General features: G+C 40.4%; 1 protein-coding gene and 1 long non-coding RNA gene across 3 annotated transcripts in view; both read left to right on the top strand.

Annotated features, from left to right (window-relative positions):
* The window catches only part of LOC119792160, a 17,034-nt gene extending 1,857 nt beyond the window's left edge, over positions 1-15,177 (top strand). Inside the window, exon 3 of the long non-coding RNA XR_005281945.1 lies at positions 14,859-15,177. This is a non-coding gene — a long non-coding RNA (uncharacterized LOC119792160). The remainder of the gene's footprint in view (positions 1-14,858) is intronic.
* A 38,408-nt stretch (positions 15,178-53,585) lies between these two features.
* On the top strand, positions 53,586-57,726 carry LOC119792145. Of its 2 annotated transcripts, XM_038298647.1 has the most exons (3): positions 53,586-54,517; positions 56,837-56,937; positions 57,512-57,726. In XM_038298647.1, exons 1-3 carry the CDS (start codon positions 54,328-54,330, stop codon positions 57,548-57,550), a joined length of 330 nt encoding a protein of 109 aa, XP_038154575.1. In that variant the 5' UTR covers positions 53,586-54,327; the 3' UTR covers positions 57,551-57,726. The 2 variants fall into 2 exon arrangements, with proteins under 2 accessions (XP_038154575.1, XP_038154567.1); XM_038298639.1 differs by lacking the exon at positions 57,512-57,726 and having other exon boundaries at positions 56,837-57,479.
* Positions 57,727-72,089: the final 14,363 nt, after the last annotated feature.

Raw genomic sequence — 72,089 nt, 5'->3', positions numbered from 1 at the left:
GATGTTAAGTTATTCCTCTGCCTGCTTTAGTGATAATGGGATGTGTAATAAATGTAGTATTTCTGTAGCTTTGGAGGCCAGGGAGTCAGAGTTAGAATCCAGGCTTCAAGCTGTTGAAAATCCAGGAGTTAAAGTAGTCCCCCCACGTAGCTGTCCTCCATATGTGCCTGAGCAGCCAGGTGATTGGGTAACTGTACGCAGAAAGCATAGTCGTGGATCTCTGCCCACTGGTCACCACCAACTTGTTCACGTTTCTAACCGATTTTCCCCACTCAGTGACACACCCACTGAGAAGCCCACTCTGGTAATTGGCAGCTCCATAGTCAGAAACGTGGCATTAGAGACACCAGGGACCATAGTCAAATGTTTGCCGGGGGCCAGAAGGGGCGACATCAAACCCTACCTGAAACTGCTGGCTAAGGATAAGGTTAAATATAGTAAGATTGTTATTCACGCTGGCGGTAATGACACCCGGTTACGCCGAAGCAGAGTCGTATTTTAACACACGTCTCTGCAGCTTCTCTACTGTTACCCACTCTTTACTCCATCCAGACAGTGTCTTGCCCACGACCAAAATCTAACGAATTAACAAAGATTCCCAAAAAAGTAAATATGTATGTAAAAATGTTTATCTAATTAAAATTAAAATAACTCCAATTGTGGAAAAAAGTTGAAATGATTAAATGTGGCTTATTTAACATAAGATCTCTTTCTTCTAATAGCCTGCTAGTTAATGACTTGATTTGTGATAATCACATTGATTTATGTTGCCTTACAGAAACTTGGCTGCAGCAAGACAATTATGTGTGCATAAATGAGGTAACTCCTTCAAGCTATTAAATTTTCACATTACCAGAAGTTCTGAGCGAGGAGGAGGTGTAGCAACGATCTTTCAGTCTGACTTAATGATTACTCCAAAGGCAGTTAATATTTACAACTCTTTTAAACATTTATCCCTTAACTTAATTTCACTCATCCAAATTGCAAAGCAAGAAAACCTCTTAACTTTGTACCGTCTACCACAGGTCTTTTCTGATTTGGTATTAAATACTGACAGGTTCATCATAGTGTGGGATTTTAACATCCATGCTGACATTGAAGGTGATAGAAGGTGATAGCTTAAGAGCAGCGTTTAATGCTATCTTAGACGCTATTGGCTTTGTTCAAACTGTGAATAGTCCCACACATTCTCATCTTCATATTTTGGATCTTGTGCTGACATACGGCATATAATGTGAAGAAATAACAGCATTTCCTCACAACCCTCTGACCAATTTTTAATAACCTTCAGGATTACTTTATCAGAATTCACCTCCCCCAAATCAAGGTTTACCTTTAGCAGATCGTTATCAGATAGTGCAGTTATACATTTTAAAGAATCTGCTTCACTTTCTCTCTCCTCTGTGCCGCTGAGCAGTGCAGCAGAGTGCAAAAGCTTAGTTTATTCCCCTTCACAGGTTGAGGATTTTGTTGATGGGGTTCCTATTTCTCTGCGTACTGCCTTAGACAATGCAGTCCCTTTGAAAATGAAAACTGTTAAAAATAGAAAGCTGGCTCCTTGATTGAATTCAGAGCTCCAGACTTTGAAGCAAAATGCTAGGAAACTGGAGAAAATATCACCATACAGGCCTACAGGAATCCTACCTAGTCTGGCAAAAAAACTGTTTACTGCTATGTAAGAATACCCTTTGTAAAGCAAAGGGTATTCCATAGAGGAGAATAAGAATAATCCTAGGTATCTTTACAATACAATTGCCAACTCACCTAGAGCCATAGCATAGTTGAACCATCCATTCCACCTGCTCTTAGCAGTAATGATTTTATGGGATTCTTTATAAATAAGATTGATCTTATTAAAAATAAAATCAAACACCTTATTCAGCAACCTGCACAAAGAATGACACAGAGAATTTAGTATATTTTACTTGCAAGGAGAGGGGATCAGAAACTGCATTCAGTTACAACTTCAAACCCACTCTGAAGCAGTATCTGCTCTCCAAGCCCTTTATTGAAGAAACGCCCTGATTACAATGTGGTTTCAACCGCTAAAGGGGGAGGGAACAGAACCCAGTTGAAACCAGAATTTTCGTACAACATCATACAACATCAGAGGATAAGGAGAACCCCTCTCCTTATCTAGTTGCACAGTTTTCCATTCTCCTCCACACCCTTAACGACATCTGTTAACAGCAGTCGCAGTCAACATCCCTCCTGCACAGACTTAAAAAACATTAATGACACAGCAAACAAAACTAAATGTTTTAACACTCTTTGTAATATGAGTAAGATAGAGATAACAAAGTGTGTAAGTATAATATGATTAAAGTAGAATAACTTATGTACAATTAATTAACCCAACATTTCCCTCCTGTTTATTCACTTTAAGCTATTTATTTTTATCATTCAATAGTTACTTCTTTTCAGATTTTCAACTAAGAAATCATTCTTTTTTCTTTTTTTAGCTGTAAAGGGTACACTCAGAGGTACTTTAAACTGGTGGGTTATTGTCGTTGGGATTAGGATAAAAGTCAGGAAAGTGTAAAGAGAATTCATCCTCTTCGCTGTCTTCATCATCCGATAGGTGTTCCTCAGTGGACATAAGGGCATACATTTCTGTTTTCATGGGTTGTATTGCAGTGGTAATTAGTCTATTTAGCAGCGCTCTAATACATGGAATACAACAACATCCACATAAGGTCAGGATGGCGGCAAATATAGCTACAGACATCAAAATAGAAAGTACCAGTTGTTTGTATTTACCAAAAATGTCTCCAGATCCATCCCACATTTTTGTGTCAACTCCAGAATGGTCTTTCATTTTGCTGTTAAGAGAGCGAAGGCCTTCAAGGGCCTTTGTGAGGCTGCCATCTGCAGCAGTGTTGTTGGGAATAAAGGTGCAACACTGATCTCCAAAAATAGAGCACACACCACCTTTTTCAGCTAACAACATGTCAACAGCAATACGGTTCTGGAAAGCCATCAGAGAGGTAGCTGACAATTGTTCATGGACGGCGGAGAAGCCTTGTTCTGTTTTATTTCCCAGCCTCTGGACGTTATAATGGATGTAGTTGATCCTGTCTACATTTTTATTTATAGTACACCACCAGCATAAGAAAGATTCAAATCCTGCAGAAACTTGATTCACTAGTTTATACTCATCTGGAACACCTCTGGGTACTCCAATACTGTCAATATAAGTAGGGTCATCTGGACTCCACGCATTTTCAGATGCCCTCCTTCTTCTAGTATGCCATGTGTGAGGTAAAATACTGTTTACAGTCGTTAACAATTCATCCATTGTGAGTGAAGTAATAGAAACAGGTAAAATCAAGGTGACTGCAGCACACAATCCAGTGGTGTTGCATGGAAGTCTGTCAAACAATTTGTCATCTCCACACCACCACCAGATGTCACTGCGGGATTGAGGTTTAAAAAAGGTGGATACCAGTAAAATGCTTGCACATTGTTTTTCATTTAGTGTACCCAATTTTGGGCCCACTCCGGTCCTGTTTACACAGGTGAAATTTGCCACAGCCACTTTCTTCAAAAAGATTGGTTTTTTCTTCTCATCTGTGGTCAGGGGATAGATCTTATCCCAATAGGTGCAATTATCAGTTGGAACTGTATAATTCATTATATTTAGAAGACATTGAGGAGTTATGGTGGCAGGAACCACACGTAACAGCGGTCTGGCTCCCATACACACAAGACAATCATTAGACACTGTTTTAGCTGCTTGTTCTGCCATTAAAAGCCAGTTATTTGTTTGCCCAGAGATTCCAGTGGTGACTTGAAACAGTTCATCCGTTTTAAGCGGGTCATTAATATTTTGAATTTTTATCTGTTCACCTTGGGCAGAAGTAAGAATCCCTTGTATCTCATTTTCTTCTTGTGTAACATTTGCAGAGCACAGATACAATGTCCAACACGGATCGGTTTCACTAGACCATGCACATATAAATGAGGAAGAACAGCCTTCCTTCTCAAGGGGTTCTGCTGTGGAGTTTATTGTCATAGTGAAAACTTTGGAGGCATGGTTAACAGTGAACCCTGATATTCTACTCATCCATTTCTTAGCTAAAGATGTCCATCCATACGATCCTTTTTTCCACTGTCCAGTGGTTCTGAAAACGTCTCCCCAACTCTTTTGAGTTCTTTGAACTACACGGGGATATAGGTAGAAATCATAACCTCGCCAATCTCCCGGGTCAATTTTAAATCTTTGCGAGAATGTTTGAAAAGGAATAGTCACTACACTGATTACTCTAGTAGAGTTATAGCAGAGATAGACGTCCCTTTTACAAATAGCTGGCTCATGGGGGCAACAAGAATCCTTGCCCTGAGTGAGAGCTAAAAACAAAACTAATATGAAAAGTTGCAACATCATCTAGGTTCAAACTTCAAAAAGTTTCCTATGGGTAATCTTTTACACAGTGGTCTACTTCCTATGACCTCTCGGCAGAGTTGTTGAACCTTCACCAGTTTGAGATGGTTGTATGCTAAAAAATACAACCCCCTTTGTACGATGGACTTCCTCTGAAGGTCGGTGAAGGAGACCAAATGCGTATTCTATAACAGGTACCACAGTAGAATTACTAGAGTGCTAAGCAGTACGGTAAGGTTCCACAGAATAATTAAGAAAGTGATTTTACACATTACTCATCTGATCTATCTATCACTTTCTTGCAGTGTGACAAGTGGATCCATGTGCTTCTTTCAGCTATTTTTAATGCAGTTGGAGTGGTCAACAAAACCTGATAGGGTCCTTCCCACTTAGGTGAATACCAATGTTTCCTCTTTATGCTCTTTATGAGGACCCAATCACCTGGTTCAACTAATTGGTTTTCCTGTGGAGACACAGAGGGTGGGACACTGTCAGTTTGGTTCAGCTGTTGCTTTTGTTGCTCCAGCATCTTTCTCATGTAGTCTGCTAGAGTACTTTCATCATCTGTTTCCCAGCTATTATTAAAATAGGGAAGTCTATATGGTCTGCCAAATATTGTTTCATAAGGGGTCAACCCGGTCGTACTTGTAATATTTATGTTTAGTTTAACTAAATCCAAACATTGAGTCCATGATCTTCCCGTTTCTTCCATACATTTCCTAAGTCGGTTTTTAACGAATCCGTTCGTTCTTTCCACAAGGCCTGCGCTTTGTGGATGGTAAGCACAGTGGTTTTTCAAATCTATGTGAAAGGCTTGTCCTATTTTGGTTATTATCTGATTTACAAAATGTGTGCCATTATCACTATAAATTTTCTCTGGAATCCCATAACGGGGAATTATGTCTTTGCATAATGCTTTTGCGACTGTTAGTGCATCTGGATGTTTTGTAGGAAACAGTTCTACCCATTTAGAAAACGAGTCAACTATTACTAAACAGAACTTTTTACCTTCACTAGGGCTTAGTTCTATAAAATCCATATGTATATGTTGAAAGGGGTAGTTTGGCTTTGGGAATTGTCCTCTTTTAGGCCTTAGGTTCCCCTGAGCATTGTGCTTTGCACATATTAAGCATGCTCTACAAAAATTTTTTGAATAAGCATTAAAACCATAGGTCGTATATGTTTGGTTTACCAATCCTACCATCCCTCCGGTTGACACATGAGTTTTACCATGGGTCAACATAGCTGCCCATTTGTATAAGTTTTTTGGAAGGATTGGTTTATTTTCTGGTCAGGTGTAAATCCCCTCCTTTAATCGTGCTCCTTTGCTTTTCCATTGTTCTTGTTCCTGTTTAGGAGCTTGCTGCTGCATGTCTTGTAAGATGTCGTCTTTTAGTGAATTGTCTGTTAATGTTAATACTGTTATTTCTTTTAAAGCAGCTTCTTTTGCTATTTTATCTGCAAAGGAATTCCCTTTTGAAACAGCATCTTTTCCCGATGTGTGGGCCGCACATTTGCATATTGCCAGCTGCTTTGGCAGCTGTACTGCTTGTAAAAGTTCTTTCAGTAAATTGGCATGGGTCACTAGTTTCCCGGTTGATGTTATCATGCCTCTGTTTTTCCAATGTTGTGCAAACGTATGTGTTGTAGCATAAGCATATTGACTATCTGTCCAGATAGTTACTATTTTGTCTTTCATCAATTTGCATGCTTCAGTAAGAGCAATCAGTTCTGCTGCTTGTGCAGAGTAATGTTGTGGTAAAGCTTCCGCTTTTAGCACAGCGGTATGTGTCACTACAGCATAACCAGTTCTTGTTTTCCCTTTTTCATCTTTTTTAGAGGATCCATCAACAAATAATGTTTCTCCTTCTGACAAAGGAGTGTCTTTCAAATCTGGCCTACTTTTAGCAGTTTGTTCAGCCAGAGCCTCACAATCATGAGATTCCCCATCATCTGGTGTGGGGATAAGTGTTGCTGGGTTCAGCACCGTGCAGCGTTCTATTTTCAAATGCGGCTGTGACAGAAGTAAAGACATGCATGAGAGGTGTCTGGCTGGGGATAGAAAAGTCATTTTAGTTTGTAAAAGCAAAGCAGACACCGAGTGGGGAACTTTTAATGTCAGTGGATGGAATAATACTATGTCAGCACTGGACGTTACTGCCAATGAAGCAGCTATAACTGCTCGCACACAGTGTGGAAGTGCACATGCTACAGCATCTAATTTAGTAGAATAGTATGCTATTGGCCGTAATTTATTCCCATGCATTTGAGTTAAGACCGAGGTCATAAAATGACCTTTACAGTCCACCATTTGTACAAATTCTTTTTCATAGTCTGGGAGTGCTAACGTGCAACTGCTCACCATAGCCTGCTTAATGTTACAGAAGGCCGCTTCTGCTTCAGATGTCCATTTTAGGTTGTCTGACATTTTCAGTTCCTCTTTATACATAAGTAAGTTTAACGGTGCAGTTATTTCTGCATAATTTGGTACCCAGCTTCTGCAATAATTAGTGAGTCCTAAGAAGGACATCATTTGTTTCTTTGTAAGTGGCTTAGGCGCATGCAGTATTGCTGCTTTTCTTTCTTCCATTATGGTTCTGCCGCCAATGGGTCATCATTTTCAACTGCTTTCCAGTCTTTGCACTGGAGTTCCTCCAATAACTTCTGTTTTTCTTTACTTTGCCCCTTTCCCATTTTGAACTAAATTTGGGCCCAGTGGGTTTTCAACACCTGTCGTGTTCTAAACACTGGGGCTTCAGACAAGATGGTGATCAACGACTTTTTGTGGTAAAACTCACTTCAACCCTTACAGGTGGAGTTTTCTTGTCTACAAACATCCACAAAAGCTCACCATTTAACCCTTGTCTTTTTGGTATGAAATACAGATATCTAGTGATATCTATATTTCCTTACACACGCACACACACACACACACACACTCACTGCGCAGTTAACTTTTACTTTATTTCTGTTTACTTATTTTAAACACAGAGGACGCCGCTATCCTATGCAGAATTTAACTAGTTTACAACTCGGGGAGCCTGCCCTTACAAACTAGGGGAGCCTGCCCTCCCGCGGACTTTAACTGTTTTAAAATTTCTATTTTACCTGATAGAGTCTAGAATTGTCAGGGTTTTAGTACAAAAGGGGGACCTCGTTACCCCATGCGGAATTTAACTATTTAAGATAGAGGACACCGCCGTCCTTCACGAGGTTTAAACTGTTTGCAAAGGGGAATCTCGTGACCCCACGCTGAGAGGACTTCAAAAGGGGAATCTCGTGACCCCACGCCCTTCACTTCGATCTTTTTTTCTTTTTTTTTATATTATTATATTTTTATAAATTTTTTATATTTTATATATTTTTCTTCCAATAATTCACTCACTCCTTATTAAAAGAAAAACTACTCACAATTCTCTGCGTCCTCGAAATGCTTCAACCGTCGGACCCCAGCTTGTAAGGGAGAGACCAGTCCCGTAAAGGGTCTCTTTGCTGCGGCCGCAGGCTTATCTGGATCTCACTCACCTGCTGGGGGTCGTCGGGTATCTTGCAATCCGGCTCGAAGGACCAATTAATGTTAGGTTTAAACACCAAACACCTTATTCAGCAACCTGCACAAAGAATGACACAGAGAATTTAGTATATTTTACTTGCAAGGAGAGGGGATCAGAAACTGCATTCAGTTACAACTTCAAACCCACTCTGAAGCAGTATCTGCTCTCCAAGCCCTTTATTGAAGAAACGCCCTGATTACAATGTGGTTTCAACCGCTAAAGGGGGAGGGAACAGAACCCAGTTGAAACCAGAATTTTCGTACAACATCATACAACATCAGAGGATAAGGAGAACCCCTCTCCTTATCTAGTTGCACAGTTTTCCATTCTCCTCCACACCCTTAACGACATCTGTTAACAGCAGTCGCAGTCAACATCCCTCCTGCACAGACTTAAAAAACATTAATGACACAGCAAACAAAACTAAATGTTTTAACACTCTTTGTAATATGAGTAAGATAGAGATAACAAAGTGTGTAAGTATAATATGATTAAAGTAGAATAACTTATGTACAATTAATTAACCCAACAATTAGCACTCTTCTATTTATGATTGGTTTATCCATGGAAGGTGAGGCAACATCTGAGGTAGCAATAGAATCTGAACCTGGTTTAGACTGCTTTGATCCATTTGATCCTTTAGAGTTAGTAAAACTATTGTCTTCATCTAAACCTTCAACTTGATTGTTAGATGCAGTTCCAACCAGGTTATTTAAGGAGGTATTCCCTTTTATATTGTCCTCCATTTTAAATGTGATTAATCTATCTCTGTTACAGGGATATGTACCAAAAGCATTTAAGGTTGGCTTTTTGTTAAATCCAGAATATAATTTAAAATCCTCCTCACATATAAAGCCTTAAATGGCCAAACTCCATCTTATATTAGAGATCTGATTGTTCCTTATGTGCCTAACAGAGCACTTCGTTCTCAATCTGCAGGTTTACTAGTGGTTCCTAGAATTTCTAAAAATAGAATGGGAGGCAGATCTTTTAGTTATCAGGCTCCTGTCCTATGGAACCAACTACCAGTTTTAGCTTGTGTCGTAGACACCCTGTCTACTTTTTAGGCTTAAAACTTTCCTTTTTGATAAAGCTTATAGTTAGAGTGGGTCAGGTTATGCTGAACTATCTCTATAGTTATGCTGCTATAGGTTTAGACTTCTGGAGGACATAGGGACCCCTATTTCATAATTCTGCTTAATTCTATCTCTATTCTCCCACTCTTCAGAATCTGTTAGTTTAATCTCTAACGTTATCCTCTCTCTGCTTTTTCTCAAAGTAGCTTTGCTTCATCTGTTCCTGTTTGGCTGTGACACCATCCTGGAAAGAAATATCAGCTGTGCTTCTGCCATCAATACTTTTTTTATTAGATACTGGAGATTGGCCTGTTTTCCAGTGTAGTCCTGTACTCTGATTGTGACTGGCTGGGTGTGCTCTCTTCATCCTCTGACATGGGAGTAGACTTGGATCTTGTCTGCCTGGCTGTGTGTTTCCTGGACCAGGCCACCTTTTACAGCTACTTTTTGTATCTCTGCCTCTGTCTCCTTGAACCCCAGTCAGCCTCGACAGATGGCCACTCACACTGAGCCTGGTTCTGCTGGAGGATTCTTCCTATTAAAAGGGAGTTTTTGCTCTCCACTGTCTCTTAAAGCATGCTTGGTGTGAAGGATTGAATTCGAGTCAATGAGTCGATTCAATCAACTGTTTTTTCTTAGATAGAAAACTTTGAATCAATTTGACTGTATGATCTGGTGAACTGTAAAGTGCCTTAAGATGACATGTGTTGTGAATTGGCGATACATAAATAAAAATAAATACAATTCAATTGGACTTGTGACTTATGCCCCACGTATGGCAGGTACGTGCAAAAAAATTTCTTGACGCACTAGCCGTATGTCAATGTGTGCCAGCTTGCTTTAGCGTACTTCAGTGTGCTCATAAATTATACAAAAAGTACCCATAACTTAATCAATGTATGCCTGCGTTTTTTGCCAGCGTACGTTAGGCATATGCTTGTCTAAATCGTCAAGGAGTGACAGGGACTTTAGTTAGAACATTTTTAACCAATCTGAATGCATGATCTGCTTGACATGTCTCTGTAAAGTGCCTTTAGATGAAATGTGTTTGAATTGGCACCGTACAAATTAACTGAATTGAATTAAATTCTCCACAAGCTCAAGGTTTATTGATCATCTGTGGATAATATGCAAAAAAAATTTCATTAAATATTAGTGATAGAAATGTACATGTAATAAATGTATGGTTTCATAATGTATCAGCAAAATAAATCAGTAAAACAAATTATATTAATTTAATATTAGGAAAATTAGGAACAATTGTAGTTACAGTGTCGATCAATGATACCTGAAATCTATCAAATACTGCATACTATCAAATACTGCATTTTTTAAGCAGTAGAGAAATTTAACTTAATTAAATAGAATATCAGAACGCCAAGGTCCTCGCCCTCAACCTCCACCCAACCCCTTTGGCCCCTCCTACAAGTGGGGAGCCTATTGGAAGGGGGACCTTTGGAATGTGCTCGGCCGGGCTCCAGGGGTAAAAGCCCGGACAACTGGTGCTCGCCAGCGTGCCCTGCCTCCAGGAAGGGCTCCAGAGTGGGGCCCCGTTGACCCGCGTCCGGGTCGAGGGAACACTACGTCCATTTGTTTTACTTGTCGTAAGAGATCTTTGGGCTGCTCTTTGTATGGTCCCTCACCTAGGACCTGTTACCTTGGAGTATTTAGGGGGGTACTGGAGAGTGCCCCTCCTTGGGACTCCCTTGTTCTTCCGGGGGACTTCAACACTGTGGGCAATGACATTGAGACCTGGGGAGGCGTGGTTGGAAGGAATGTTCCACCTGACCTGAACTCGAGTGGTTGTTGGACTTCTGTGCTCGTCATGGATTGTCCACAACGAACACCATGTTCAAGCATAAGGGTGTAACATATGTGCTCTTGGCACCAAGGCACCCTCGGCCATACTTCAATGATCGACTTTGTTGTTGTTTCATCTGATTTGCGGTCACATGGGTGAAGAGAGGGGCGGAGCTCTCAACCGACCACTACCTGGTGGTGTGTTGGCTCAGATGGTGGGGGAGGATGCTGTGAGACCTGGAAGGCCCAAACGTATTGTGAGGGTTTGCTGGGAAGATCTGGCAGAGTGCCCCGTGAGAAGGAACTTTAACTCCCATCTCCGGCAGAGCTTTAAACACGTTCTGAGGGAGGTGGGGTACATTGAGTCTGAGTGGACCATGTTCTGTGCCTCTTTTGTTGAGGCGGCTAGTCAGAGCTGTGGCTGCAAGGATGTCGGTGCATGTTGTGGCGGCAACCCTCGAACACGCTGGTGGACACCAGTGGTGAGGGAAGCTGTCAAGCTGAAGGAGTCTGGCTTTATTGACCTGTCCGACTCCAGAAGCAGATGATATTTACCGGCAGTCAAAGCGGCAAGTGGCTCGGCTGGTCGTGGAGGCAAAATCTCGGGTGTGGGAAGAGTTTGGACAGGCCATGGAGAAAGAGTTCCATACGGCTTTGAAGTGATTCTGGTCAACAATTGGGCGTCTCAGGGGGGGAAGCAGTGCAGTACAAACACTATAGCAGGGGTGGTGTGCTACTGACCTCGAGTTGGGACGTCGTATGTCAGTAGGCAGAATACTTTAAAAACCTCCTTAATCCCACCAACACGTCTTCCATTGAGGAAGCAGAGCCTGGGGGTCCTATGGGGGGTATTTCGGGAGTATGGAGTACCAGGCCATTCAATACGGGCTGTTAGGTCTCAGTTTGACCGGTGTAAGAGCCTGGTCTGCATTGCTTGCAGTAAGTCGGACTCGTTTCCAGTGAGGGTTGGACTCTGCCAATGTTGCCCTTTCTCACCGATTCTGTTCATAACTTTTATGGACAGAATTTCTAGGCACAGCTAAGGTGTTGAGGGGATCTGTTTTGGTGGCCTTAGGATTGCATCTCTGTTATTCGCAGATGATGTGGTTATATTGGCTTCATCAGGGCGTGATCTACAGCTCTCACTGGATCGGTTTGCAGCGGAGTGTGAAGCGGCCGGGATGAGGATCAGTGCCTCTAAATCCGAGACCATGGTCTTAAGCCGGAAAAGAGTAGAGTGCCTTCTCCAGGTTGGGGAGGATGTATTGTCCCTAGTGGAGGAGTTTAACTATCTTGTGGTCTTGTTCACGAATGAGGGGGAGATGGAACGGAAGATCGATAAGCGGATTGGTGTGGTTTCTGTTGTGAAACATGCACTTGCAGTTTTCTCTGTAGTGTGTCTGGGGTCTCCCTTAGAGATAGGGTGAGGCGCTCAGTCACTTGGGGAGATCTAATAGTAGAGCCGCTGCTCCTCCACATCGAGAGGAGCCAGTTGAGGTGGCTTGGGCATCTGATTAGGATGCCTCCTGGACGTCTCCCTGGTGAATTGTTCCAGAAACGTCCCACCAGGAGGGAGACCCAGGATACGCTGGAGGGACTATATTTTTTTGGCTGGCCTGGGAGCGCCTTGGGATTCCCCTGGAGGAGCTGACCCAAGTGACTGGGGACAAGGATGCCTGGGCCTCCCTACTGAAGCTGCTACCCAGCGACCCGACCCCGGATAAGTGGAAGGATAAAAATGCGGAAGGATGGATGGATAAATAGAAAATCATTGCCATTATTTCCTGTGTCTATCCTTTGGTGTTATGTAGCTGTAAAGTGCCTTGAGATGACATGTGTTGTGAATTTGGTGCAATATAAATAAACTGAAATGAATTGAATCTAATGTTACACAACTGCTTATCCCCCTTGATAATATTTAAAAATTTGAATTGGCACATATATTCTACATGGACAGTCTAAATTGGCCCTTTTGATTATCAAATATTCGTTTCTGAAAAGGAAACTGCTAGGAATTGTACCTTTCTAGTCCTTCTAGAACTCATGGGGGCATTAGACTCATTTGTGATGTGCCATATAAATAAAGTTTGATTTATTTTTTTATGATTGAAAGTAGTCCCCCATTCTCAAAATGTTATTGAATAAAGTCTCCTGTATCAAAACAATGAAAATATTGTAATATAATATAATTTAATATTAATTATTAATAATAATTAATTAATTTATATAACTATAAGGAAAATATACTATGAAATGACATTTTTTTTCTAAAATGGCTTTTTTTTCATTTTCTTTTTCTAGCATTTTGATCCAGTTAGACTAATCCCATCGAAATATGTGTTGTATATTGTAATTAGTTTTTTACTAATTTAGGATATACTTATTTAACTCATTTAGGATATATTTTCAGTGGGAGATTAGGGACTGGGACATAGAAGTACTGATCCAAAGAAGCTTTTTAACCTACAAAAGATAATCGTATACTAGTTGCTTAGGGGGTCTAAATCTATTAACTATATAGTAAGCAGGAGAGCTTTGGTTTTTAATATCAAAAGGGATGAAAAAAGCACATAGCAAAAATGCCCTGTGTTGTTTTAACACCTTATCAGGGCTTACATAGGACCACACTATTCAGGGTGGAGTTAGCACAGTCGAAAGAGTAAACATTTTTTAAACGGTTAAAACCAGTTATTGTAAACAAAAGAAACTAAAACAAATCCATTTTGGGGGCTTCAGTCAATGAGTAGATGCAATCAGCTGATTTTCATTCAATAAAAAACTTTGACCCAATCTGGCTGCACGATCTTGGTGAATTGTCTCTAAACAGTACCTTTAGATGACATTTGTTGAGAATTGGTGCTATATAAATAAACTTAATTGAACTGAATTGAATTCATTTTTGCAGTTGTGTTTCCAAAATTTTTCAATAAAAAAAAAAAAACTTTTTTTCTAAGTTGAAGACATTTCGCTTTACATCCAAGAAGCTTTTTCCAGTGGATTGTTTTTCATTTTCTTTTTTGGAATGACTATGACCTGAGTGACTGAGAATATTCACCAGTTCAATTCAATTCAGTTTATTTATATAGCGCCAAATTCACAACACGTCATCTCAAGGCACTTTACAGTTCAACCAGATCATACAGTCAAATTGATTGAAAGTTTTCTATCAAAGGAAAACCAGTTCATTGCATTGACTCATTGACTCAAATACAATCCCTCACACTAAGCATGCTTGTAGCGACAGTGGAGAGGAGAAACTCCCTTTTAACAGGAAGAAACCTCCAGCAGAACCAGGCTCAGTGTGAGCAGCCATCTGAGGCCGACTGGGGTTCAAGGAGACAGAAGCAGAGAAACAAAAAGCCAGGCAGACGAGCTCCGAGCCAGCTCCCATGCCAGAGGACGAAGAGAGCACATCCAGCCAGTCACGGTCAGAGAAATAGGACCACACTGGAAAACAGGCCTATCTCCAGCATCTATAAAAAAGGGTGTTGATGGAAGCAGCACAGCTGATGTTTCTCTCCAGGATTGCATCACAGCCAAACAGCAAACAGGCTTCTTGCTGTCTGCTGACATTCAAATAATGGAGGTCTATGGTGCCCGAGACAGAAAGGTCTATAAAAGTCCACAAAAAAACGTGTCAATATTCCTCCATACTGCTCGTCCAATGTATTCCAAGTGTCCTGAGTGGGTAGCATCCAGAATTTACTCGAAACAAAGTCATTTAGAATGTCTTTAGAGCAAAAACAGTAGTGTATAGGATTTCCTGAAAGCGCGCACATGCGCGATCACGACGCTACGGAGGCCGGCAGACCAAACCAGATGAAAGTGCGCATTCAGCGTCTGCTCTTCCAATAATGCAAGCGTAAAAGAAGAAATGTGCCGTTTACCTGTGCAAAGAAAGAAACAACGAAAGAAAAATGTCTGAGGACTTCAGTGTTGAGGAAGAGCATGAGTTCGTTGCCGAGCTGAATGCGCTGGTTTGGTCTGCCGGCTTCCGTAGCTGGATTATTTTTAGAAAATAATAATCTTTCCTCTTTTCTACAGGATCAAAAAGTGATCCATGACTGCAGAAAAGCAGCACACTGGTTGGAAGAAAACCAAAGTCTCTTCAGCAGCAAGGTGGATTTACCTGACATTTTGATGATGGGGGAGGAAAATGTGGCTGAAGCAGTCAAGCTATTCAAACAAATGTGTGAAGTAGATGACTTCACCATTGATGAGCATGAGAGGGAGATGGTTTTAGAACCTTTCAAGTTTGTTTTTGAAAAGATTGAAGACGTGGCAGTTTTTGGAGGAGCTGGCCGATCGTCAGAATCTTCTCCTGTACTGTGAGTGTAGATTGTGAATAAAGGACTTAAAGATGTAAGGATGATTATTTGTGTTTATATAATTCTCTGTTTATAACATGACATGCACATGCAGCTGTGCTATAAGTTAAAATAAGTTGTGGCTGAATATGGGGAGAAATATGGCTATTAATAATGGAAAAGATAAGTTAACTCAGCATTGATATTTTTAGTTTTCTTTTTTTATACTTTATACATTTCGGGAGGGAAATATAATAATACACATAATATATATGTGTGTATATATATATATATATATATATATATATATATATATATATATGTACAGTGGTTAAAGTGGGTTTTTACAGGTGGGGGAGCCCTAAAATTCAGTGTCACAGCGCAGTCGGGGAAAATAGTGGAACATCTTTACAAAGTTTTAGAAATGATATCAAAGATCTGTACTGGTTTTATTTGCCAGATTAGCATCTAACATAACTAATATGAAGAAATGCAGTAAACTAAGCCTAAAAATAAGGCTTGGACAAAAACTAAATGCAGTGGAACTGTAGGCTATGACCTTGGCTTTCAGTCCCTAATCATAGAAAAAAAATATGAAGTCCTTTTAGTCATATTTTATTTCCTTTTATTTTACAGTTTTCTTATTTTCAAATGTTTTTATTTGTCAAGACAATTCATTTGCAGATTTTGTATTTTCACAAGTTTTGTGTTTCCTTTTTGTTTTTCAGATTGAGTTTAATCAATTACATTCACAGATCATTCTATTTTAAGCCCGCTTAAAAAAGTGCTCACTCTTGACGAAAACAATGACCAATAAATATGTTGTTGTAATATATTACATACATTTTTTTTGGATTAAAGGGTTTTTTTTGGATTCATTTCTGATAACTTTTTTTTTTTTAATTCCAATCTAAACAATGTGCTTTTTTTTTAAAGAACAATAATGACACAAATTTTACTCTATTTCCAGGCGTGTTGACTAATTTAACTTTTTAGTTGTTAACATTTTAACTGTAAACTTCAAATAAAAATACAGCAATTAGTTATTCACATAAATACAGGAGAAAAGGAGAAGGTAAAATGATGTCTCTGCAAGTCATCTAGGAATCTTCTATGTCATTACAGTTAATAATAAAAATAATAATAATGATAATAATAATAAAAATAACAAAAATAGTATAACAATACGCCTGTTATTATCAGAGTAAGATATTGAGGCAGGCTGAGGCTACCACAGAGTCATAAAAGATTTTAAGGAGGGGCCTGCAGACTCCAAAGGCCCTCGGCCGCCTCAGGAGGTGGAGGCGGCTCTGGCCCTTTTTATACAGAGCGTCAGTGTTATGAGTCCAGTCCAGTTTATTACTGACGTAAACACCCAGGTATTTGAAACTCTCCACAGTTTACATTACATTGAACCCTCGCTATAACGCGGTTCACTTTTCACGGCCTCGCTGCTTCACGGATTTGCATCATGCATTGTTAAACTTTATTGTCAAACATAATCGATGGTGGCATGTCGGTTTATAAGGATCTTTTGGCCCAGAAGAAAAAAGAGCGACAACAACTACCGATAACTATGTTCTTCTCTCAAAAACACACATGCACCACAGGCTTTAGAAGAAAAAAACGCCACAGAGCAATCAGGATGCAGCGGCTCCGTCAGAAGAGCAGTGAAATACTGTACTGTACACGTCAGTCACTATCTGTCCTACTGTACTTTGTATTTTTTTTCATAATCTTTTTTCATTTTCTCCCGTTCCAATCCATCACAGCGGGGCGGTGCTGATCCCCGCAATATTAACTCTTCTTTTCGTATTGATGATTAAAATTATTACTTATTTATTTATAACTATATTATTTTACAGTACAGTACAGTAGTTAACAACGTTTATACCGTACTTTTATTTGTTAAACAAATGCTTGGGCCTGTAAAAACTTTTTGTTCCTTGATTTCAATGTTGTATGGAGTATTTCATTGTATGATAACTAAAAAAAAAAAGGTGTCTACTTCACGGATTTCACCTATCGCGGGTTCTTTTTGGAACGTAACCCCCGCGATAAACGAGGGTTCACTGTATTTAAAATGGGAATACTCCGGATTAGCTCACTGACTTTTGGGTCGCTCACAGCCATCTTTGGCAACAGCTTAGAAACGCCACTATTCATCGGGGCAGCAAGCAACATTTTTGCATAATGTGCCCAAAAGGCCTGGGGGTTGGGCCTTTCCTGCTTGTTGTATCAGGCATCATAGCGTCCTTTTCCAGATCAAACTGAAAATTTTACCAGCTAGATAATAATAATAATAATAACACAAATAGTATAACAATACGCCTATTATTATCAGAGTAAGATATTGAGGCTGTAGAATGATAATCCCTATAGTCTAATGTAATTCCTTGGAAAGGTGGAACGCACATCAGCTGATCTAAATAAAAGAAAGACGCCATAAAGTCAAACAGCATAATAGTCTAGTGTACGTAAAATATATAAATAAGTTAAATAAGTTATTATACAATTTTTGATATCATAGGCCATCAAGTGAAAAAATTGAAAAACATTTAACGCAACATTAATAAACTCGGCCACAGCTGGGACTGAACCCTCAACCTTTTGAACTGCAGACCATTCACCCTAACCTGACAACAGCCAGATGCATGTCTCGCTCCGCCTAGCTCCACTCACATACATCTGGGAACCCGCTCATTGAAAGTGATTTCCCCAACCGAATTTATGGTCTGTCCAATCAGGACGCAGGGCGGGTGTGTCCTGGAGTGGAGAAGCGACCGTGAGATTCCAACAACAATGGCGGCTCGCATTGAGGAAGCAAGCGTTAGCACTGATGCTGCTATTTCTTCTGTGTTGTCCAATCTATCTGATATTGTTTCATTAAAAGAACACCAGAGAACGGCTTTGAAGGCTTTTGTTGGTGGAAACGATGTTTTTGCCCTTCTCCCGACCTGATTTGGCAAGAGCTTGATCTACCAAATGGCTCCTCCTCTCACAGTGTCACGGGTTAGCTTCGGTGTGAGTGGTTGAAATAGCACGTCAATAAAGATGACAGACAAGTGGCTTATCCAATCATATGCAAGGAGTTTTGATAAGCCCCAGCCTTCAGTAAAGGCAATTCCTATGGCGGGTTCCCAGATGTATGTGAGTGGAGCTAGGCGGAGCGAGACATGCATCTGGTTGTTGTCAGGTTACATTCACCCTACCCTCTGTGCCAAAGCTGGGAAACAGTAGTCCGCTCAGCTCGCAACAGCTCACACCCCTCCCAGTCTGCTCATTGACCTATCTAATCCTGACTCATGGGACGCCGAAATGGACTCAGACTGCCACCTAGTGGCTATAGTAGTCACATGTTTTTCACACAATTCTTGAAACACGGGGAGCGTGAGTGAAGTGTCCATTTCCAACCAGCACCCACTGTATCACGGATAGAGGAGTGCTAATGATGAGAACCCTGCCACTAGGGGAGAAGACGAGGGGCGAATCAGACCTGCGGCTAACGACTCGTTAATATATTTCTCCATGGCCTGCCTTTCGGTTCAAGAAATATTATAGAGCCTGCTGGTCAGTAAGGGAGCCCCAGGTAACAGTTCGATAGCACAATCACAGGGGTGATGGGGCGGTTTGCTGAAAACCTTTTGGAGATTGTGATACTGGACCGGCGTGGGAGAACCTGGGAGACACAAAGAGCACGAGCTTAGCAAAGGGTTTAGCCAGTCTGGAGAGTGAGGCCACTGAGGCATACCAACAACGGTTAATACTCTGGCGTCCTCCTGCTGTCTGAGTTCTGGTCTTATAGTGCGGCTCAGCACTGCTGAACACGCTGTAGGTGAGCGCGCCCCGCCCACCAGTCAACTGCCGACACCTGTGGAAAGAGCAGAGATAGAGTGGGGCCGGCAGAAACTTCTCGGCTCTGCTCACTGAGTCCTAACACAAAGGAGCTGTGTTGTCAAAGACAGTACGCAGATAAATAGCAACCCCATCAACAAAATCATCAACCTGTGAAGGGGAATAAACTAAGCTTTGGCAATTTGTAGCACTGCTCAGCGACACAGAGGAGAGAGAAATGAAGAAGATTCTTTAAAATTTATAACTTCACTATCTGATAATGATCTGCTACACCTGAACCTTCTTCAGGGGAACTCTGTTAAAGTAATCCTGAGGGTTATTAAAAAGTGGTCAGAGAGGACAGGGTTGTGAGGAAATACTGTTATATCCTCACATTCTAATCCATATGTCAGCACAAGTTCCAAAGTATGAAGATGAGAATGTGTGGGGCTATTCACATTTTGAACAAAGCCAATAGTGTCTAAGATAGCAATAAAGGCTGCTCTTAAGCTATTGCCTTCAATGTGAGCATGGGAGTTAAAATCCCCCACTATGATTACTCTGTCAATATTTAATACCAAATCAGAAAGGAACTCTGAAAAGTCATCTAAAAATTCAGAGTAAGGACCTGGTGGACGATACAAAGTTACAAAAAGAAGAGGTTTTCTTGCTTTGCAATTTGGATGAGGGATATTAAGCGTTAAATGTTCAAAAGAGTTGTAAGTATTAACTGCCTTTGGATTTTATTATATATATTATATTTTATTAAATGATGCAGCCAAACCAGTAAGTAAGACTGAAAGATTGTTGCTACTCCTCCTCCTCACCCAGAACTTCTGGGGATGTGAAAATTTAAATAGCTTAAAGGAGTTGCCTCATTTATGCTCACAAAATCCTCTTGCTGCAGCCAGGTTTCTGTTAGGCAACATAAATCAATGTGATTATCACAAATCAAGTCATTAACTAGCAGACTTTTAGAGGAAATACATCTTATGTTAAACAGACCACATTTAATCATTTTAACTTTTTCCCCAATTGAAGTTTTTTATTTATTTATTAAATTATCATGATTTACTCATTTGGGAATATTTGCTAATTTATTAGATTTCTCAGATCTGACACTGTCTGGATGGAGTAAAGTGTAGGTAACAGTAGAGAAGCTGCAGAGACATGTGTTAAACTACGACTGTGCTTCCTAGTAGGCACCCTGGGTTGTCAGGGTTTTGGAGGACTAATAAATTTGGGCAGATTCCTAGAAAGGAGAGCTGCACTATCCAAAGTGGGATGGATGCCATCTCTCTGAATCAGACCAGGCTTTCCCCAAAAGGATTGCAAATAATTAATGTAGCCCATGTTGTTTTCAGGACACCACCTAAACAACCAGCGGTTGAATGACGACATGCGGCTAACCATGTCATCACTGCTCAGATCAGGTAGGGTACCACAGAAAATTACGGGGTCGGACATTGTTTTGGCAAATGTACACACCGAAGCAACAATAGTTTTAGTTACCTCTGATCGGTGTAACTGGGTGTCATTACCGCCAGCGTACACTGCATGAAAAGTGTTTTTTTTTGTCAATATGCAGCACTGTAGATTGTCGTGGAACTTCAGGTTAGCGGCAGTTTACGGCAATTTGCAGGCTTCGCCGAAAACTCCCGTAAATTGTCAGAAATTGACGTGGACTTTCTTAGGCAGTGTTCCCCCCATGCCTCCCCCCCATGGAATTCTAGGGGAGGCTTTAACATGTAAATGAACATGCTGTGAGCTATACAAATGCATATAAGGGTTGCAGGGGGGGTTTTACTCCAAGTGACATTTTTCTAAAAGGTAAGAAAATCTCGGATACAAAGAGATCAGGCTCAGTATAGCCTCTTACATTTTAGCTTGAATTGATTTATTTAATTAAAGTATAGACACCAAAACAGATCTTTAGCTGACAGAGCAATACATTTAGAGCAGTAATTATTTAAAAAAAAAAATGCATTTAAGATAAAAAATAAAATGTTGTCTGTCAATATGCTCAATTCACAATTACTTAAGTGGAAAAGTTTCAAGAAATGAGTCTGAGATGATTCACTTTATAACATGGCGCATTATCCTGTTGGAAGTAGACAGGTCAAGATCCGCAATTGCAATCGCACCAAACAGGAAAAAGAACATTGACAAATTCCGGTTCATCAAATTAATATATAGCAGCAACAGATCGGTGACTAGAAATTATAGCACAATTCTTATATATATATATATATATATATATATATATATAATATATATATATATATATATATATATATATATATATATATATATATATATATATAAAAAAACTAACACCGTTTATTTAAATGATTGGATCCAAACTAAACCTAGCCTAAGCTACGGCTAATAGCAGCCTAGCCTAAAGCTACGGCTAATAGCAGCCTAGCCTAAAGCTACGGCTAATAACAGCCTAGCCTAAAGCTATGGCTAATAGTAGCCTTGCAAGAACAAGCTTTATTAAAGTGTATTTTTGTGATTCACAGGAAGCAGTACGCCGTCTTCACAACTCGGAGACTAATTGCAGGCACTATGAACCGGAGCAAGGGTAAGATTTAAAGAATATACTTTCATTCTGCGGTAAAAGGAAATGGATACGGATGGATACCGATCATAGCTGTACATTTTGTTTTCACAGACTGTTGGGATCTGGAGCTGTACCACCTTCCTCCAGCAGAGTGCGCCGTGGGTCTCCTGGAGCCGGAGTCTTCCAGCACACCTGAGGCGCATCTTCCCATCAAGAGACCTGCCCTTTATAACCGGCTGCCAGACCTTGCTTTGACGCCGCAGTGTTGACCTAGTTTGGTTAGCGACCTGATCCTTGAACCTTAGAATCTTTGCTGTTCTCTTGAGAGAGATCTGATTCTAATTCTCCCTTGTTTTTGCCTCACAGGAAACCTGTCTCTACCTGAGGCTCTGGATGAGCTTAACCTGCCGAGATTGCCCTCGTGAGCCTAACCTGAAGATTCCTCTGTGGATTCCCCTGCTGCTCTTGGCTAAGAGCTGGAAACTCAGATCAAGGTCTGCCTTTAAAGTCAGAAGCAAGACGCTGCAGCTGCTCTTGGACTCTGCTGAACAAACAGTCTCTGGATCCAACAGTTCCCTCTCTTTCAAAGAGAGACTATACCATCTAGGTATAGTCCTGAATTATCTAAAGACTCATAACTCCTCAGCCTGTTTCCCTAATCAAACTATCATCTCTGCAGACTCTAGTGAACCTGCCCTGACCAGTTCCAGATCCTGTTCATGATCTTGTGTTTTTGTGCAAACTCAATAAACTGTGTTAAACTTTTACCCAGCCTCCGTTGTGTTCTGCATGTGGGCTAAGAACGTAAGACCCATCATGACACAGACCTCCTATTTGCTCGGAGCCATATCAGCAAGTCCAGATTTGCACGATGTTGATAAAGACGACATTGTGTGTAAGTGACTTGTTTTAATGTTTTCTCCTTCCTTGTTACTATGACTTGCGTTTGATTTTTTATTCATACCACTCTCATTTAATTGTTTTCCAGCTGCCTGTAAGACGTATTTTGAGACGGTACGCAGGAGCTTCATATATACGCAGCCAGCCAACACGTTGCGTGCGGAGGCCGCCAAGCAATCTGCTCGGAGTCGGGCTAGAAGAAAGAGGGTAAGACTTTATTTGGTGACTATTTTTCAGGTGCATTGATAGATGTGTTGTGTCCATACGCAGTGCGCTGATTCATTGTTTTTTTTCAGCTGCTGAAAGCGAGCAGAGTGTGCTAGCAGATGAGGAAGTGGAACTCTGGAAGTCCGCCACCGTCAGCCTCATGTCCGACGAAGAAGATGGCGTCGTTGGCGATGTCTCTGGATGGATTGTACGGTCACCGCCATTTCGTAGGCCCGATCTCACTGAACTCTGTGTTAAGCTGCAGTCCCGGTTAGAAGCGATGCCGAAGTACAGGGCCACACACAGTAGGCGTCTGCACATCGGACCTGCCTCGGAGGGAATGCTGCCAGTTACCTCCAACCCCGAGGAAGCAAACGGACCGTTCACAGACTTGTAATTTTTAGATACGCATGTGTTTGGATACGCGTTGTGTATAGTTGTGTGTGTTTTAATAAAGCTCTTTCTTTGCATAAACAGCTTCCTGGCAAATGTTCATTTCCTGTATAAATTCATTCATGTCCTTGATGGTAGCCTAATAATTGTGTAGTAGTGTAGGATAACATAAATACACAGCATATGAATGAATAAATATATGAATGAATAAATATATATTCATAAATATATATATATGTAAATTTATATGTAAATATATATATGCCAACCAATCAAGAGCGACTTTACTTGTTTAAAAAGAAGTGGTTCCGTCCAATACTCAGTAAGAAAATTAAAGCCTGGCGTGGCCACGTGTGGTTTTGCTGCCAATCACGAGCGATTTCACTTGTTTGAGAATAGTGGTTTCAGCCAATACTGAGTAGGTTATTCAAGCCAGACCTGGCCAGCCGCGCAGGTTTGCTGCATTCATATGCTAATTAGGGCCATTAATACAGCTGATCGCTCTCCATATACGTCAGAGTCCGTTTCCGACAATTTGTGGCACGACAAACGCAGACAAGCGCGGGTTGCAAATTGTCGGAAACTGACGAAAATCAGGGAGATCTGCGGGAGTTTACTGGGACGAAAATCTCACTTTTCATGCAGTGGTAAATAACAATGTTACTGTATTTAGCCTTATCCTTAACCAGCAGTTTCAGATAGGCGTTGATGTCGCCCGTTCTGGCCCCCGGCAAACATTTGATTATGGTCCCTGGGGTCTCTAATGCCACGTTTCTGACTATGGAGCTGCCAATCACCAGAGTGGGCTTCTCCGTGGGTGTGTCACTGAGTGGGGAAAACTGGTTAGAAACATGAACGGGTTGGTGGTGATCAGTGCCTTTAGCTAAATGAGTCACTGGACTTATTTGCTCATTTGGAATGATGCCCTCAAAGGAAACAGAAAAGTGATCAGATAGCGCAACATCGGTAACATTGACTTTAGAAATCTTCAGACCTTTAGTGATGATCAGGTTTAAAATATGTCCCTGTTTGTGTGTTGGTTGTTTAACATGTTGAGTTAAACCAAAGTTTCTAAGTGTGTCACATAGTTCTTTTGCACTTCTGTCTTAAGGGTTGTCAACGTGAAAGTTAAAGTCTCCCACAATAATTAAAGTGTCATAATCAATGCATATCAGAGACAGGAGGTCACTAAAATAATTAAAAATGTTGGGATCCTGAGGTTTGCCCACCAGAGGGCGCCGAGGATCCCTTTCTGAGGGCTTCTGCTGTCTGTTGGGATCCAGAGGCTTGCCCACCAGAGGGCGCCAAGGATCCCTTCCTGAGAGCTTGTGCTCACCTGCTACCACCTGTCACTCATCTGCTCATCAGGGGATCTGTATTTAAGGAGGCAGAGGACGTCTCTCCAGTGCCAGAGTGTTTGCCAGTCATGGTTAGCAAGCCTGAGCCAACCTGCCTGTCTGAATCTCTGACTCCCTGAAAACCTGAACCTGATCTGTTTTCTCCTTTCTGCTTCCTAGATTGAACCTGCCTGAATTCAGAAACCCTGAAGAGTTTCTCTGTTGGTAATCTGCCTGTCTGATCTCTGAAGAACCCTGGAGAATTATTCCTGTCAAAGACCTGCCTGCCCGCTCTCTGAAGAATCTGGAAGGGAAACTCAAATCTGTGATCTGCAAACAGTCAAACCAAGCTCTGCCTCTGCCCAGCCCTCAGCCTGCCGACAGCCTCGGAACCCTCCTGGTTCCCCCCCTCTGCCACTCAGCTCAAACTCCTGAACAGGTACAGACCTGCAAACTCTCATCCTACAAATTACCTGGACATCCACTAACTCCTCTGTCCCCCTCTGCAGTGAACCCACTCGTGACCAGTCCTGGATCAGATAAACCCCTGGATCTGTTTATTCTTTGCTCTGTGTTATTAAAATAAACCTTAGAACTTTTCTCCTCCTTCAGTGTGTTCTGCATGTGAGTTAGAAACCTTAAGCCAATCATGACAAAAAAGTTTGATGTGGACTTAGGAGGCCTGTAAACATTTAGAAACACAGTTCGTATCGGGCTCTTTACCTGGAGAGCTAAATATTCAAAAGAGTCAAATTTTCCCAAAAACACCTTTTTACACTTCAGTGAATCATTAAACAATGTTGCCACTCCTCCACCTTTCCTTTGCTGTCTGCTCTTGCAAAGAAAATTGTAGTTTGGAGGAGATGACTCCAACAGAATATGTGCTTCATTAAGTCCATGTAACCATGTTTCTGTTAAAAACATTATTGTCAATAATAAAGTTATTAATTAAAAGGGATTTTCCTGACAGAGATCTAATGTTTAATAAAGCCAGTTTATATGACTTAGTGGTTGATGTTGTCTCTGTAGCAGGCTGCATCTGACAGTTTATGACTCTTAAGTGTCTGTTCCTGTTTGTTCCCATTTTTTTTTTCTTATTTCTGCCATGTATCATCACAGATATTCCATAATCTCCGGTAGAAGGCCCAAGCTGATGGTGGAAACTGTTACGTCTGATAAGCTTGTTGCCAGGGCCCGGTGTGTATCACGAAGAAGTTATCTGAAGGTCCTGACGTTCCATGATATGTAGAGGAGGATCTGGGGCTCTGCGGCTTTTTGAATATGCTATTTTTTTTTCACATAGCTGCAGTTTTCAGAATGGCTATGTGGAGAGGATGTCACCTGTAGGCCGATCTTAAAACCTTTGTTCAAAATTCCAGAAAAGGAACATTTGGGCTTTGTGGAGAAGAGGGGGAGGTGGGTGCAGTCTAGACTGGTGTCTGTGGGGATGGAGGTTTTTGGTTCTCTTTGGAATTTAAAGGGGAGTCCCCTTTTTGTCCTGCTGAGATCTGGGATGAATTCTCCAGTAGTTCTGACGTAGGCTCTTTCTGTGTCATCTTTCTGGCCATCTTTATCTTGGCTTGGTCGGGCTGTACTGGGCTTATCATTTGTTTAGGCACTGGTTGAGCTTTGTTTTGGAACAAAGCTGATGATACATGGTTCACAGAATAGAAAATGTTTGATATCAGCTGCTTTGCACCTTACCTATTTAGAGAGAAACCATCTCTATTGAACAGGTGACTCCTCTCCCAAAAGATGTTAAAGTTGTCTATGAACGTTACAGCTGTTTGTTTGCATGTTGCATTCAGCCATTTGTTTAACATCAGAACTTCCTTGACACCTTGACATTAAGACCATCAACTAAATTGAGCAGAGGAATGTTGCTGGGCTGGTGGTCCCCCTTCGTAATTACAGGCAGCGTTGTTTCATTTCCATACGTGGCGTTTACATCATAGTTTACTTCAAGTTGGTGGATTTTCACCTCCATGACAGCTATTTTCTGTAGAAGCTTGTCAAAGTCCTTCGTGCTGAAGGTAGGCAACCTTTGAATCGGGTGGTTCTTCTCCATACTCCAAGTCTTTCCATAAGAGCATTTTTCATGATAACTGCTCCTCTAGGCTGTTGTCGAGAGGCATCTTGTGTGGAATAGCTGAAAACTAAAATAGTCCACGCGGGGAAAAAAAAAATCTAAATAAGAAATAAATCAAAGAAAATAAATCAAATTAAAACCGCGAGCGGTATTGACGGCCCTCGCAGCTCAGCGTCCCTCGGCCTATTGCAACCGCCTGAGCCAAGCGACCGCTGCCCCCTTGCTCCATCCCAGCCAGCGGAAAAAGCGCCACGCCTCACCTCTGGACCAGCAGGAGACAATTCAATTCAATTCAGTTTATTTATATAGCGCCAAATTCACAACACATGTCATCTCAAGGCACAAAGACAACCACAGCTTTGGTAAGGAAAGGGTTAAACTAGGGATAAAAGATAATATCTGGGATGAATCTCATCTGTCAGACAGACCCTGCAGCCATCTCAGCTGGTGGATCAAAAGTATATATTCAAAAGAGGGCAGAAACAGCAACCCCAAAATCCACGGTTAATGGTATTACACCCTACTCAAAACAAAAAAAATCATTTAAAATTCATAGTTTGCAATAAAATCCCGAAATAAATCACAAACGTCAAGGAACACATCTTGCATATCCTAGAATTTTTTTAGATGATTTACTAAATTATTCAAAGAAAGAAAAATCTTTATAGTTGAATGTCATATACTGAGGCAGTTGAATACACCATAAGATGCTCAAACATGCATAGATTCGCACCAAACTTTGCAATCTTTGATAAAATCAAAGTATAATTAACTGTTCCAAATTTGGCTAGGATTGCTATAAAACTTTTTGAAAAACAAGAATTTCCTGTTAACACAAACTTTTAAAAAATCAGAGTAACAGACTTTTAAGAAGAGCTATGCTGTGTTTACCATCAAACAAATAGCGATTAATATATATTCCAAAAGTCCTAGCTCTTTTGGGTAAACAACTGATTTTTTAGAAATATTTTAACATAGTGATTCTATTTTCATAAGGGTACCGTTTGATTCAAAATGGCCGACTTCATGAGAGGTTTAGACCATGGCTCCAATGAAACTTTTTGTAGGTGGGGGGCTCATACAGATGTATACCAAATTTCATTATCCTAGGAACGAGCATGGCTAGGGGCTGAATTATTTCCTGGCATTATCTGTCCACTTGACCAACTATTAGGCGAGAAGGCAAACTTTTGAAAAATCAGAGTGACGGACTTTAAAGAAGCGCTTTGCTATTGTAACCAGCTTACAGCAGGCTTTGTAAAGAACGTATTTTGAAAGTTTTAGCTCATTTGGATAAAAGGCTGATTTTATACAATTTTTTGAAAAGAGGTCCGTTATTTCACAACAGCATAAAATGTAATTCAAAATGGCCGACTTCCGGTGGGGTTTAGACCATGGCTCCAAGAGGCTTTTAGTTAGGGCCTGATGAGATGCAAATGTGTTAAAAGTTTCAATATTCTTGGACTTAAAACGGCTTGGGGCTGATGGTTTGAAGTTTACTATTTCTAGGGGGCGCTGTAGGAAAATTAAGCCCCGCCCACAAAATATTGCTCTTGATTCCTGTTTGGAGTTGGACTAGGATCATCTGTTGTGATTTTGGTGCAAATATGATTATTAATGAGGAAATGAGAGCCAATCGTATTTTCATGGCGAAACGCCTCACTTCGCCGTGGCGCCACGGCAACACCATTTAACTCAGACTCTCTGTGCCTTAAACGAAGTTAGGACAACATGTTGTCTGTCAGCTGACACAGTTTTACGTTGATGATGTCAAGTATGACAGAGAGGGACTGTCGCTACCCGATCCGTACCGGTAGCACGATCCGTACCATCAGCTCATTTGCGCCTGCGCGAACAGAATAACTTCCGGGTCGCCAAAAAATAATGTAATTACTGTACTGAAAAAACTTTATTTATATCCTTAAATAATTAAATAATACTAAACTACATTGTAAAGACAATATTGAGGACTTTTTAAATTCAATCCATTGTATTGCTTGACGTCATTTTTCTGGAATAAAAATCCAAATTTTCGGGAAATGTTCCCTTATCAATGAAAAACTGCAGGTCACGAAAGGTAGCAAATGAATCCATTGTGGGATCAGTACTGCTGGAGTGCATAGTTAAGTACAGAGTAAATCAAATATTTAAACAAATTCAAATATATACGCTGTGTGACGTATATTTGCGCATGCTCAGAGCAGTCAAAGTAACTATCACAAGGCGATTGAACTTTTTTATGTATTTCTGTTTTTTTTTTTTTTTTAGAAAATGCAATATTGACGAAAATACAAAGATATACAAAAAGAAACCCATGCCTCTAAAAAATACAAAAGAATAAAAAAGTAAGAAAAAGGCCACCGGAAGTTATTCTGTTTGCGCACGCGCAAATGAGCTGCTTCTGGTACGGATCGGGTAATGACAGGGACCATTCCAAGTAAAAAAAGTGACTTCCGGTTCTCAGGGGGCGTGGCTTCAATTATGTCAAAATTATAGTATACCGTTTTGTTGGGAACCGAGAGAGGATTAATACTACTAAGTTTGGTGTCATTTCAGTTTCATATGTAAAAGTTATTGCATTTTGAAAATGTTGGCGAGTACGCCAACTTCGAGGCCTGGCCACACCCCTTTAAAATGCTCAAAAACTCAAAAAGTTTGATAAGTTTAGATCTCACATGCCTTATCTGCATAAATGCCAAGTTTGAAGCCGATGGCTCACTGTCCCTAGGAGGAGTTCGCGAAAGTTTGACGCCAACAAAATTGAAAAAGTGCCAAAAATCGGCCTTTGACCCAAAATGGCCAACTTCCTGTAGGTTTTAGAGCATACCCACAATGTTACTTTTTTCATGATTTGGTGAGATCTATGTACCTGCCAAATCTCAAATCTCTGCGACTTACGGTTTTCCCCAACTTACGTTAGGGGGCGCTGTAGAGGGATTTGGCCACGCCCATTTTGAATTCCATTATAATACGTAAATTTCACTAGGGGGACAATTTACTGCCAAGTTTGGTGAGTTTTTGGGCATGTTAAAGCCTCCAAAAAGCCATTTCTTTTGTGTGGAGAAAAATAATAAGAAGAATCAGAAGAATCATAACAAACGGTACAGAAACAATAGGCCTTCGCAGCGCTGTCGCTGCTCGGGCCTAATAACTAAATCCAACTTTCTGTAGTTTTGGTTAAGAGATAAAAAGGAGATAAAAGGACCAGAAAGTGCAAGCAAGCAGGGAGCAAGCAGAGAAAAGAGCGTGTGCACACACTGAAGGAGCAAAGGAGCATTAGATCTGCATGTCTACTGTCATTTGTAATACGAAATGCATAAATAATGGCCCAGAGGTAAAACAGGGGTTAAATACACAACTATGAAAGAGGCTTTGGTCCTTAACATGGTCGTCAAGTTAACTCAAGTACTGGCATCATGACCTTTTGTTATGTCCCTAATCTCATCTGTCTATTTGCTTTCAAAATTAAGTAGCTAGCGAGACTAATCTTTAAAATGTTTTCCTTTTTGTACAGTCTTAAAAATATAAACTCTATATTTATGAATGATTAGCTACTTTGACCTCTAAAATGTGTACGTAAGTCTGTATCTGGGACTTTGTGTGTGTGTTTATACGTGTGTGTGAAGCAGAGAGAAATAGGCAGACTGCCCATCTTCAACGTGGCAGGGTGACGTTGCAAATTCTGCAGTAGACAAACCCCAGAGTCTGGCTGAGGCATGAGCTTGAAAGGAAAAAAAAGAGTGTTTTTTTAAAAAGTTTCTTTCAATCTATTTGATGCTTTTTTGAAGTAGATACTATCCTAAATGGGCTTTTAATTAATCATAACACATACAATTGCCAAGAGGTGCCAGTATATCCTTTAAATCAGAGAAGAGGACAAAGCTGCATTTTACCAAGAAACCTAGAGCAGTCCACTACAATAGCTTATTTACTACCTCAGTTGATGTTATTTTGTCATGCTGGGTTAATGCTCATGCTCAAGCCTGCCTAGGGTAAATCTCACTTCTGGGCCATTTTACCACTGGCAGCACCCCCCTTCTAACACAAGCAGGTATCAAAAGCAGACAGAGTAAAGTGAAAGCCATGCTAACAAAGGAGGCAATAAGGACAATACAGTGCCTTGCAAAATTATTCAGCCCCTATGAACTTTTTGACATTTGGCCACATTTCAGGCTTCAAAATTCAAATGTTTTTGTGAAGAATCAACAAGTAGGACACTCTCATGATGTGGAACCATTTTTGTGGATAAGTTAAAGTGTTTAAACATAAAAAACTGAAAATTTGGATATGCAACATTATTCAGCCACCCTGGTGAAATGAAAATCTAGAAACCTGTTCGATATGGGATTGAAATGACAGATCCTGATCAACAAAACAACTCACAAGGCACCAAAAAGAGAAATAATTAAGAGAAGTCTCAAACTATCACTGCATGAAAAGTGTGATTTTCGTCAATATGCGGCACTGTAGATTGTCGTGGAAGTTCAGGTTAACGGCAGTTTACGGTAATTTGCAGGCATCGCCAAAAACTCCCATAAATTGTCAGAAATTGATGTGGGCTTTCTTAGGCAGTGTTCCCCCCATGCCCCCCCCCCCCCCCCCCCCCCCCCATGGAATTCTAGGGGAGGCTTTAACATGTAAATGAAAATGCTGTGAGCTATACAAATGCAAATCAGGGTTGCAGGGGGAGTTTTACGCCAAGTGACATTTTTCTAAAAGGTAAGAAAATCTCTGATACAAAGAGATCAGGCTCAGTATAGACTGTTACATTTTAGCTTGAATTGATTTATTTAATTAAAGTACAGAGACCAAAACAGATCTTTAGCTGACAGAGCAATACATTTGGAGCAGTAATTATTTTAAAAAAAATTTGCATTTAAGATAAAAAATAAAATGTTGTCTGTCAATATGCTCAATTCACAATTACTTAAAGCTACAGTGTGTAATAATTACAGGGATATACAGTCAGAAATGTAATATTATACATAACTATGTTATTTATCATCATCTATGAGCTCAGCCTCTTAACCTTAATATTTGCGTTGCCTTAGAATTCGTTATTTATAATTACATAGGAGCGGGTCTCGCAGCCATGGAGGCAGACATCTTTGCGCTACGGCAGCGCAGAGCCAACAAACTAGCGATTGCGAGATCGCCCATTACGCTCGAAAGTAACTACGGCAAGTTGAGAGAGATGAACTGAAATCTATACCCTACACAGACTAATGAAATACTATCTGTAAAATTATCTATGTAAACAAACCTCATCACTTGAGAAGGTAGGTGATGCGGACGTCGTGGAAGACATTTTGTCCCGCAACGCTCGCCGTACTGTTGGGGGGGAGATGTTCATGTTGCTGCGGTCTGCAGTCTGGACGTTAGATGTCGCTGAAAATTACACACTGTAGCTTTAAGTGGAAAAGTTTCAAGAAATGAGTCTGAGATGATTCACTTTATAACATGGCGCATTATCCTGCTGGAAGTAGCCATCAGAAGATTGGTACACTGTGGTCATAAGTACATAAGGTCAGCAACAATGCTGGGGTAGGCTGCCTCATTTATTTGATGCTAAATTGGTATTAATTGGCCCAAAGTGTGGCAATAAATATGGTACAAATAGATCAGGCTCAGTATGGCCTAATTATAGACTCTTACATTTTAGCTTGAATTGATTTATTTAATTAAAGTATGCTAGATTACTGTGTATGCAAATGTTATGTAAAAAAATACACAAAATAATTTATTTCAAAAATTAGTTTTAATCAGAATCAGTTGGTAAAATGTGAATAAGAATCAGCAAGGTAAAATGTGCATTCCATGCAAACAACATTAGAATCAGAATGAGGGGTCTGCAGAGATCAGTCTCCTAGAGCTCAACTACTGTGCATAGTGGCAATGACTACCGTGACTTTTTCTTTGGTCTTACTTAAATGCACAGAGAATGTATTATCCACACATCTTCTAGCAATGCGCTCAACTGGCAGAAATGATGCTGGGTATGACGTGTCTGTTCCCTGCAAGCCCCAAACTTCTATTGGCTTTCCATAAAAATGTCTGTCCGGGTGGGGATGAAGCCATGTTTACATGATAGACGCGACGATACACGACTCTTCCCAGACTGCCATTCATAACATCCCTGTTAAATCTGCCGTGAAATATCTTGGTGTTCACATCACCAAAGACAATAAATCACTGGAAAAACTAAACTGTTGGAATATTTTAGATAAATGTAAACTTAACTTAAATTTGTGGTCTCAATGTGACATATCAATTTTTGGTCGAACTTTCCTTACAAAAATGGAATGTCTTTCAAGATTTATCTATCCAGCTTATTCCATATCCCTTCCTAAACATGCAATTAAAGCTATAATATAATCAAATTAACTTCAACTTTATCTGGAAAAACAAGACACACTGCATTAGGAAAGGAGCAATGGTTAAAGAGTATAATGATGGAGGTCTTAAAGCAATAGACTTTGAATGTTTAGACGGAATGATTAAAATGAATTGGCTCAAATCTTTTCTGAAAAATGAAAATAGTTTTTGGTTTCATATCCCCTCCAAATTATTTACAGATAGAATTAGGAGGACTTAACTTCCTTCTTAAATGTGATTTTGATCCGAAGAAACTTCCTGTTAAACTTTCTTCTTTTCATCAACGCGTCTTACTTTATTGGAAACTAATATTTAAGCATTATTTTAGTCCTCATAACACCTCACTATGGAACTCCCGATATGTCCTATTCAGCAACAAGTCTTTATTTTACAAGAGCTGGCTAGAAAGTGGTATATGGTCGATAATGCACATTCTTGATGACAAAGGGAATTTTTTACCTTTTGAAACTCTTTGCTCTAAATTCAAAATAAATAACAGAAAACAATATAATATATTAAAGCTACAGTGTGTAATAATTACAGGGATATAAAGTCAGAAATTGAATATATTATACATAACTATGTTATTTATCATCACCTATGAGCTCAGCCTTTTAACCATAATATTTGCGTTGCCTTAGAATTCGTTATTTATAATTACATAGGAGCGGGTCTCGCAGCCATGGAGGCAGACATCTTTGCGCTACGGCAAGCGCAGAGGCAACAAACTAGCGATTGCGAGATCTCCCTTTACACTCCAAAGTAACTAAGGCAAGTTGAGAGAGATGAACTGAGACGGTACTGAACAATAGATGGCAGTAGGCTATTATGCCTGAGAAGCGTTTAGTCTGCCTGAAACCAAAGAAGAAGAAGAAGCAGGTATACTGCGCCTCAGTAACAAGAAAGGTGAACAAGGCGGCAGGCGTGAGTGACTTTGCAAACTGTTTGGCACTGTGTGGCCAAACATCAGACGAATGGAGGATCATGCCTACTCTGTATAACAACGAAAAGCGGCGGACACCGAACCCCCGTCATCTAAGAAGCGGAAACACGACGAGAATAAACGCAAGCGTGACAAGAAACGGCAAAAAACACGGATCAACATTGGCACGGCATTTACACGATGGAAGTCACTGATGGAGGAAAAGGTTTTCAAAGTGACGCTCAAGTTGCCAGTTTTCTGTTGGACAGGTAATTAATCCTACACACACAATTGTCTTTTTATACATGTAATACCCCACCCCCACATCCCGTTTCAACCAAACTATTGTCATGATGTCTGGTAGCATTACCTAGATAAGGCCACAGCTTCATAAAATTACCACAGCTGATAGTGGCTTTTGTGAGTGTGAGAGAGACAGATATATGAAGCTGCATATTAGCGAGCTACGGATATATACCTCGGTTACTTCTCTCCGGCTCCTTTGGAGATCTTCAAGCCTTTCCTCCTCTGCTCTAGTCACCCCGCTGGCAACTCTCCCTCGCCTGGCCCTGGCTGCACGCCCACCCCGGCCTCTCTGCCCTCTCCCTCTTCCTCGCCTTGTAACCGCCGTGCCACAAACATGACTTGGACTCTGTAAACGGGGAATATATATTCTTCCAGCGAACACAATCTCGCTGTTAAACTAATGACTACAATTACTTCGTCTGTTTATATCACCATGCAAAGCAGCTCACCAAAACGTCACAACGATGTAGAAAAAATAACGGGTATATTTATTATCTTAAGTCTACATGAAATCTATACCCTACACAGACTAATGAAATACTATCTGTAAAATTATCTATGTAAACAAACCTCATCACTTGAGAAGGTAGGTGATGCGGACGTCGTGGAAGACATTTTGTCCCGTAACGCTCGCCGTATTGTTGGGGGGGAGAAGCGGTGGGGGGGAGACGTTCATGTGGCTGCGGTCTGCAGTCTGGACGTTAGATGTCGCTGAAAATTACACACTGTAGCTTTAATCAAAGCCCTTCCTCAGCCTCTGATCATAATGTCATACAACCCACTCCTAAACCATGTCCAGGTAAAACTTCCCTCTCTGTTACTCAACTGTCAGTCTGTTATTGATAAAAAGCTGACCAACAATGTCATGCATAGTTTGTTTGTCAAGGAATTTCATCCCGATACATCCCAGAGAAACCTAATCTCCAAGCATTTTCCAAAAGAGAAAATTCCGGAAAACTGCGGAATAAATATCTACAGTTTCCTGTTGCTCCAAAGGTTAAAGAAGTCCATTTCAAAATAATCACTGACATTTATCCTTCCAAGGAATTTCTGAGGCTCCGTTTTGGTTTTTGAAGAAAATGATGGCACCTTCTGTGAATGTGAAACTGAGACTGTTGGTCACCTCTTTTACGTTTTTATGTACGTGAAAGTTTTCTGGGAAGATTTCTGTTTCTGGTGTTCATCTAAATTTGATTCTCCTTCTCATCTGGACAAAGAGAATGTTTTGGTTGGACTAGAAATGACAGATAACCTGCAGGACCTAGCCTTTTATATTTTACTCATGATGGGGAAATTTTACATTCACAAAAACAAATACATGAGGACCAAGCCAAACTTTGTTTGTATTTTCAGTCACTTAAAGGAGAAGTTCGGTTTTTTACACTTTAAGCCCATTTTCTGTTGTGTCCAGGATGAAATCGAATGATCGACACCAAAAGTTTGACAATTGCTCCTGTCTCTGCTTTTTGGCTCATTTAGAATCACCCCCTGGCTGCTTTAGAATGGCTTGCATAGAGCATGTCCGATAATGTCCTTAAAACAACCTTAAACGTTCTTTTTTTAAAATATGCTACTCACCGGGTCGTCAGCGCTGTTCAATGACGTTCCAAAAAAAGTTTCGTAAAGAAAAAACGTTCCTGCAGTGTTTTATTTAGCATTTTGTAAATCCCATTGAGTTCTGTTGGAATAGTCAATATTCCCCTGCCACCGGAAACGGAAATGGGGCCTGTTTACACAGTTGTAGTCTTTTCGCTTCACTCTGTGTACTCCGACAATTTTGACAATTGGTCCGACAGGACCAATTGTCAAAATTTTGGTGTCGATCATTCGATTTCATCCTGGACACTACAGAAAATGGGCTTAAAGTGTAAAAAACCGAACTTCTCCTTTAAATTTATAAAGAAGAAAAATGGTATAAAATTATACACTTTTGTAAATGACCATAAACTCAATGTAAACCCCTAGCTATTATTATTTTATGTTTATTTTATTTATTTGTTTATTTATTTATATGTTTGTTACCCTTGTTTTATTTTTATTTATTTTTTACATTCTATTTCTAATTTTTTTTTAAGTCATAATGTCACCAACTGCTGTGTATCTGTGTTTGATGTTTGAATTACTCTGTATTGTTACACGGAATTGCCAATAAAGCAAAAAGAAAAAGATAGACGCGAGCTGTTCTCGCGAGTCCTTCCGTATAACAATGACCTCGTATTTGATTGGAGGAGCCTAGCGAGCCTTCGACTGCTCGTCCAATCACGTGTGAGCTGGGGCAAGCAGACATGTTTGTCAGAAGAACTTTATTTCCAGTTCCTTTGTTTGGATTTTGCTGATACGTGATCAATGGCTGGACGTCTTGCGTTCAACTCACCTTCCAACTCCTCTTGGACGCGATCCACAACTTTCAGCAGTCGAACAACTGTGCGGGAGAGACGAACTCAAAGAAGAGAAGCTAGCGGTAAATATATGTTCGATTAATGCTAAGCTAAGCTAAGCTAAAAGCAAGAACAAGCTTTATTAAAGTGTATTTTTTGTAATTCACAGGAAGCAGTACGCCGTGTTCACAACTCGGAGACAAATTGCAGGTGCTATGAACCGGAGCAAGGGTAAGATTTAAGGAATATGCTTTCATTCTGCGGTAAAAGGAAATAGATACGGATAGATACCGATCATAGCTGTACATTTTGTTTTCACAGACTAATCTCGCCTCACAATGAGGCGGTGACCTCCTATTTCCTTGGAGCCATATCAGCAAGTCCAGATTTGCACGATGTTGATAAAGACGACATTGTGTGTAAATAAAATGTTTTAATGTTTTCTCCTTCCTTGTTACTGTGACTTGCGTTTGATTTTTTTATTCATGCCACTCTCATTTAATTGTTTTCCAGCTGCCTGTAAAACGTATTATGAGACGGTACACAGGAGCTTCAGATATACGCAGCCAGCGAACACGTTGCGTGCGGAAGCTGCCAAGCATTCAGCTCGGAGTCCAGCTAGAAGAAAGAGGGTAAGACTTTATTTGGTGACTATTTTTCAGGTGCATTGATAGATGTGTGGTGTCCATATGCAGTGCATCCCATTGCATAGTGCTGATTCATTGTTTTTTTTTTACATCTGCTGAAATTGAGGCAGAGGGTGCTAGCTAGTGTTAATTTTAGCAGCCATTTTTAAATTTAGTTTTAGTCTTAGTCCAGTTTCAGCATCGTTTGTTAGTTTTTATCACATTTAGTCGACATCATCGCATTTTTATTTAGTCTAGTTTTAGTCGACTTAAGTCAGAGCATTTTAGTCTTTATTTTAGTCCAAGAAAACATAATTTTATTAGTTTAGTTTTAGTCACCAAAAACTGTCAACATTTTAGTCTAGTTTTAGTCAGGACATAATTTTAACCTTTTACTTTTTTGTCACACTGAAAAAAAAACAGAGGTTGACAGAACTTACATTTTCTAGGCAACGTGATGCATTTGGTTTTTTGAGTTTTCCTTACTTAAATTCACTGTGGTTGAGTTTACAAAGATTTTTGAGTTCTGCCAACTTAGGTTTTTGGAGTGTTACATAGAAATTTTGAGTTCTACCAACTTAGGTTTTTGAGTTTCACCTTTAAGTTCTGAGTTCTATCAACTTTGTTTTATGAGTTTGACATATAGATTTTGAGTTCTACAAACTCAGATTTTGTAGTGTTATCTGCAAGTTGAGTTCTATCAACTCAGTTTTTTTAGTCCTACCAATCGTCTTCACTACCAATCATTCAACACACAAAAAATTATGTTAATACATCATTTTTATTGCTTCAAGCCAAACATTGCATAGATACAGTATAAAACCATGTTCAACAACATAATCTTAACTGCACAGATCAAAGTAACATGACACTGGACCAGAATGTTCTAGATTCGTAAGAGTGATGATGAGGGAAAAAACAGTAAGACACCATTTTAGTAAGAGGAAAACACACAGGTAATTTTTTGTGAAGTAAGTGTATTAACTTATAAGAAAAAATAACAGTTTTACAAATTTGGACGGCCTTCAGTTTGTTTTTTTCAATTGTAGTCTCTTTAAATTGGGTGCACCCTTTTAAAAAAAATAAAATGAAATAAAATGTCTTGTTTCCCAACGGAAAAAGAAAAAGGTTTTCCCTTTTTATCTCTGAGTTTTTCTTTTTAGTCCTACCACTCCGACAGGACGATGAATGCAAAAAAAGAAAGTCCTCTTCAGTCCAAATCCTTCTCTTCAATCCAAATCCAGATGTTCACACGGTTGGCTCGCCATCTCCATTTAAGGAGAGAATCCAGAATCCAGGGTATCCAAAAAAACAAATTAGAAATTTAATAAGTTATTACACTCAACTTAATGTCTCTTTTCATTTGTACAATGAAAATAACAGGCACACTCTTTTCTCTATGCATAAACACTCACCCGCACATGCGCGGCATAAACACGCACGCGCACACGCGCATTATAAACGCGCACGTGCGCTGCTTTTCCTTTCATCAGAACGTGAAAAACATGTGAACTCATGCTTCAACTCGGTGGCAATACACCACAAGGGAATGCTAACTCACGGAGCTAACCGCTAACTGTCTGTACTTTGCAGCACTCACCGGGAAAACTGGTAAGGTCCCAGGGTCGTTCCTCCGTGGTTCTCCAGATGCATAAATCACAATGTCCGCCAATCTTCTCAAACACGAGGGAAAAAGGCTGTGCCCTTGAAGAAAGGGATAGGAAACCCCGTACCGTAGTGGGCGTGTCCATGAACATAAGCAGTGCGCATGCCCATGAGTTTACAGTTGAGGGAACTCAAAAAATCTTGTATAGGCGATTTAAAACTCCTTGTTAAACCAACTTCTGAGAATTTGAGTTGGGCAAACGTGTATTTATTTGTTAGATGTCAAATTTATATTTCTGAGTCGGATTACAATACAATTGTGTGTTAGAACAACAATTGCCATTTACTTTTTTAACAGTGCAGCAGATAACGTTTAAGATTTCCTAAAATTATTTCAACATTTTCTCTCATCTTTTTAATAAAAAACAAAATTTTAAGGAACACATGCAGACATGGAAGATGTTCTGACAATATTTGCATATTTATTTTGAACACAAACACAAATGCTTGCATTAAAACAAATAAAACACACCTGGCAAAGGAAACAAATAAATAAAATAAATTGTCTTATGAACTTTACACAAGTGCTGGCTGTTTAAAGCTAGTTCACATTGAATAATAAAATAAATAGATTTGAGGTCAATGTTGTTAAAAAAAAAAAAAAAAACTCCAACTGATACAACAAAAGTGCTTTCCTTCCAGCTTTAGCTGGCCTGTCATTGTTTCTGGGTGGCTGGTAGGTTGTTGTTGTTGTTGGTGGTGGTGTATCTTCAATCTGGAACAGAAATTAATACAATGTTAGGATAGATGCACAGCATAACACGAATTCCAAGTGTATAAGTAGCATATAGGTCTCTTTTTTTTCCTTAACAAAAACTAAGTCTCTATAAAAACTACATTTGACCATCCATTTCAAACTCATACAAACAACCTAACTATCATTTAATGCAGGAATAAATTGCAGACATTTTTAGGTGTGCATGCATTTGGTTGTATTAATATTGATGCCAATTCAATTCAAATGTCCTTGTAATAGTAATGTGCAGATAAACAGAGCAGCATTTTATGTCACCAAATAAAGACATTCCTGCAGTGGTTCCCCTAGCAATGACTATTTTGTATATGAAAATCTAGGTTAAAGTTGCTCTGAATTATGTGTAGCATATTATTTTTATTTTGTCTTATCCTGATAAATAGTGTCAGTTCCTTTTAGCATTTAGCATACATGTGTAGCTGCCGAGGTGTTTTCTGTTAACTATAGTTCACTTGCTGCTCCTAGATAACCTAAAACGTCTGTCTGCTTTAATCAAACTTGCAATTTAACAGAAACTATAGTTGCCCGGCCAGTATAACATATCCAAGTTAGCATAAATGTAACTTTACATACAATGCTATCAACAAGTGGCTACCGTCGCTACGTGCTAACAAGCTAACGTAGCCAGCCTGGATACTAAATGCTATGAAAATTAGCCAACATCAGTTAGTTTATCATTGGGATATTATAGCCGTTGATTTAATGTTACATTATAAACAATCACCACCAATCTTTCTGGTAACTTACCGTAATGTCTTTGTGGTGAACTGCGACGTGTCTCTTCAGGTTTGTTGTGTTTTTTCCAGCTATAATGTGGCCATATTCCTTCCCTTCCACTAAAATCAAGCATTTGGGTTTGTTCTCCACTTAAAAGCGAAAATGTGTCCATATAGCACGTCTCCTCTTTCTCCCGAGTCCCGGAGTAGGCTACTCTGTGCCCGCTCCGGGTTTGAAAGTGGGTGTGTGGGAGCTGACGAGGAGGAGGAGGAGGAGGAGACGAGACAGGATTTGAAAAAAACAGAAAATAATAATATATAATTTTCGTCTCGTCTTTGTTCGTGAACTAAAATGTCCATAGATTTTAGTCCAGTCTTTATTTACCAAACTGCATTTTCGTCCCGTCTTTATTAGTCCACGAAAATGATTTCTGATTTACTCCCAGCTATTGTTTATTAGTGGGGATTTTCGTCTCGTCTAGTTTTCGTTTGGTGAAAAATGTGCGTTGACGAAAAAATTTTCGTTTAGTTTTCGTTAACGAAATTAACACTAGTGCTAGCCGATAAGGAAGTGGAACTCTGGAATGGCCGCCGCCATTTCATAGGCCGGATCTCTCTGAACTCTGTGTTAAGCTGCAGTACAGGGCCACGCACAGTAGGCGTCTGCACATCGGACCTACCTCGGAGGGAATGCTGCCAGTTACCTCCAACCCCGAGGAGGCAAACGGACAGTTCACTGAGTTGTAATTTTTGGATACGCATGTGTGGGCAGATCCTCGCTTTGTATATAGTTGTGTTTGTTTGAAAGGAATAGTACACCCAAAACATGATTAGCCTTCATTTTCTACTCACCCCCATGCTGAACAACACTCTGGAGTACTTTTTTGATACCTCAAATGCATCTGGAGATCTGGGAGGCTTCTTGCTGTCTGCTGACATTCAAATAATGGAGGTGCCCAGCGCCCGAGGCAGAAAGGTCCATAAAAGTCCACAAAAAACGTTTCAATATTCCTCCATACTGCTTGTCCAATGTATTCCAAGTGTCCTGAGTGGGTAGCATGCAGAATTTACTCGAAACAAAGTCATTTAGAATGTTTTTAGAGCATAAACAGTAGTGTATAGGATTTCCTGAAAGCGCGCACCTGCGCGATCACGACACTACGGAAGCCGGCAGACCAAACCAGCGCATTCAGGTCGGCAAAGAACTCATGCTCTTCCTCAACACTGAAGTCCTCAGACATTTTTCTTTCGTTGTTTCTTTCTTTGCACAGGTAAACAGCACATTTCTTCTTCTACGCTTGCATTATTGGCAGAGTAGACGCTGAATGCGCACTTTCATCTGGTTTGGTCTGCCGGCTTCCGTAGCGTCGTGATCGCGCAGGTGCGCGCTTTCAGGAAATCCTATACACTACTGTTTATGCTCTAAAAACATTCTAAATGACTTTGTTTCGAGTAAATTCTGGATGCTACCCACTCAGGACACTTGGAATACATTGGACGAGCAGTATGGAGGAATATTGACACGTTTTTTGTGGACTTTTATAGACCTTTCTGTCTCGGGCACCATAGACCTCCATTATTTGAATGTCAGCAGACAGCAAGAAGCCTCCCAGATCTCCAGATGCATTTGAGATATCAAAAAAGTACTCCAGGGTGTTGTTCAGCATGGGGGTGAGTAGAAAATGAAGGCTAATCATGTTTTGGGTGTACTATTCCTTTAATAAGGCTCTTTCTTTGCATAAACATCTTGCTGGCAAATGTTCATTTCCTGTATAAATTCATTCATGTCCTTGATGGTAGCCTAATAATAGTGTAGTAGTGTAGGATAACATAAATATACAGCATATGAATAAATAAATATATGAATAAATATATATATATATATATATATATATATATTAGGGGTGGAACGGTTCACAAAATCCACGGTTCGGTTCGACTTACGATTTCTGGTCACGGTTTTCGGTTCGGTTCGATACATGTTCATTGTTACACCGAAATCCCATAAAAATTTATGGAATTAATGAAAAAATCCCCCCAAAAATAATGGATTGTAATTATTTTAAATGATCCGCGGAAACCCTGGATCATTTCCGTATGTTTTGCTGCTTTGAATTTAATCATCTCGCGCATGCTCTCTACCATCTCCAAAGGACTCAGAGCGGAGCGGACGGGAGCCACAGTGGGGGCTGTAGGCTTTGCTTGGAGCAGCCGGTCTGGAGCGCAGCGGGGGTTGCTGACGGAGTATGAGGGATTTCGGGGTTAGCATGACATGTTGGTCATGTTGCTTTTAGCGTAAACAAAACGTGTTGCACAATGCTCGCACACGGTTGCACTTTTATCCACAACTTTCTTTCCGCCGCCATCGTAGGTCACTCTAAATGCAAAGTGGTCCCATACAGCAGACCTATAAAGTGCTGCTGGCGCGTCTTCAAACTCCTGTTCTTTCCCACTCGCCATTCCGACACAATTCTCCACAACAACTGATTTTTTCCCCTGCTACACCCGGCTAAGCTGCTTCGCTTCTTCTTCTTCTTGTTTACTACTGGTGGTTGGTTTTGGTCGCAGTACCGCCACCTTCTGCTCTGGAGTGTAATCGCTTCGCTTATGAGAAAAAGGAGCAGCGCATTAACCGAACGAAACACACGCGAACCGAACCGAGACAGTCGAACCGAACGGTTCTGACGGTTTTCATAAATCGTCCCATCCCTAATATGTATATATATGTATATATATATATATTTACATATTTATGTATGTAAATATATATATGCCAACCAATCACGAGCGATTTTACTTGTTTGAGAATAGTTGTTTCAGCCAATACTGAGTAGGTTATTCAAGCCAGACCTGGCCAGCCGTGCGGGTTCGCTGCATTCATATGCTAATTAGGGCCATTAGTACAGCTGATTGCTCTCCACATACGTCAGAGTCCATTTCCGACAATTTGTGGCACTGACAAACGGCGACAAACGCGGGTTGCAAATTGTCAGCAACTGACATCAGGGAGATCTGCTGGAGTTTACGGGGACGAAAATCTCACTTTTCATGCAGTGTATTCAACACCCATTTTACTCAATTCCCATTTATGGCTAAGAACTACAGTTTACGGAATATCTTGATAGGCTTCTTCAGTCTTTCTATGAATGTATTTCCAGGGATCTGCTGTAACCACTCCTCAAGTTTTGCAGTCACTGCCCCGAGTGTCCCAATGATCAGGCTCATCACTTATTTCTTGACCTTCCAGGCTTTCTCCAGCTCTTCTCTGAGCCCATGGTATTTCTCTAGTGTCTCATGTTCCTTTTTCCTGATGGTGCAGTCACTTGGTATTGCTATGTCAACCACAACAGCTTTCCTCTGCCTTTTTTTTTTTGCACCACCACAATGTCAGATTGGTTTGCCATTACCATTTGGTCCGTGTGTATCTGGAAGTCCCACAGGATCTTAGCTCGGTCATTCTCTACCATCTTTGGAGGTGTTTTTTACTTTGACCTTGGGGTTTCTAGCCCATACTCTGCTGAGATGTTCCTGCCTGTAAACTATTCCAGCCACTTGGTATTAGCTTTCCCTGCAAGCATCTTACACCCTGCAGTTATGTGCTGGATTGTCTCTGGGGCCTCTTTGCATAGTATACACGTGAGGTCTTGTCTGGTGTGGTAGATCTGGGTCTCTATTGCTCTGGTTATCAGGGCCTGGTTTTGTGCAGCCATGATGAGTGCCTCTGTGCTGTCCTTCAGTTCAGCTTTGTTTAGCCATTGGTAGAATTTCCTGATATCCACCACTTCAGTTATGTTTCGGTGGTACATCCTGTGTAGGGGCTTGTCCTCCCATGACAGAACCTCCAGCACTTCATCTTTTGTTCCCCATTGTCTGAGACATTCACTGAGCACGTTGTTTGTTGGACCCTTATCCTTGATTTTCTTATGGATCTTGGATGTTTCATCCTTGATAGTGGCTCTCATGCTCACTAGTCCTCGGCCTCCTTCCTTACGGCTAGCGTACAGTCTCAGGGAGCTGGATTTTTTATATTACCCTCCATGCATGGTTAGGAGCTTTCATGTCTCAACATCTGTTGCTTGTATCTCATCCTTTGGCCAGCTTATTCTTCCTGCAGGGTATCTGATTACTGGTAGTGTAGACCTATTTATTGCCAGAGACTTATTCCTGCCATTGAGCAGGCTTATTTGGACCTGCCTTACTTGTTGGAGCTATTTGGCCGTGGCCGCTTTTTTTGTCACCTCTTCGAGGTAGCCATTTGTTTGTGGGATTTCAAGATAATTGTAACTGTCCAAAATGTCTGGTTTTGCTCCTTCTGGGAGTGAGACCCCCTCTGTGTGAACTACCTTCCCTCTCTTAGTCACCATCGGACCACACTTCTCTAGTCAGAATGACATCCCAATGTTTGTGCTGTACATCCAGGTGGTATGGATCAATGTCGATATCTCACTCATTCTCAGCATAGAGCTTGAGTTCATCCATGTAGAGCAGGTAATGGATGGTGGCCCCTCTCCTGAGTCAGTATCCAAAGCCACTCTTGTTGATTATTCGTCTGAGGGGGTTCAGATCTTTGCAGAACGGAAGTGGGGACGGCACATCTTCTCTAAAGCGTGGTTAGTTTTCCAGAACCTCATTGAGTTTGCAATGAAGGCTCTTAGAGTCTTGTTGATGTTATTTAGCTCCAAGGTTAGTGTTTTGTGTTCTACAGTCTCACGCGACTGGTCTGTCTACCAGGAGCTTATGTTTGGCAACTCCGGTATTTTTACTGATTCCCTTCTGAGCCGTGCTCATGTATTCATCCATGTGCCCACTCATCTTAGCGGCTATAATCCCGGACATAAGCTTCCACATTGTGGAGAGGCAGGTTATTGGCTGACTAAGTACGGGACTCATTTTCAGTTACGGCCCTCCACTTTTCCTTCTGATCGTGCCAAGGTGGCCTATGTAATCTCTCTGTTAGCGGGCAAAGCTAAATTATGGGGAACGTCAGAGTGGCTGAACAATCCTAAACTCTGTTTCACTTACAAAGATTTTTCTGTGGAACTAATCTTAGTTTTTTGCCCAGTTCTCCCTAGTAGGGAAGCCTCTAGGGGACTTTTAACACTCAGGCAAGGAGATCGGTCAGTGCTGGAGTATATTACTGACTTCCACCTGTTGTCTGCAGACTTCTCCTGGAATGAGGACGCCCTCATGGAAGTTTTTTTCCTTGGCCTTCGTAAAAGCATCAAAGATTGGGCTTTCGACCCACGTCGCAGGGAAAGGATAGCATTGACGTTGCCTTTTCCTCAATCTAATCTTCATTCCGCCCCCCTTGCACCTACGTCAGTCCTTGGTCAGGCTTGGATGCCAGAGCCCGAACCGATGCAGCTGGGACACACATGCCTCTCAATGAGGAGAGGGCTCGTCACATCAGCTTTCAGCTCTGTCTCTATTGTGGCGGGGATGGACATTCTCTCAGGTCTTGTCCTGTAGGAGGTAAAACTAGGCTGGGACGCACCAAATACACTGCCTCCCCAGTTCTCCTGTTACCTAAGCCTAATGTGGTTAATTCAAGAACCCCAGATCCTCCAGTAACCTCAGCCCCAGCGTCCCCAAAGCCTGATCCGGATTTTTTTTCTGCCCTCCTTCTGAGTCTGGTCTGGTGGATAGCTTTTATGGGTATAGGGGAGACCTTTTTCCCTTCTGTTCATGGTCAGCCACCTCCTCAGGTCTAGGAAGACAAGCAGGGGGCTCCAGTATTTGGTTGACTGGGAGGGTTATGGACCCAAAGGGAGGTCCTGGATTCCGGCCCGGTGGATACGGGATAAAGACTTCCACGGGAATCATCCTGATTAGCCCGTTGGGGCATCTGGAATTCGCCCTTGAAGGCGGGGGGTTCAGGCACTGATGGTTTGTTTTTTTCCTTTGCTTGTTGCTCCCCTTTGTAATTGGTTCTGCGGCTGATTAACACAGATCATTTGCACCTGGTTCCTCTGCTATTTATGTTGTTTGCTTGCCTTCCATCAGCGCCAGGTTATTTGAGTTTTGGTGAGACTAACTCTAGCTTTCTTAAGTATGTTCTGTTTTCCTGATTGTGACCTGTTTCTGAGCTGTGGATCCCAAGTTTTGCCTAGCCCCTGTCTGCTCTCTTTGTCTGATCTGTTTTTGGATTTATTCCTGGATTCTACCGGCTTCTGAACCTGGACTTGTCTTTGTCTCAGGCTTTGAATTTCACCTTTGGACTCGGTTGCTGCTCAGCACCAGCTGCTGCCTGTTCCACTCGCTCTCTAGGAACTCTGGGGGGCAGTGCCTGCCACAATCTGTGGTCTAACCTCCTGTCTGGATTCAGCTGTGTTCTCCGTGAACGGACTGAACTTTGAATCAGGTCAGTGACTTTGGTCCTAGTCTGATAAGCTCCACATCCAGTCACTGACCCGTATCTCCTCTCTGCAGAGATCCGCCCCGCAGCTGACAAGCAGCCCTGTGCTTTGTTTGTGTTAAATAAATGCTTTGAACTTTCGCACTGCCTCTCTCGCCTCGAATTCTGGGTCCAACATTCTGAGTTCATTACAATAATAGTGAAATAAGATAAGAAAAACAATAAAACAAAGCGAGGGTAAGAATAAAATCAGATATGGATAACAATAAAATAAGAACGATTATAAGCGTGTGCTACCTAAAAAATAAGTTAAAGTAAGTCTTTGAACAGGTTTCTCAAACCAGATTGCGCATTAGACCAGGGGCTAATCTCCAGTTTCCAAAATGCATCACAAACTGCTTGAGAGAGCCTTTCTACTATGATAACTAGTGATTAAAATAAATAAGAGGTTAATAAATAATAAATAAGATATTCAATAAGATGTACTTGTGTTTAATAACTGTTTATTCAGATAAATATGAATTCTGAACTCTAGGCCTACATAATAGTTTATGATCAACTGTTTACAGTCAGTAGCTTTGTGTCAGTCAGTCCAAGCTCTATTTTTTCTTTCTCCACCAGCCACTCAGGTAGACCAACTTTGTGGCCAAACTTTCGGGCAGCAGCGTTTGAGGTATAGAATGTCTCTTATGATATTAAGATCCTGAAGTTTTAAAAATGTACCATATTAAACTCTAGCCCTAGAAATGAAATAGACTAAATAAATACCACAGAAGCTACATTTTCCCAAGCAATCATCAAGAAGCAAATATAATGTTGTGGTAATCATCTGTGGTTTCATGGTAAAATTAATTTTAAAATGACGTAACATAAAGCGTAAGAGGGAAGTTCCCATCTGGCATTGAAAAGTAGAAAAAAATATTTTACTTTATAGCTGCATCCATGTTTGCATGTCAGGTTTAATGTGTCAACAGCAGGCCAACACACAAGACTGATTTATTCTTGGCCCCGACTATACATCTAATATTTTATGGGCTTTAAAACGCCAGACAAAGCTTTATCAACTTCCAGGTGTACTGCAATTCTGTAAAGTTAGAGAACGTCTTATCCGTAGAGCCGATGGTGACCCGTAAGCACGGTTGGTACGGGACGCCACATCTCACTCCAGCATCTTACAGCTACTTCTTCAAACTGTCAAACGCCCGGCCACTGCCTCATCACCTCCGCCGGATAATCAGGGAAGGGGTAGATCGGGTTATATATGTGGTGGAAGGGAAACTGCTGACGAGCCAGGCATAGAATCGTCTCTTTCACATGGAAGTAGTGAATTCGTGCAACCATTGCTGGCGCACATTGTCACCTGGCAGCCTGCTTCCCAGACGATGCACCCGGTGAGACACAAGCTGTGTGGGAAAATGCTCCGCACTGGGTTGAACTTAATCAGGAACTCTCTTGGACGTCCACCCTTGATCTTTTCCACCAACCCGATGATTTTGATATTCTGCCGCCTGGAACGGGATTCAAAGTCGATCATTTTTGTGCAAAGAGCTTAGTTCTCTGCCTGCATCTTGGCGCAGATCTCCTCCAGTTTGGAAAGCAGACCCCCGTGGTTGGATGTAGCATCCTCCACCTCCTTAATCCAATCAACAAGATTTAATAAGGACGCCTGGGTTGAGGCAAGGTTTGCTTGAAGATCAGTAAATCTATCAGTCATTGTCTGGCTCATATTATTTATTGCAGAAAGAGGCTTCCGTATAATGCTGGTGCGTTGGTTCAGGTTCCATTGTGGTTGTTCCTTGCTTAACTAGCTCCAGCACATGCTGCCCAGTTGTCTCTTCTGAAGCCTTATCTTGTTTCTTTCCGTTATCTACCTTGGATTTAGTCATCATCAATGTCAAAGCAGTTGGTCAGAATGCAGGGGCGACTGAAATTTCAGTGAAATATCAATATAAAATAGAGATTATTTTTAAGTGGTGAGTGGTGAGTTTTTAAGCAGCGCCCCCCAATCTGAAATCAGTTTAATCCCATCCAAATGAAGTGACTGACTAATCAGCTTCTTCTTCAAAGACTGATAGGTCATCCTCTTCTGAATCAAAGTAGTCTTGCTGGCTTTTTGATAAGCACATTTTTAGAATCTGGGCAGTTATGTACATATTCATACTGCCATATTAGTATGCACGCACAATTTTGGCAGTATTATGTTTTTCAGAGATAATTTCTATATATATATGCTACGATAGTGTTAGAGTACTAGAGGGCATTGTAATGACTCAGAAAACAGTGATTCAGTTTTCAGGCAAGACAAACAGTGAGATAACTTAAAAAAGTGTTCATCAAAGCATGCAGATCTGCAGCAGCAGCGCCTTGGGCATCTGAGGCAGGTATCTCTGGCAAGATAAAACACAGGTTAGTGACCAAGGCAGGGGATGTTCTGAATGCTTAAGTGACTAACCTGGTTTAGAGTTGAGACCATGCCCAGAGAACAAGGTCAGTAACAAAGCCAGTCAGCTGATAAGACACAGCGCTTACCACAGAGAGTTTCAGACCCTAAAACCTTGAAGGACACAGACTTGACAGGAGATCAGATCCGATCAGATGATGGAGAAAGGCAGAGGGTGAAGTCAAGAGGCAGATTCAGGTTCAGTCCACAGTAGAATCCAACAGAATCAGAGGACAGGTCAGGTAAAAAGATCAGAACAGGGGCGGGCAGGCACAAAGGTCCGAAGACAGAAACGGGTCAGGAAACGGACAGAAACAGGTCAGGATCAGGCAATCAGAACACCAACCAGCCAGCCATCAGTACCAAGATGCTGATAGAGATAGGGACCTCTTTTCATCATTTGGCTTCCTTCTATCTCTATTCTACCATCCTGCAATACTTGTTAGTTCAAACTATAACCTTATGTTGGCTCTGCTTTTTCGCATCATAGTACTATCCGGTCTGTCCCTGTTTTGCTAAAGCTGTTTAATCTTAAAATGCACAAACCCAAGGATTGTGCATTTCTGTAAGGAGAGCTCTGATGTTTCTCCAGATATCTGTTGTAGCCACTTTTCTAGTGTTGAGGTTATTGGCCAGAGTGTTCAAATGCAATGACCATGGGCACTACAGTTGCTTTCAGGCTCTGTCAAGTTCTTCCATCAGGCCTTGGTAAATTAAAGTTCTCTTTTTCTTTTTTTTTGATGTTTCCATCATTTGGGGTACCTACATCGATCACTGCTTATCAATGAACACAATGATCACAGAGTGCTTAATCACTAGAGGCCATCCTCCCAATGTTTTCTTGGTGCTCAGCTGTTTCATTTTCAGTGGTGGCTCTGATACTAGTTTTCTGCCTCTTTGTATTGTATATCCTGTCGATGCAAGATTTGGGGTGGAATTCACCATGCATTGTGAGTGGCTTTCTTTTTTTAACATCAGTGGCCTGAATGTTCTTATTAGGCCAATTTATTATCCGAACAGAGTATCTGGTTACTGACAATAATGGCTGTTGATTGCCTTTACCTTGTTCTTACTATTGAGCTGAATACTCAAAACTTGCCTTACTCATTGCGGTTATTTGATTGTTGCTCAGTGGCGGAGTCAGAGGGGTAGTAGGGGTGGCAATAGCCACCCCAGAAGAAATCTTTGCCACCTCTATTTCTACCACACTATTAACACTGTTTACATTTTATGAACATTTGGAAAGAAAACAGTCAAATTTCCCGGAGGACTTGAATGTATCCTTACGCAGCACACTTCTGCTACACTTTTAATTGGTTAAGCTGACATGCAGTTCCTTCGCTCCAAAAAAACAACACGGCATTAACACACAGGATAAATGAACAGCATTTCTTTTGGTGCTATGTACACATACGTTTGGTATTTGGATTTGGGATTAAATTAAAGAAAGTGCTTTTTAAGGGGAAGTAAGGTAATTGTAGGTTCTTACTGTCCTTATTGAAGCTTTAGCTTGACGCTCGTCAGACTACCTTTTATCCAAAACACATAAAATAATCCATGAAATGAAGTCCTATTAAAGTCCAACGGAGCCTGGGAAGGGTGAGGTCAAAAAACTATTGTGCTCCAATCTCCATCTGATTCCCACTGCCTTCCTCACCTGGCATGAAAATAAACCACTCCCCTTCGTGGGTTTTTAAATGTCACAATAAAAGTCATATCTTTCTCACAATATCAATTAACCGAACATATAAAAATAGCATTTTTTAATCATTTTAAATCCCTTTGAATCATTAAATCAAAAACAATATTTATCTTACTTATGAATTCGCATATTTTTAAATAAAATAGAAAATAAATATTCTAACTCAAATAAACTGCATTTAGGCTCCTACAGTAATGTTGCACCACATCGCTTGTGATTAGTTTTACCTATGAGTATTACAACTTCAATTACAGGTCTCATGAAACAGACATATATCATCACACTGGCCTGAAGAACATGTCGTTAGCCAAATGTTCAGGAACAATCACAGAGATTTGGTGGATTTATTAGTTTTGGTATATGTAATGCCGCATATTGGTGCATTGAGAGCCTTGCGTATGAATTGCGGGGCATCATTCCTAAAAGAGAAGCCTCTGCTTGCTTTGGGGAAAACATTCAAGTCAGACTAGAAAGACCTTAAGCATGAGCTTCCTGAAAAGAGATGGCTTCTTTTTAGAAGGGAGAAAAGTGGAGAGAGACCAGATTATCTACAGCAGGGTTTTTCAACCTGGTCCTCAAGGCACCCTGCCCTCCATGTTTTAGATGTTTCCCAGCTTTCACACACCTGTTATCAATTGATAGCAGATTATCAGGCTTTGCTGAACTGCAATCATCTGAATCAGGTGTGCTGAACCTCAGAAACAACCAAAACATGCAGAGCAGGGTGCCTTGAGGACCAGGATTGTAAAACACTGATCTACAGTACTTGAGTTTGCTGTGTTTTTGGATTCTAACAAATAGGTTTTCCATGAACTTTTTATTCCATAAATATGGAAGACTTTGTAAAACATTTTTATTCTCACCAAATCTCAACCACAGAATTTGCTGTTCTGTTTGTTTTTGTGAAATTTAGGTTGTGATATCACTGGGCAATGTTCAACAATTTTCAATTTTAAAGGCTGTTTTGTTTTGTTGTTCTATTATTCTTCTACTTGTGGTACACATTTAAATGTGAACCACTGCTTGTCCTGCCTTGTTTTGACAAGTCCAAATTTAGATTTTTGTTAACTACTGGATTTGATTAGTCCAAGGAGCACATTGAGTACTCCTTTATTTCGATTTTTGCTGTATTCTTAATCTATAATACATTGTACGGTACTGTGACAATCCCCTTCTGTCCAGTAGGTGTCTCTAGTCCTCTACATGTTTGTTTTTGTTTTTTTTCAGGAAGCAGGTAGATGGACTGTTAATTGCACACACCGGTGAATGATAAAAGGGGACGACTAGTCAGTCACTCGCTCTGCTTGTTTGCCCTCCGGACCAGGCCGGAACGAGCAGCATTGGTCCACACTTCTCTCCGACTGGCTGGCCTGATCTCACGGAGCGTATTTTTTGTAATCAATAAATCGTTGTTGCTATGGATCCGCTCGTCTGTCTCCCTTTTTGTCCTCGCCCTTGAGATGGGCGTGACAAATGGGGGCTTGTCAGTTTGAACCAGCTTTCAGGTAGTGTGTTGAGTTGTGAACTCTGTTTTGTTGGGGGACGTTGACGAGCGTGCTGGGTTTGGTGAGTGAGGCAGCCATTGTACATCTATTCTGAGAGAGTGTGTTTGTGTAGCAGTGATCGCTCCTTCATAGCAGGTCGCGGTGGTTCTGTCCCTGTCAGGCTTAACAACGATTTCCCTTATGGAGTTTGTTGTGGGGGGGATTTTAGTGTGGTGTGAACGTGGGAAGAGCAGTTGTCTCGGGAGCACATCCGGAGTTGCAGGGAGTCGCCATTTATTGGTTGCTTTTTCGGACTCTCGGGCGTTAGTGCATAAATACCCATCACAAGTAACACCCGAAGACTAGCGGGGGAGATTAGTTAGATTCTGGTTAGGTAGTTAGAGGGACGGGGTCGCTGTGACGTTGTGGTTGTTTTGGGAGCGTGGGAGCTCAGAGTGCTACTGGTTGGAATTCAGGTGTTGTGTGGATAACTGTAGATGTTATGGCTGCTGTTGAGGATTTTTTGCGGGATCCGTCTGAGGAGGGGTTGGAGCGCTGCACACGCGAACAGTTACTAAAGATAGCTGAACATTTTACGTTGGAGGTCAGTGACAAGCGGTCTAAGGAGAGTATAAAAGCCGCCATTAAAGCTAATTTAACTGACTCCGGTGTGTTAGGACAAGCTAAGTTGCAAGCTGGCGCGACGTGGTTGGACACTGACGTTTTTGATACTAGATTGACTTTTGAACAAAAGCGGGAGCTGCTTTTACTGCAGGCTGGGATAGAACAGAAAAGATTGGATGTGAAAAGGCTGGAGTTGGAAGAACGCAGACTGAGCTCAACTAGTGCGGGCAACGTCCCCCTTGATGCTTCCGGTAGGGGGGCGTCTAGCTCGTTTGATGTTGGGAATAATCTGCGTTTAGTTCCTCAGTTTTCTGAATGGGATCCGGATACCTTCTTTTCCCTGTTTGAGCGTGTTGCTGATAGTCGAGGTTGGTCTGATTTGGACCGGACACTGCTTTTACAGTGTGTGTTCACAGGCAAAGCACAAGAAGCATACTCTGCCCTCACAGGGGAGGAAAGTAAAGTTTATGCCACTGTGAAGAAGGCTGTTTTAACAGCTTATGAGTTGGTACCAGAGGCTTACCGACAGAGGTTTCGGACATGGGAGAAGGCTGGGAAACAAACCCATGTTGAGTTTGCCAGGGAGCTGGGAATCCATTTCAGTAGGTGGTGTGCTTCCTTACAAATTAGCACTTTTGTTGACCTCTGTAATTTGGTTGTCCTGGAACAGTTTAAAAACTCTGTTCCGAGTCACCTTGCGGTATATATCAGTGAACATAACGTGAAGACAGCTGCTGAAGCTGCTAAGCTGGCAGATGAATATGTTCTTATACACAGGGGTGGCCCGTGAGTATCAACCTCGCAGTGATTTTGGTTACAGGAGTGGCAATCAATCTTTTGTGGGAAGTCATGCAAAGGAGGAAGGCATTGGTTCTGATGTGAACAGTAGGTCAGAACGGATTTCCAGTGGGCATGTGTATGTGGATCTATCTGATGTGTGTCATTATTGCAAAGCCAGAGGCCATTGGAAGCGGGAATGCCCAAAAAGAGGTGCTCAGGTGAAATCGGTTGCTTTTGCTGCCTCTGAAACGCATGGTTTTGTTTCCTCTAAACAGGTGGACACAGGACGGAAGTATACTTTGGATCAGGAGGATTTTTCACCTTTTCTTTCTGACGGCCATGTGTCCATGGTGGGGAGTGATGCTACGGTACCGGTAAAAATTTTGAGGGATACTGGAGCTTTTAATTCATATATTGTGAGCTCTGTATTACCCTTTTCTGAGGAAACCAACACTGGAGACCATGTATTGATGCGGGGAATGGGACTTATGGTGGAACCAGTTCCGCTGCATAAGTTGACTTTGACGTGTGGATTGGTTCAGGGGGAGGTTATCATGGGGGTGCGCCCTGCACTTCCGCTGGAGGGAGTGGATGTAATCTTGGGCAATGATCTGGCTGGTGGCCGGGTGTGGGCTGATTGTCCACTACCTGCTCCCATAGTAACTTCTTCCCCTGTTCTAGGGAAGTTGGATGAGAGTGCTCAGTGTTTCCCTGGGGTTTTTACAGCTTGTGCGGTGACGCAAGCTATGTCCCATGCTGAGTCGGCATCCGTCCCTGACCATGAAGGTGGAGGTGCCGAAGATGGTGATTTTTTCTCTCTTTATGTCCCTGATTCTCTTTTGTCTGTTTCTCACAGTGACCTGGTGGCGGAGCAGAGAGCGGATTCTTCTCTTCGTCATCTTTTTGACCAGGTTGTCACTGATGACGAGAGTGTGGCCTGTGGGTATGTGTTGAAGGATGGATTGTTGGTGCGGAAATGGTTGGTACATGGGGAGGATTTTGTTGGGGGTTCCCTTTGTCAGACTGTTGTTCCCTCGAAATTTCGCAGTGAAGTGTTGCGGGCTTCCCATGATCAATCAGGTCATTTGGGGGTCCACAAGACTTATCATTATATCCTGCGTTATTTTTTGGCCTCGGTTAAAAAGGGATGTGTCTGAATATATCAAAACCTGCCACACATGTCAGATGGCAGGGAAGCCAAATCAGAGCATTAAGCCGGTTCCCTTGTATCCGATTCCGGTGGTTATGCAACCTTTTGAACACCTCATTATTGATTGTGTTGGTCCTTTACCTCGTTCTAAGGCTGGGAGTAATTATTTGTTGACGGTAATGTGTCAGACAACAAGATATCCAGCTGCATACCCACTGCGGACCATTACTGCTAGGTCTGTGGTAAAGGCTCTGACTCAGTTAATTTCTATTTTTGGTATTCCAAAAGTTATCCAGTCTGATCAAGGTTCAAATTTTTCTTCTCATTTGTTCGCTCAAGTTTTGAAACTTTTACAGGTCAAACATAATCAGGCTTCTGCATATCATGCTCAGAGTCAAGGTGCTCTGGAGAGGTTCCATCAGACCCTCAAGTCCTTGTTGCGTACTTACTGTGTGGAGTTAAATCAGGATTGGGAAGATGGCTTACCATGGCTTCTGTTAGCTGCTCGTGAGGTGGTGCACGAGAGTACTGGGTTTAGCCCAAACGAGCTTGTTTTTGGACATGCAGTGCGTGGGCCACTTAAACTGTTACATGATGCTGTGAGTCCTTCAGAACCTCCGAGTAAGTTAATTGACTATGTCAATGGGTTTAGACATCGTTTGCATGTGGGGGTGGAAATGGCTAGGGAGAAGTTGACCTCTTCTCAGGAGAAGATGAAGCGCATCTATGACCGTAAGGTGGACCATCGATGTTTTAGTCCTGGTGATCAGGTACTTGCATTATTGCCAGTTGTCAGCTCCCCCTTTCAGGCTAAATTTAAAGGCCCATTTACAGTCCTGCGCAAGCTGTCGGATCAAAACTATCTGCTGTCCACACCGAGGCGTAGGAAGTCAACACAGCTTTGCCATGCAAATTTGTTAAAACCCTATTACACTCGGGAGTCACAGGTATCCAGCAAAGATGAGGAGGTGCAGGTTGATAAGACTGTCTCTGTGGCTACTACAGTAAGTGGATTAGGTTTCTTATCTGCACTTGAAAAGGATGGGGTGATTCCACCTAATGAGAGTTTGTTGACTGGCAGGCTGAAAAATTCTGATGTACTGAGGAATTTGGATTCTTTGTTTGCACATTTGTCTCAGGAGGAGGGCACTGAGTTGACTGCTATGTTTAATGAGTATCGTTGTTTGTTTGGTGATGTGCCCAGTCGAACTCACTTAGTTCAACATGACATCGATGTGGGTGAGGCACAACCAATTCGCCAGCGCTTTTACAGGATTTCTGAGGAGAAGCGGAAGGTAATGGAGGGGGAGATTCGGTATATGCTTGAAAATAGTATTGCTGAATCCTCTGCATCTAGCTGGGCATCACCTTGTTTGTTGGTGGAGAAGGCTGATAAAAGTTTTAGATTTTGTACAGATTATCGGAAAGTGAACATGGTTACAAAATCTGATGCTTATCCGATGCCGCGCATGGAAGATTGTGTCGATCAGGTGGGTTCAGCTCAGTTTGTTAGCAAATTTTATTTATTGAAGGGTTATTGGCAAGTTCCATTGTCTGAGAGAGCTAGAGAGATTTCTGCCTTTATAACTCCCTTTGGTCTGTTCTCTTACTCTGTAATGAGTTTTGGATTGCGAAATGTACCTGCAACCTTTCAGCGTCTCATGAATATGGTTGTGTCTGGGTTGGAAGGGTGTGCCGTATATTTGGATGATGTGGTGGTCTTTAGTGATACGTGGAAGGAACATCTGGCTCACATACGTAAGCTGTTTGAACGACTGGCTGAAGCACACCTGACCATTAACTTGGCGAAGTGTGAGTTTGCTAAGGCTATGGTTACCTATCTGGGTAAGGTGGTGGGGCAAGGGGTGGTGCGTCCAGTGGAAGCCAAAGTAACTGCAATTTTACAGTATCCCGTACCAACAACAAAAAAAGAACTCCAGCGGTTCCTGGGTCTTGTGGGGTACTACCGCAGTTTTTGTAAGAACTTTTCTACAGTGGTTTCCCCATTAACAGATTTGCTGAAGGATAAAGTGAAGTACACCTGGACAGCTTCCTGTCAGAAAGCTTTTGATGATGTCAAATTTGTCCTCTGTTCCTTCCCTGTTCTTGCAGCTCCACAATGGGATCGTCCTTTTGTCCTGCATGTGGATGCAAGTGATGTAGGTGCAGGTGCTGTCTTATTTCAACAAGATGATGATGGAGTTGATCGACCTGTGAGTTTCTACTCTAAAAAATTCAACCATTTTCAGGTGAACTATTCTGTCATTGAAAAAGAGACATTGGCACTAATTTGGGCTTTACAGCATTTTGAAATATATCTGGATTCTGGAAGTGTTCCTCTGGTGGTCTATACTGATCACAATCCCTTAACATTTTTGCATTCATTGCAGTGTCCAAATCGCAGACTGATGCGATGGATGTTGTTTTTGCAGCCCTATTGTCTGGATATCCGCCACATTAGGGGCTCGGACAATATTGTGGCAGATGCTTTGTCCAGGGCACCATGTGCTTAGGTTTAATGTTCAGTCCTTTTTTTTTTCTCCAAGTTTCTTATAGGCTTTTCCAGTGGCTAGGGTGGCTGAGCTATTGAGGTGGGGATTGAATGGGTGATTGTGGTAAGACTGTAAAGTCCATTAGTATTGCAATTGTCACCTAGTTGTTAGTATAAATCGCTGTCTTTTTGGAGTCCCGGTTAGGACTCCATTTGTATGGGGGGGAGTGTGACGATCCCCTTCTGTCCAGTAGGTGTCTCTAGTCCTCTACATGTTTGTTTTTGTTTTTTTTCAGGAAGCAGGTAGATGGACTGTTAATTGCACACACCGGTGAATGATAAAAGGGGACGACTAGTCAGTCACTCGCTCTGCTTGTTTGCCCTCCGGACCAGGCCGGAACGAGCAGCATTGGTCCACACTTCTCTCCGACTGGCTGGCCTGATCTCACGGAGCGTATTTTTTGTAATCAATAAATCGTTGTTGCTATGGATCCGCTCGTCTGTCTCCCTTTTTGTCCTCGCCCTTGAGATGGGCGTGACAGTACATAATTGCATAATTTTGGAAAATAAACAGCTTAAATCAATATACATTTTGCAGAAAATAATTATTGTTTGTAGTCTAAGGGAACTGTGTATATATTGACCCCCCAAATAATACCTTTGCCACCCCTGTTTTAAAAGCCTAGTTCCGCCACTACTTTTGCTGCTTTGCTTGTGGCCACTTTGTAGTCACTATTTGCCTTTGGTATTACATTTTATTTTTATCTGAAAACATATTAAACAAACTATGATATTGTGTGTACTTGAGGAATGCACTCTAGTAAAGCTATCTTTTGCAATGTAAAGAACTTTTATACGTTTATCTCTAATTTATTGCGGTTTCTTGTCTAGGGGGCTTTTGATTCATTATGCCTATTTAAAATATCTTTACCTAAAGAATATGTCCTATAGGCAGGGGTAAAGCTCTATTCAGTGAACCTATATGAGACAGAAAACCAGACGGGAAAAGAAGAAGGCCTGAAACATTGTGGGAAAAACTGTGTAATATTTTCTCTCTACTCTTTCTCAGCCTGTTTCAGTTTCTCTCGATGGCCACTTAATCTATTCAGTGTGTGTTTGACACATAAGGGGGAGGAGAAAGGTCTGAGAGAGAGAGACTGCAGGAGGAGAGAAGGTTTGCATTCCTTTCCATTTAGGTCACGCCTTCCTGGAGTCTTTGACCACTGCCTCCTGAGTCTATGAGTGTGTCTGTATGTGCGGAAAAGGTTTGACCACTGAATAAGTATGTTTACATTTCACAACAGACCAATCAGTTCAGCAGCTGCAAAATAGTTATTAGTTATGCGATCAAAATGATCAGATCAAACGTATTTTCTTTTTTGCTACTTGCTCTTGTAAAGTGTTTCTGTTTCCCTGCAGAGGCATCAGTATTGTATGATAACGTTGACTTTAGACTAAATGAAGAAATGGAATTCAGCCTTTGGTTTAAGGGAAAATGATTTAACTGATATCACATTGGTTAAAAAATTACCTTGCACTGTTTTTTATGCAGCTAAATTCAGGTCTGTGTTATTTTTCATGCAAACCTATTAAGTGTGTTCCTTTGCTACTCCCTCATTTGTCTGTTCCCTACCTCTTAAGTGTCCTATGTTATTTAAACCTGTGTTAAACTGATTTTTTTAGTGTATCCACACTGTTCTTTTTCTCATTTCTATTAAGATATTTTCTATTACGATTTCACATTATTTGCTTTTAATATTTACTTATTCTTTATTTTTTGATATCTCTTTTTTTGTACAAGATCTCCTACTTCCCATTCTGTGCTTCTGTTGTGCAATACAAAAAAAATAACTTTGGAGTTTAATTTTAAGCTAGAGGCTAAGTATTATTTAAATGTTTCATTTTAACAATAAGTATTGCTCCAAAATATTCTGTCGAACAAAGATTTCTGCTATTATCTGTTCAATGACAATTTTTACTTTTAAGCTTTTAATAAAAATTAAGTAAAAAATTGTAGACCGTAATCCAGTGGTCAGAGAGCATTTTTCCGACCTGGAAGAACATCAGATTGGAAAATGTAATATCATTTTACAGCATAGTAAAATGCAACTTTCGAATCATTATGCTCTTCTTTAGAGTCCAACACCACTTAGAACTTAACGATCAGCTAAAACAAATTGTGTGCAGACTGCAAAAGTTAGCTGCTGAAAGAGCCATTTAATCTCATGTTAGAGTGCTCTGTCTTACTGTATATCCCTTTAGCTGATCAGAGAAAGTGGTCCTGTTGATTACGAGGCAATCATGCTTACATGGTAGAGGCCTCCTGGAGGGGATGATTTAATCACTGTACATCATGAAAGGTCCTTGAGAGGAAGGAGCTTGTCCTCAGAGAGCAGAATTTATTAAGAAAAAACTGCATTATGTTACGTAATTATGATGTTAATAGCTGCCTTATTTTTTCTTTGAAGATGTAATCTAACTAAATTCTTTTAACTTGTTGGCAACATGGGATATTGGTTTACTACCACAAATCAATCAATCAAAGCAACTTTTTAAATATGCCCTCTCTGTTTTTGCTGCAAGGAAAGGCAGGGAGCTGAGTTACACATACATTGGCGGAGGAGCTGTAATGTGAGCAGACTTTCAGTATGCCTAGAACATAAATCAGATTCAATCTCAGAATTCCTTAAGAAAAGCAGCTGATGAAGTCAAAGGCTAAAGGGTCATATCATTTGCTCAGAACAATGACTATGTTGGTTAGAAGGAGAAGCAATCTAAAGATTCTTTAGAATGCAGCTGCTTCTAACAGCTGGATGCCTTTTGAGGCACAAAATCTTTACTGTCTGAATTCACTTTTAATCTTGACTTTTTTCACACCTTTTTTAAACAGTGATTATTTTGTTCTCTGAAATAGTGCAAATGCTGTTGAATTCAGTTACAGATATATCTTATTTTTATTAAATTGCTTAAAATTAGGGATGCACGATATAATCGGCCCCCTATCGGTATCGGCCTTAAAACTGAATATCGGATATCGGCCACCCCATCGGTATTTAACCCGATATTTGATCAGCTTCTGAGTTTCTAAAGTCTAAAAAAAAATATATACTTCTTCTTCCTCAAAAACTTCTTTTTACAGACTTAAAAACTTCTAAAGACGAGGGAAAAAATATTGATAAATTAAAATATCCCAATATCTTCATATGCTGATATATTGCCATTTAAAAAACACCATATCAATCTCTTTTACTAATGAAATATTCCTATATGTCATCGTTATGCTACGAAATCCCCCGAAAATTCACAAAATTTTGCCATATTTTTATATGTTGATATATTGACGTGGTATCGATCTATTTTACTAACAAAATCTCACAAGAATTTGCAAAATATCACAAGAGTTTGTAACAGAACGATGAAATTTCATGAGATTTTGAAAGTAAAATAGATCGATACCGCGTTTTTAAAAATCTATTTGATATCAGCATATGAAAATATATTTGAGTATATTATTTTTCAAAGTGTCAGAAATGGATAACAAAACTGCTATTTTCAATGACTACTTATTTTTGTCCAGCTTTAACATCGGTATCGATATCGGTTATCGGCTACATGAGTGTTAAAATTTCGGCATATCGGATATCGGCCAAAATCCCAATATCGTGCATCCCTTCTTAAAATGTATTGTTTATCGTCTTTACACCCATTTTACACACAAAACTCACAACATTGAAAAATAAAGTTCTAAAACATCTAATTCAACCCTGACTGGAATATACGTTTTCTAAGATATGTGGTCTTTTAAATTCATTATTGGATTAATTAATTAAAAACAAGCACTTTTTAGTTAAACCATGAGTTGTATTTAAAACACTGACAACAGGATAGTTCAATTATTTGACATTTCATATCATAAAAAAGTAACCATATAGTTACTTTGGTTGTGCGGTAACTTAGTTTCTAATTTAGTATTTTTTTTTTAAACTAGTAACTATTGTTTCCTACACTGCTTATAATTCAGATATGAATATGAAAGATAAATAAGATAAAACTTGTAAGGTAACAAATGATAAAAAACTTGCTTGATTAACAATATTTTTGGTTCCCAGATGTAGGATTTAATGAAGCACAGTGAATTTAGCCTTTTCTGTACAAGTAACTAGAATGCTTATCAAATTGCTGGTCAAAAGTGGTTCCAAAACAAAGGATGGAGACAAGCTGGAGCCTAGAAGTTAAAGGTTTATAACCCTGGGTGGCAAATTGCTGTACAGTTATGATTGAAATAATTTCCTTTAATGAAGGGAAATATTTAAAGCAACATAATACAAATATTATGAGGTAAATATTGTACTCATTTCATGGAAATATCTCCTGGCACTTTTAAAGGTTTCCACTGCAAACTTGTTTGGGAAATTTTATTGGTCTTCTATCACAAGAACAAAACACAGATTCATTGACAATCACCACTTTTGAATTTTAAATGCAAAACAAATACAAAATTTAAAACAGGGTCCAGGCTGTTCTGACATTTTTATCAAACCAGAGGAAGTTGTCATAGAATGCCTTTTTTAAAGTCCTCTCTGCGCTGGTTTTCTTCTCTTTTTTTACCACTCTCTAATATTAGCTAAAGTTCATTGCAAATCATGTGTGTGTGTGACTCAGAAGCTTCTTTCTAACTCGAGGGCATGCTGGAATCAGCTGCAGTTTTTTTTTTTTTTTTTTTTTTGCCATAGGACAAAGATGAAACTTTGAACTGCTAAGCAGAGATTTCATGTTAAATTTGACGTTTAAGCAGAGAAAATGTGGTACTTTTTCTGCCTTCACAACCGTTTTCACTGTGGTACTATTAAACAAATACACACTTCTGTTTTCCGGTTTTTGAAAAAATCTGCTCTGGTGCTGTTGTAGTAACTCCCTAAATTCAATGGGTTCACTTTGTATGCCCCCTGTTGTTCTTTTTTCCTCTTAACACTGTGTATTGTTATCCAAATGAGCTGTTATACTACAGAGGTTTTAAAATTAGGTATTGTACAATAATACTATATTTTTTTCAAAATTGACAATAAACCTTAAAGTTGTGGATAAAATGGAACATTACAACCTTTTTATTAAGACTTAATATGATAGAACAACAAAAAAGGTAATGCATAACTCTGCAGCAGAACAAAACTAAATCCGAAGTGTAACAGTTAATCAGACATATTTTTTTCTTTTTTTCCCCCCCTGCTTTTAATTTTAATTAAATTATGCTGTCACAAGTACAAAGCGATGAAATGCACTTTCTGCATTTAACTCATCCTATTGGGGAGCAGTGGGCTGCCATTGGATTATTTTTTGGGTTAAGGGTCTTTGCTCAGGGACCCAGAGTGGCAGTCTGTGGAGTGGAGCTTGAACTCAGAACACTGCATGAAAAGTGAGATTTTCGTCCCCGTAAACCCCCGTAAACTCCCGCAGATCTGCCTGATTTTCGTCAGTTTCCGACAATTTGCAACCCGTGCTTGTCCGCGTTTGTCGTGCCACAAATTGTCGGAAACGGACAGTGACGTAGGTGGAGAGCGATCAGCTGTACTAATGGCCCTAATTAGCATATGAATGCAGCAAACCCGCGCGGCTGGCCAGGTCTGGCTTGAATAACCTTCTCAGTATTGGCTGAAACGACTATTCTCAAACAAATGAAATCGCTCGTGATTGGCAGCAAAACCACACGTGGCCACGCCAGGCTTTAATTTTCTTACTGAGTATTGGACGGAACCACTTCTTTTTAAACAAGTAAAGTCGCTCGTGATTGGTTGGCATATATATATATTTACATATATATATATTTATTCATATATATATATATTTATTCATTCATATATATATATATATTCATATATTTATTCATTCATATATTTATTCATTCATATGCTGTGTATTTATGTTATCCTACACTACTACACAATTATTATGCTACCATCAAGGAGATGAATGAATTTATACAGGAAATGAAGATTTGCCAGGAAGCTGTTTATGCAAGGAAAGAGCTTTATTAAAACACACACAACTATATACAACGCGTATCCAAACACATGCGTATCTAAAAATTACAACTCCGTGAACGGTCCGTTTCCTTCCTCGGGGTTGGAGGTAACAGGCAGCATTCCCTCCGAGGCAGGTCCGATGTGCAGACGCATACTGTGCGTGGCCTTGTACTTCGACATCGCTTCTAACCGGGACTGCAGCTTAACACAGAGTTCAGTGAGATCCGGCCTACGAAATGGCGGCGACCGTACAATCCATCCAGAGACACCGCCGACGACGCCATCTTCTTCGTCGGACATGAGGTCGACGGTGGCGGACTTACAGAGTTCCACTTCCTCATCTGCCAGCACACTCTGCCTCGCCTTCAGCAGCTGAAAAAAAAAAAACATGAATCAGCGCACTGCATATGGACACAACACATCTATCAATGCACCTGAAAAATAGTCACCAAATAAAGTCTTACCCTCTTTCGTCTGGCCCGACTCCGAGCAGATAGCCTGGCGGCCTCCGCACGCAGCGTGCTGGCTAGCAGCGTGTATCTGAAGCTCCTGCATACCGTCTCATAATACGTCTTACAGGCAGCTGGAAAACAATTAAATGAGAGTGGTATGAATAAAAAAATAAAAAAAATCAAACGCAAGTCACAGTAACAAGGAAGGAGAAAACATTAAAACAAGTCACTTACACACAATGTCGTCTTTATCAACATCGTGCAAATCCGAGCAAATAGGAGGTCACCGCCTCATTGTGAGGCGACTGTAGTCTGTGAAAAAAAAAAAAAGTACAGCTATGGTCGGTATCCATCCGTATCCATGTCCTTTTACCGCAGAATGAAAGCATATTCTTTAAACCTTACCCCTGCCGGTTCATAGCGCCTGCAATTAGTCTCCGAGTTGTTAAGACGGCATAATGCTTCCTGTGAATCACAAAAAATACACTTTAGTAAAGCTTTAGGCTAGGCTGCTTTTAGCTTACCTAGCTAGGCTAGGCTGTCTTTAGCTTGCCTAGCTAAGCTAGGCTGCTTTTAGCATAGCTACCAGTAATCGAACATATATTTACCGCTAGCGTGGCGTTGTGCACCCGTCTTCTCTTCCTCGAGTTCGTATATCCCGCAAAGTGCTCGACTGCAGATAGGGTGGCCAGATGTCCGGCTTTAGGGCGGACAGTCCGGATTTTCATTGCACTGTCCGGCGTCCGGCGCTGCACCCAGCCGGACGTGTATTTGTCCTCCTTTACCCCCAGATTCCACATACTCCGTCAGCGCTCCGCCCCGCTCACGTACGGAGTACTTGTCTGTCTTCTTCTTCTTCTTGTCGAGTTTTATGGCGGTTGGCAACAAACTGTTAGTAGCATTACCGCCACTTACTGGTATGGAGTGTGGTTCGTGATGGTTTAAATATTGATCCTGATACATTCTACCCTAACTTCTTCTAAACATACATTCACACATTCACACTTAAAAATATAAACATATTTGTGCACAGCTTTGTATATCATTCCTTCACTCACAAACACACATACTATAATTAAATTCTATGGAATAATTTTGTTTTCTTTAGAAATCGAATAATTATTTGTATGTGTTTACTCCCTAAATTTTTCCTCAGTATATCTAATAAATTAACCTTCTCCTTAATGTCTTCAAACTCTCTTCTCATATATCTTCTCTCTTTTTCATATTTATGACATTCTAATATAACATGTTCTATGGTTTCATATTTATCACAGAAATCACATTTGCCCGTTTTATGTTTTTGTATTTTAAAAAGTGTATGATTAAGTCCTGTATGACCAAATCTTAACCTTGTTATCACTCTTTCATCCTTTCTATTTCTTCTTCCATTTCTTCTTTCTCCTACCATCTTCTGAATTTTATAAAACCATCTTCCTGTTTTATCTTCATCCCACCTTTTTTGCCAAATTTCCATAAGTTTCTCTTTAATAATACTCTTTCCTTCTGATTTACTTATTTTAACTATAAAACTAATAGAATGTTTAATTGCCCTTTTTGCCATTTTATCTGCCCTCTCGTTTCCTTCCACCCCAATATGTGCTGGAACCCACACAAATGTAACTATCAGCCCCATGTTTCGTATTCTGAACAGTGTATGATTTATTTCTAATAAAATGTCCATCCTACTATCTGTATTACTTGTCTGTCATGTAAATCAATGAGAGCTGTTCCACATCCTCCGCTCGTCACCGCCCACGTACGTCTTCTCCATCCTTCACCGTCAAAATACGGAGCTGAGCTATTTTTTTGCTCCCCTCCGGTCCGTCCAGATCAAGACCCGCTATTGCAATCGCACCAAACAGAAAAAAGAATGTAGAGAAGACCCGGTTTGTCAAATTAAATTATAGTAAAAACAGATCGGTATCTAGAAATTAGAGCATAGTTTGTATATATTCCCAAAAACTAAAACAATAAATTTAGATTTTATTTCCTGGCAAAACATTCAATTCGGTTTATCCATTAAAGAAAAAAAAATTTGGAATTTTTAATCAATATTCTAATAATTGTAACAAAGTATTATCCATAAATGTCGCTATGCAAAATGCTCCCTCTCAATCTCTGCTCTCAAAAATGAACTTTCCCTTTTCAAAAGATGTCTGAGAAAGATGCAGAATTTAAATGCAATTAAATTGTTTGAGTTAATTGAAGAATTTCAGTTGGTAGTCCCCACTGATTAATTTACTTTAACTACTATTATTTTTTTATTTTATTTTATACTTTGTTCCAGCCTGTGCATTTAATTTTATTTTTCAAAAGCAGGAGTTGTGATATTTCTTCTTGTATTGAAATATTTGTTATTGACTTGTTATTTGAGATTCTTATTGTTTTCTTATATATTCAATAACAACAAAAAAAAAAAAAAGTGGAAATCTAAAAAAAAAAATTAACCATTACAGCCAACTGATTCTGATTAAAACTAATTTTTGAAGTAAATTATTTTGTGTATTTTTTTTTACATAACATTTGCATACACAGTAATCTAGCGTACTTTAATTAAATAAATCAATTCAAGCTAAAATGTAAGAGTCTATAATTAGGCTATACTGAGCCTGATCTATTTCTACCATCTATTTGGGGGATATTTATTGCCACACTTTGGGCCACTTAAAACCAATTTAGCATGCTGACCTATGACCTTATGACCACAGTGTACCAATCTTCTGATGGCTACATCCAACAGGATAATGCGCCATGTTATAAAGTGAATCATCTCAGAATCATTTCTTGAAACTTTTCCACTTAAGTAATTGTGAATTGAGCATATTGACAGACAACATTTTATTTTTTATCTTAAATGCAAATTTAAAAAAAAAATAATTACTGCTCTAAATGTATTGCTCTGTCAGCTAAAGATCTGTTTTGGTCTCTATACTTTAATTAAATAAATCAATTCAAGCTAAAATGTAAGAGGCTATACCTGATCTCTTTGTATCAGAGATTTTCTTACCCAGGGTTGCAGGGGGGGGTAAAACCCCCCCTGCAACCCTGGTTTGCATTTGTATAGCTCACAGCATGTTCATTTACATGTTAAAGCCTCCCCTAGAATTCCATGGGGGGGAGGCATGGGTGGAACACTGCCTAAGAAATTCCACGTCAATTTCTGACAATTTACGGGAGTTTTCGTCGAAGCCTGCAAATTGCCGTATACTGCCGCTAACCTGAAGTTCCATGACAATCTACAGTGCCGTATATTGACGAAAATCCCATGCAGTGGAACCTCTGGATTCCAAGCACAATGTCCTAGCCACAAGGCCGCCCAAAACATACATGTATATACAGTGGGGGAAATAAGTGTTCTACCCCTTGCTGATTTTGCAGGTTTGCCCACTTACAAAGAATGCAACGACCTATAATTTTATACATATGTACATTCTAACAGTGAAAGACAGAATCCCAAAGAAAATTCCAGAAAATCACATTATATGAATTTATTAAAATTGATAACCATCTGATGAGGAAAAACAAGTATTTGACCCCCTGGGCTAACAGCATGTTAATATTTTGTAGAAAAGCCTTATTGGCCAACACAGCTGTCAAACGGTTTTTATAGTTGGTGACAAGGTTTGTGCACATTTCGGCAGGGATGTTGACCCACTCCTCCCTGCAGACAGCCTCCAAATCATTCAGGTTCCGAGGTTGTCGCCTGGCAAATCGAATTTTAAGCTCCCTCCAAAGATTTTCAATTGGATTCAGGTCTGGTGACTGGCTAGGCCACTCCAGAACCTTGATGTGCTTCTTCTTCAGCCACTATTTTGTTGCTTTGGCGGTGGCTTAGGATTGTTTCAATCCATGATGGCATAGTGTGTTACCAACAGTTTCTTTTGTAACTGTGGTCCCAGCTGCTTTCAGTTGATTCATCAGTTCCCCCCTTGTGGTTTTGGGATGAATCCTCACCGTTCGCATGATCAGGGACACCCCATGAGGCGAGATCTTGTGTGGAGGCCCAGACCGAGGGAGGTTGGCGGTGGTGTGGTGCTTCTTCCATTTCCTGATAACTGCACCGACAGTTGATCTTTTCTCTCCGAGTTGCTTTCCGATTCTCTTGTAGCCCATCCCAGCCTTGTGCAGATCAACAATCTTGTCCCTGATGTCCATAGAAAGCTCTCTGGTCTTGCCCATGGTGATGATGTTGGATGCTGGTTGTTTGGGTGTTGATAGGTGTCTTTTATACAGGTAACGAGGTAAGGCAGGTGTATTTGATGTAGATGATTGGTTGAGATTGGGGCTGTGTCTTAAAAAAAGACTAACTGGCTTGTAGGAGCCAGAACACTTGCTGTTTGGTAGGTGGTCAAATACTTGTTTTTCCTCATCAGATGGTTATCAATTTTTATAAATTCATATGATGTGAATTTTTGGAATTTTCTTTGGGGTTCTGTCTCTCATTGTTAGAATGTACGTATGATTAAAATTATAGATTGTTGCATTCTTTGTAAGTGGACAACCTGCAAAATCAGCAAGGGGTCAAATACTTATTTCCCCCACTGTAAAACCAGATTTTACTGAACTTACAGGTTCAAGATTTGCTGAACCATCTTACTCCAGCTTGGACCAACAAACTAAATGCCCTTGATATTGAGAGTGAAAAAAACCCCAGGAGTGAATCCAGCCTGAGTAATAAATCATTCACTGTGTAAAATAATCACAAAAGACCAAAATACAGTGGTACGTTTAATAGCTACAATCACACAGTATTATATCTAGATTAAACACTACTGAAAATAAGTATGATGTTAAATTGCTGCCAAAAATTAGAGGGGCGTATTAAGTTATCACAAAAATGTAATTAGTAATCACAACCGCATATTTAATAACCAAAATTAGGCATTGCAGTGAACGTGAGCATGTATGGTTATTTGAGTGCACTTAAACGCAGCATTGCATGCAGAAAAACACGCTCCCTCTCCCCATCTGTCTGTTCTTGTAGAAAAACTACGCCCCCTCTCTGTTTGGTCTTTTCTGTCCATCAGGCGGAGTTTCTATTCTGCTGGATCTGATTGGCCAAATTTTCAGGTCCTATGTGGTGGAAGCTAGCAGATAACTTGGTGTCTCTGAATTATTTTCTATGATAAGTTGATGATATTACTACATACTTTGAGATTGTGAAGTTATGACTGACTCGTACCAAAATAAGTCAGCAGTTATATTTAAAGCAGTCAAACAAAGTTAATTGTGTTAACCAGCTAGTTGTAGTGTAACAGTAGCAAGTCAATTGTTATCATGATAGGTGTTATCCATTTTAAATTAGGTTATAAAAAATCTCAATGAATAAACCAACCAATACTGACAAAATTAATAATGAGATATCATAAGTGAAGAATAGAAGTTTTAACTCTCATAAGATTAAAAAGGTCTTCAGAGGAAAAGTTTTAACTTGCTGTGGAGTCAAAAATCCTTCACTGTTTTTAAATCCAGTTTATATACCATTATAAACTACTAGAAATTGTGTCTAGCTTTATACTGGCTATGAAACTGACATGGGTAGGTTAGTCTGAGTTATAGATGCTTTGGTAGACAACAAATTAGAGAGAACTGCATAAATAATAATAATAATAATGTTAACATTATAGATAATGTGATCTTGAAGATGAGTAATTTAATATTTTTAGTTTGATTTACCATACTGACTTTAGTGAACTACTATATTTGAATATAATATTGTGTTTCGAACAATTTGCCTGTATGATCTGATTGAACTGTAAAGTGCCTTGAGATTACTTGTGTTGTGAATTGGCGCTATATAAACTGAATTGAATTGAATCGTTTCATTGTTTTGAATTCTGTATGTTCAGAGAGCATCAGAAGTGTGCTTAAAAGGCGAAGAGAATGTCACTTGGTTCAAATAGCCACTGTATATGAGCTGAAAATCCAGCATGATAGAAACTCCCCCTGACTGACAGAAACACCTCCCAAACAGAAAGCGGAGACATAATTTTTCTACAAGAGCAGACAGATGGGGAGAGGGGGGGTGTTTTTCTGCATGCGATGCTGCATTCAAGAGTGCTCGAAAAACCATTCAAATTCGTGATCACTGCTATGTGCTTTTGGTCATTAAAGGAATAGTACACCCAAAACATGATTAGCCTTCATTTTCTACTCACCCCCATGCTGAACAACACTCTGGAGTACTTTTTTGATATCTCAAATGCATCTGGAGATCTGGGAGGCTTCTTGCTGTCTGCTGACATTCAAATAATGGAGGTGCCCAGCACCCGAGGCAGAAAGGTCCATAAAAGTCCACAAAAAACGTTTCAATATTCCTCCATACTGCTCGTCCAATGTATTCCAAGTGTCCTGAGTGGGTAGCATCCAGAATTTACTCGAAACAAAGTCATTTAGAATTTTTTTAGAGCATAAACAGTAGTGTATAGGATTTCCTGAAAGCGCGTTCACGACGCTACGGAAACCGCGGCAGACCAAACCAGACGAAAGTGCGCATTCAGCTCAGCAAAGAACTCATGCTCTTCCTCAACACTGAAGTCCTCAGACATTTTTCTTTCGTTGTTTCTTTCTTTGCACAGGTAAACAGCACATTTCTTCTTCTACGCTTGCATTATTGGCAGAGCAGACGCTGAATGCGCAATTTCATCTGGTTTGGTCTGCCGGCTTCCGTAGCGTCGTGAACGCGCAGGTGCTCGCTTTCAGGAAATCCTATACACTAATGTTTATGCTCTAAAAACATTCTAAATGACTTTGTTTCGAGTAAATTCTGGATGCTACCCACTCAGGACACTTGGAATACATTGGACGAGCAGTATGGAGGAATATTGACAAGTTTTTTGTGGACTTTTATGGACCTTTCTGTCTCTGGCACCATAGACCTCCATTATTTGAATGTCAGCAGACGGCAAGAAGCCTCCCAGATCTCCAGATGCATTTGAGATATCAAAAAAGTACTCCAGGGTGTTGTTCAGCATGGGGGTGAGTAGAAAATGAAGGCTAATCATGTTTTGGGTGTACTATTCCTTTAAATGCGTGGGTTGTGATTAATAATTGCACTGTTGTGATTGCTTAATATGCTCTTCCAATTTTTAGCAGCAATTTAACACAATAAGCAATATTAAAGAAATTAAAGGGGAGGACGCATTTAAGAATCTGTTCCTAATCTGAGGGATGTTTGAGGTTTAAGGCTTAATTCAATTCAATTCAGTTTATTTATATAGCACCAATTCATAACATATGTCATCTCAAGGCACTTTACAGTTCACCAGATCATACAGTGTAATTGATTCAAGATTTTCTATCTAAGGAAAACCAGTTGAATGCACCAACTCATTAACTTGAATGCAATCCCTCAAACTAAGCATGCTTGTAGTGACAGTGGAGAGGACAAACTCCCTTTTAACAGGAAGAAACCTCCAGCAGAACCAGGCTCAGTGTGAGCGGCCATCTGGGGTTCAAGAAGACAGAGGCAGAGATACAAAAAGCAACTGTAAAAGGTGGCCACTTCCAGAAAACACACAGCCAGGCAGATGAGCTCCAAGCCAGCCCCCATGTCCGAAGATGAAGATAGCACTTCAAGCCACATTCAGAGAAACAGGACCACACTGGAAAACAGGCTGATCTCCAACATCTATAAACAAGGGTGTTGATGACAGCAGCACAGCTGATATTTCTCTCCAGGATGGTGTCAAAGTCAAACAGGAACAAATGAGGCAAAGCTATTATGAGAAAAAGCAGAGAGAGCATAACGTTAGAAATTGAACTTACAGATTCTGAAGAGTGGGAGAATAGAGATAGAATGAAGCAGAATGATGAAATAGGGGTCTCTATGTCCTCCAGAAGTCAAAGCCTAAAGCAGTATAACTATAGAGATACCTCAGGATAACCTGAGCCACTCTAACTATAGGCTTTATCAAACTGGTAGTTGGTTCCACGGGAGAGGAGCCTGATAACTAAAATATCTGCCTCCCATTCTATTTTTAGAAATTTTAGGAACCACTAATATACCTGCAGATTGAGAGCGAAGTGATCTGTTAGGAACATAAGGAACAATCAAATCTCTGATGGAGCTTGGCCATTAAAGGCTTTATATGTGAGAAGGAGGATTTTAAATTATATTCTGCATTTAACAGGCTTATTGCATTTAAAAGTGTCCTTTATAATAGCAGCAGATAAAATGTCAATAAACCGTGATGCAGAGATCTTAACTCCAGTCAAAAATGTGAAGTTTCATTCAGTTTATGGTGAAAAATGAATAGTGACTCAGAATGCATTAAACTATGATGAGGTTGAAATGGATTAGCTTAGCTGGTCCCAGGGGTTCTGGTCTGGAAGTTCAAACTAAAAAATAGACAGTCTTATCTCACAATGTAGCCTCTAGCATGAAGTAGCCGGAGCTA

The sequence above is a fragment of the Cyprinodon tularosa genome, unplaced genomic scaffold (assembly GCF_016077235.1).
Source record: "Cyprinodon tularosa strain WSP-4 unplaced genomic scaffold, ASM1607723v1 ctg1111, whole genome shotgun sequence".
Taxonomy (NCBI): Eukaryota; Metazoa; Chordata; class Actinopteri; order Cyprinodontiformes; family Cyprinodontidae; genus Cyprinodon; species Cyprinodon tularosa.
This window is presented reverse-complemented; position numbering and strand designations above follow the sequence as displayed.

What these genes read in the sequence shown, in the direction of transcription:
- LOC119792145 (XM_038298639.1), top strand. Translation starts at nt 53,922, where the DNA reads ATGGTGGGGAGTGATGCTACGGTACCGGTAAAAATTTTGAGGGATACT. An exon ending in GACGAGAGTGTGGCCTGTGG is followed by an intron (nt 54,518 to 56,836) that starts GTATGTGTTGAA and finishes CTGTTCTTGCAG; the next exon opens with CTCCACAATGGGATCGTCCT.